This window comes from Muscardinus avellanarius, assembly GCF_963383645.1.
Source record: "Muscardinus avellanarius genome assembly, chromosome: 4".
Taxonomy (NCBI): domain Eukaryota; kingdom Metazoa; phylum Chordata; class Mammalia; order Rodentia; family Gliridae; genus Muscardinus; species Muscardinus avellanarius.
Window position 1 is genome coordinate 22,242,424 of NC_137789.1, and position 72,089 is coordinate 22,314,512.

Genomic DNA, 72,089 nt, shown 5'->3' on the forward strand with positions numbered 1-72,089 from the left:
CATATATAGTTTCTGAGGTGTTATAAATGTTATAATTCTACATGTCCATAATCTCTCATCTAGGATCCTTAAAGTCAGTTCTATTTTGGAATAACATAAAACATGTGTCATATATTTCCAGAAGTGGGGTATAGCACCATACTCTAAATCTTATATATTTTTAAATATTTCTGCAGTAAAATACATGATTTATTCATTGAGAGATAAAGAATACAAATAGTCTCCTTTTAGCCTAGGTCAGATTGGATAATTAAAAAAAAACAACTCATTTTCCAGAGCTTTGAGGATTTTTTAGTTGGAAAAAAAAGAACATGGAGTTAAATTACCAGAGTTAATTGAGATCACTTTGGATAAACTATAAATAAATAAAAAGAAGATAGAACCTGGAATTTTATTGAATAAGTTGAAGTTTTATTTCATTATTAATGTCAAGATACATAGGATTTACTTCTTTTTTCTCTGTCCAAGTCTTTAGGAAGTATTTAATAACCTTTTGTAATATGAGTATTTTCTATCCATTTCTGGCACATTGGTTGTATTCTCATTTCATTGTTTTAGATTCTAGATGGGTTGAGAACATTCCCTGGGTCTCTTTCTCTTACTGATGACCAGTAAGCCACATTGTATCTAAACCTCTGGATAATCCTTCTAGATTTCTTTCTGAATCTACATCTCCTCTGCATACGTTTTTCATTGGTGTGCTAATAGATCACTTATTGTGTTAGTCAGTTTTTCCCTGATATAACAAAATACCTGAGATACTCAACTTAAAAAGAATAAGGGTTTGTTTTGGCTCACAGTGTTAGTGGTTTCAGTCCATAGTCAATTAGGCCATTGATTTTGGCTTGTGAGAGTATGCACACCTTGGTAAGAGAGCTTGCCAGAGGATACTTCTCACATCATGGCAGCCAAGAAGCAAAGAGGGTCTGGAGTCCCAGTGTCCTCTTCCCAGACACATGCCCCATTACTTAGCTTCCTTTCACTAAGCCGCACCTCTGTCTACTGCCTCATTGTAGTGTAGCAACCTGGGAAACAAGCCTCCATCCAACACAAGGGCCTTGTAGAACACTGAAGAGCTAAACTACAGCACACACCTTGGATTCACCTATCACTTGTATGTGCGTATCGTCAAATCTACAGCTCTAGCTTGTGAAGATCTTCTGATTGGGAACTACATCTTATCAAGGCATTTCTTAGGTCAATTGTGCCAATGAGTTTCAAATAAAGTTTATCATAGAACCCCTCCCACTTACCCACCATACCCACACAGTTTACCTTAGTGATAGAAACCACCATCCATTTGGTTACCCTAAAGACTACAGTGTTACAAAATTCTATCAGTTGTGCCTGCTTCTATCTTTCCTAGAATTTTTCTTTTCTCCGTCAGTTCCTTTGCCATCCTCTTAATTCTGAGTATTATCATCTTTTACCTACATCACTCATAGGCCTCCTAACTCACTTCCTTGTTTCCAGTTTCCACTTTCTGTGGTCAATTCTCTTCATTGTTATTAGAGAAATATTTCTCAAAATTCTGATCAAGCCCTGCATGGTGGCACACATTTGCAATCCCAGCACTGGGGAGACTGAGATAGGAAGATCACAGGTTCTTGGCCAGCTTCAGCTACTTAGTGATGCCCTCCCCAATTTAGTGAGATCCTGTTTCAAAATAAAGAATAAAAAATAGGCTAGGGATATAACTTAAAGGTAGAATGTCCCTGGGTTTGATCCCTAGTACCAAAAAAAAAAAAGAAAGAAAGAAAGAAAGAAAGAAAGAAGAAAGAAAGAAAGAAAGAAAGAAAGAAAGAAAGAAAGAAAGAAAGAGAAAAGAAAAAAAAATCTGATCATGCCTTGAGACTGCTCTGTCTGTGGTTTTCCTCACCCTCAAGACGGACTCTAAACTCTATCATATGAACATTGTAAAAAATATATTATGAAAAACATTTGTTCTTCAGACTCAGCTTAGACATCTGCTCCTCGAGGAAGTTTTTAACGAAGTAACCTGGCTACTTTTAGACCAACTTTTGGTAGCCACTGTGTACCTGTACCCCAACCATAGCAAACTATAATTCTCCCAAAACTCACAAGCCAATTCTGTCTTGTTCCTCTGCTTGTGGGCTCCTCATTTTCTAAAACTACTCATCCCTCAAATATTTAATTTATTAATATTTTCTACTGAGACTCAGCTTACACATCTGCTCCTACAGCAAGTTTTGCTGCTCACACCCAGCTGGAACCAGTAGCCTTGTCTGCACACCCATGAACCAGTGTTTTTAACCCTGATTTAGGGTAGTTTATAATGTTTATTTTCTTTTACGGGATTCTAACTCTTTGTGTACCAGCCAAAGAGTTCATATCCTCATTGCCTAGAACAATTCAGACCCATAATATCCCTCAATAAACTCTTGAATTTATTTTCAAGAATGTGCACAAACACGTACATCATACACACAGCACACACGCACAAACACACACCTCTTCCGCATAATAAACTCATATCAAGCATTCAATATGCTTTGACTTTCCTAAAGTAAAAGTGTTAGCTATCGGCCCATTAACTCTAGAAGAAACACTTTGACTTTTCATGGTCCAGTCTACAAGTTACCATCCAGGATAAGTGAGGTTACTCTATAGCAACAAATAGCCTCTAATCTGAGAGGCCGTGTGGCCTCAGACTCGCCACAAGGGCCCCAGGCAGGACAAGGCTACCGTCCACCCAGAGTCATGGAATTTTTGGTGACCCGTAGACTTTTAGATTTGAAGACTTTGTTTCTGCACATTCAGAACTTTACACTGATGAGAAAAAGTCTATCATTTGACATCATTGATTGCTTAAAAAAAAACACGTAGATTAATATAAACTTATTTCAATTTTTTTCCCTTACATCAACATGAGAAGCCCTAATTCTCTGATTCTCTAAATCCTTTAAAATTATTACTTAATTCTATGAATTTATGGGATATAGTGTGATAATTCTTTTTCTGTATGCATATATATAATGTAATGGTTAAATCAAGTTAGTTAATATTTTTACCTTTTGCAAGATTATAAAAAATTATTGATTAGCATTATAATTGTATACATTTACAGGGTAGAGTGTGAATATATATACATATATATATATACATATATATATATATATATATATATATATATATAGTGGTACTGGAGTTCCTGGAAACCCTTCTACTTCCGGGCTACACTCCCAGACCTATTTTATATTTTTATTTCGAAACAGGGTCTCTGCGCGGCTGGCTTCGAACCAGCGCGATCCTCCTGTCTCTGCCTCCCAAGCGCGGGGATGACAAGCGTGCGCCACCACGCCCGGCAGAGTGTGATATTTTAATACACACACACACACACACACACACACAGCGTGTACTAATCAGATCAGGGTACTTAGTGTTTCCATCTCATCATTACTTTATGTTTAGAGATTCTGAGCTCCTCTCTTCTAGCTATTTATAGAATACATAACAGTTTTATTTATAGAATATATAACAGTTTATCGTGAACTACGGTCACTCCACTGTGCTGTAGGACGCTGGAACTTATTCCTTCTAGCTGTGTTTTGGTACCCACTCATCAACCTCTACCCCTTCCCCAGCCTCTCAGCCTCTGACTCTTGTGCACTCTCTCTGCAATCCAAGGAATCCTTCCTTCTTCTCCCCAGGTGCATGACCTCGGTGATCGTCTCTTCATGCCTGGACTGTGGCACTAACTTGCAGGGATCCTCAGTCTCTCCATTCACTGGATACATTGCAGCTAGAGTAGTTCTATTAAAAAGCCCTTTGAGTACCAATGCTTCTTTAGAGGTTAAGGTACAACATAGTATAAAACATTGAGCCTGTAGCTTATTATCCAAGGCCAGATACAATTTGTTTCCTACCTACATCTGACCTTATTTTCTCATTATATCCTTGTGAAAGCCTTTGGCTCATGCAAAGGGACCCTCCTTGAACTTTTTGCTTTTTATCTGTGCTGGTTTAATAATGACAGTCTCCATCTCCTATGGTGGTTTAGAAGATTGAATGAAGCAATATATGAAAAGCCTCTGCCACACCACCCTAACACAGCCTGCCCCTGATATTATTATAGGCACTATCAAAATAGTACATTTTTTTGGTAGTAGGCTAGTGGTATTCTTCTTTCTTTAGGATTTTCTGAGAATAAAGAGTTCACTGACTGATATACAAATGCCAATAATTCCTATAGAAAACCTAGATAAATGGCTATAGCTCCTTTGCAATGAATAGTTATTCACAAAAGTTGAGAAATGCTCTATAATCCTTAGTTTTGCTAAGTTTCATATGACTGATAGTAGTTAAACCACACAAAGGTGTTAATGGTTTGAAGATGGAATCTGCCTTACTAGCTACCAAAATCCTCTTAGGATATGACTTTATTCCACCTCTGACACAGAATTTGCAAAAATCTCTTGTTACCTGTGCATGGCTGCTGTATTACAAATCCACTGTGTTTGTAATATTGAAGTGGTCACAGGATGTCACACCATCAGTGGTACTTACTGAGTAAGGATGCTGTTCATCCTTTTTTATTTTTTGCGGTCCTGGTGATGGAGCCCAGAGGCATTCTACCTCTGATCAATACCCCCAGCCCAAATTTTTAAAACAGGGTCTCACTGAGTTGCAAAAGGCCTCACTAAGTAGTAGCTGAGGCTGTCCGCGAACCACAATCCTCCTGTCTCAGCCTCCCGACTGCTGGGATTACAAGCATGCACCAACATGCCCAGTTCATCCTTTTTAAAAGACACTCCTTTTTAAATTTATTATAACATAATTTATTATAACATAATTTGGAACATTACATTATTTTGCATAAAGAGTACTAGACTGGAAGAGTCTAAACACCTGGCTTCTGAGATCTGTTTAGAACTAATGACATGATTCATTAGTATTGGTTTTGTTTATTTCTTGTTAGATTGTGAATGATACCTGCCTTCTTAAAAGACTTGTAAATAACAAAAATGATGTTTGTGAACATGTTTTGTTTAAATTGACAGTTTTATTTCTGCATATGATTTACACACAAGACACGCAGCACAACAGGCGATATCACCCACAACAAACTTTTCCTATACTTGTGTTATTTGCTGAAAATACTGTTTAAGTGCCAAATTAATTTTCTTAGATTTTTGAGTATGTATGTAACTATTACACATATGCAAAGTCTACTGCCATTAAAGTAAAAAGATTTTCTGCTATTAATTTTTATTGCTTTTGATACTGGCATTACTAAATAGAAGGCAGTCATGTAGAAGAAAGGGATTTTACATAAGAAGGAAATTTGAAGAATATGGCAGTTTTAGGGGTGAATGAAAATAAGATTTTAATACTACCTCTTACTATTGAAAACTAGGACAAAAGCCAAAATTATTTGTGCCAAGAGCTTACTTACTAGAGCAAAGCAAAGGCTTAGGCACTGATGCTGGGAAATCTTTGGTTAGAACTTGTCTAGTTTGGCCAAAATAATGAAACAAACAACAGCTGCAGTGATAGCTCCTGTTCCCCTTCTGACCGTCCAGGGAGGCTGGAGCAAGGCTCAGGCTCCAGACTATAGAAAAAAATGGACTCAGACAGTAAGAGACCTGCCCCGAATCTCATCAATGAGCCAAAACGTGAAATAGGTTCTACCTGGCTGCCAACCTGTGTTCCTTTCCTGGTGACATCCGACAAAGCCCAAAGCCAATGAATTGAACGAAAAACTATGACTTGAATTGAGAAAGCAAGGACAAAAAGAAAGTTTGCTGTAAAAATGCAACTTTTTTCTTTTGCTTTTGTTTCTATTATAAAATGCATGACCGCCTTAAGTGCGTGTGTTGTTACTAATAACTCCCTCACTGCAAGGTTTTTAGCAAAGGTGAAAGAACGGCTCCTGACCTCCGTAGAAGGAAAAGCCAAGTTTTGCAAAGGGAGCCTTGTTTATACATTCTAAAACTGTATTTGGATTCACAGTGAAAGATGTTGAAGGGTGCTGAAAATATAACTTAATAGTAATATAGTGACTGACTCAAAGTCATAAAAGACACTTATGGTTTTAGTTTCCTACAGCCCCTTCCCTCCGCTCCCCCCACCACCACACCACTCTTTGGAAACAAGCACGCTGATTACATTTATTGCTATCCATTGCTTTTAATAAATAAGCTTTGGCTAGTGCTTTAAAAGGGGCCCTAGCTCTCAGCTCTTACTTAGAACAGCATATTACATATGCCTTACAATTTGGGTTTTCATGTTACCCTGAGGAAAGAGACTCAAGAATACATCATATTGAAATGGAAAATATTTCTGAAGTTTCCCACCCTTGAGCAGCTGCCTACAGAATCTCTAAAATGTACTCTGACTGCCCTCTCCTGGTCGGATTTGAGAACAGCTTTTTTTAAAAAAAGCTAGCATGCATTTTAGCACTGTGCACTCTTTGACTAATCTGAATTTACTAAAAATGGAAATGACCAAGGTATCAAAAGGAAAAAACAATGAGGCAAAAAAAACCCGGATTATCACATGTCACTCTGCAATGCAAATATCAACCCTAACTAAATGGACACCCTACAAGAGTATCCTAGTGCGGGGCTGAAGTCTTGCCTTGGGGTCCTGTGATACACAGGCCTCAGCAGTTGACCATAGCTATCTACTGTGAGTGATCAGATCTCATCTGAGTTCTGCATAGTTTAGCTTTGGCCTCACAAATTTTAAGACAGAGACTAATGGCTGGGAACAACAATGTTGCTTTTGTTTTCATTAATTTCTACACATAGCTTGGTACCTTTTGGAGTATTTCAGTGGAGGATAAAGAGACTACTAGTGGACTGAGCTCCAAGATCAGAGATAGCTGCAGACTCATGGAAAAATTTATTTTTGACCGTGACACACTTCAGCATGTATTGACCAAATTTATGGCTTTGATAAAACCTAAAATGGATATATGAACTCAGCTCCTTGCCTCTGGAGCATGGTTCAGAATCATGACCTTTAGACATCCATCCCTAGGATACTAATAATTGGTGTTCTCTTGGAGCAGACTAATCCTGGGGCTTGGCTATGCTCCAAGCTACATTACCCTACACGAGTCTCCTAACCTCTGTGAGTCCCATTTCCACATCTGTCGAATGGTGACCATGAGAGTGTGTCTTGGGTAATTGTGAAGACTAAATCTGATAAATGTGAAATTCTTAGGTTAGCAGCTAATAATAAATGTCCAATATATGCTGGCTGCTCAGGTTATCCTACCATCAAAAGAGGATCAGTAACTTAATAAAGCTTCCATTTACCAGAGGATCCATGAAATCATTTCCTGCATCAACATTAATATTGAGACAGGAGATGCATTGACTTCAAAACACCTTATAGACCTCTGTTGCTCTCCCTGTAATTTTTTTTCCTCTGAGACACAAACAACACACAAGTGGAGATTTGTTCTGCTGTAGTTTTAAAAAGTCAATTCTTTTTTAAGTTTTATTTCTAATTATCACATAATAATTGCACATATGTATGTGGTATAGTGTGATATTTCAACATATGGATGCACTATGTGATAATCAAATCAGTTAGCATATCATGTCAAACACTTGGTTCCTTATGGCAAAACATTTTAAGTCCTTTCTTCTAGCTATTTTGAAACACATAGTACATTATTGTTAACTTTGCCCACCCTGCTTTGCACTAGAATACCAGAACTTACTCTCCTGTCTAGCTGTCACTTTGTGTCCATTGATCCACCTCTCCTAATCTTCTCTTTACCTTGCCCTCCCCAACCTCTGGTACCTACTATTCTACTCTCTTAAGTAGAATAAATTCTCTTAAGAATATTTTCACATTGTACATCCGATGGATTGCTCAAATGATCAGAAGTCATTGGATTTTACATGGAGGAGGACATTTTGTGAAAGGCATTATATAGCTACACCTTTTAGTCTGTGATGGATAGGAAGAAAAATCTTCACCATTCAGACTGCATAGAAAACATAACTCCAGAATGTCCAGGCCGAGATAAATGCCCCTCAAGTGTTTCACTTACGAGGGCCACAGCAGGCCAGCATGGATATCTGCTTGCCTTTCACTAAACATCAATCCAGTCCTTCTGACTAAAAAAGACCGGGCACGGTGATTATACCACGTGTCAGATTAAAATTACATTTAAAAAGAAGAGGGGATTCTGGTGATTTTTCATTAGATAAAAAAAAAAGAGATAAAAAGAGACTTGGAAGCTAGAATGTGCTCATGTTAAAAGATCAGGTCACAGAACACCTTGGAAGTCAACCAGAGGATTTTGAGAATCAGTAGAGTTTTTCTTGTAAAAATTCCTTATTCTGGATACTGGATCTTTATGAGGTATATGATTTGTAGTTTTTTCTTCTTCTGTACTTTGTCTTTTTACTTTAGAGTGTCCTTTGATACTCAATAGCTTTGATTTTGGTTAAGTGCAGTTTGCCTATTTATTCCTTTGTTGCCTATGCTTTCAGTGTTATCCCTGAGAATCCAAGGTCAAGTGCAAGGTCATGAAGATTTACCTTTATAAGGTTTTTTTTCCCTCTGAGTTTATCTCATTGTAGCATTTGCGGAAGAGCAGTGTTCTGAAGTGAGAATACATACAGGGCCGTATACCGTGGGCTGTGAGATGTTTGACTAGCAAGCATGTCAGTACATTCCACTCAAGCTCCCCAAGACTTTCATCCCAGATCACAACACAGCATGCCCCATCCAGAAAGAGCCAGCCTGGCTGAGGGTTGGGATAGCCTCCTGACAGCACAGTTGAGTGGTGTTTAGTCAGCTTTATCATTGCTGTGACCAAAAGTCCGGACAAGGCCAACTTAGAGGGAAGGTTTGTTGGAATTGATGGTTTCAGAGGTTCAATCCATGGCTGGCTGGCTCCATGGCAGAAATACAGCAGCAGAGTGCAATGGAAGAAAAGTGTGCTCAACTCACAGTGGCAGGAAGCAGAGTGAGTGAGAGAGGAGGGGGCCGGAGACAGATAGAGTCCACAAGGCCACACTCACAGTGGCCCTCCTCTGAACCTCCCTGCACTGGGACCATGCTTTCAACATAGTAACCTTTTGGAGGACATTCCAAAGCAAAACCCTAAGAAGGCACCAGCAGAGAGGCCATGGAGTGGAAGTTCTATGTTCTGGGTGCTATATCCACATTGAACCTGACAGTGCATTATAATGATTCATGGGGGTGGGAAGAGAGGGGGAAGCGGGTGTGGCCCCATTTACTACCACTCCCAATGACTCACTGCAGACTTGGTCCTTCCTGTCCTTGCAACTCTGGGTTGTTCATACTTACCAGGGGCAGAGCAAGGGTTTCATTGAATTACACGTTGCAACTGCTGCTGAAGCATCTTGACCTTTAGGAACTATTGAGCAAGGACTTCTCTTTTCAGGGGTAATTGGCTTTGACAGGAAAGGGAGGGCTGCTGTTATACAAGGGCAGTATGGGACTCAGGTGATCACTTGGACACCATTTTCTTTGCCCAGTGTTTCTGGGTGGTGATGGCTGCTAGAGGAACTTTGAATGGGTATGGGGTGAGAGGCGTTGAAAAACGGTGACTCTAAAACCAACTGCAGCGATATGGCTAGCCGTCTGTCAACTAACTTCGTCTTTCTAAGTTTTCTCTTTATGATGTGAGGCCCAAGGAGGAATGGCTCCAAAGACACATGGAGAAGTGGGTTTTTGTAGCACAAGGAACAAAAGCAGTAGTTAAATTTGTTGCTCAGATTTCCAACAGAGAACCACCTACAGGAAGTGCAGCTGTCTGACAATGTCCAGCTGCGGGTGCCTTCATTCAGGTGGTTCCTTCAGGCCCTGAGCCTGGAGCTGAGGCTGCATTGTTTCTGGGCAGTCCAGTCCACAGCCAATGCTGGGCCTGCTGTCCAGGCAGAGGCACAGTGGGACTCCTCTTTGGGTAGACTTTTGCTGGAGCACACTGTTCACTGGATGAGACTTTCTCAGAACAGCACAGTTGAGGGTCTTCCTACCCCAGTTCACATTCTTCTTTCACCAGAGCCAGAGCTGCATCAGGGGCACAAAGCTTTCCTTTCCCCCTCCCGGTCCCCTCTCTTTATCTCTCATAATCATTAGCTCCCCGAAATATCTTGTTCTCCTAACCCCATCCTGGCTTCTTAAAGAAGGTCTCACTCAGGCCCTGAGGTCAGGAGATGAGAAGGCAAGCTATGGCAAATTAAGTCATGGCCTCAAGTCACACATTGAAGGGAAATGGTTTCCTCTACTCAAGTGTTTACGCAAGTGCCATACTGAACACCTTGTGAAAATATGTCCTTTTGGTGCCATTTAGACTTTCCTGACTGACACCAAAAATATAACTGTTAAAGCTAAAAAACAGAAACAAAACCAGAACTGTTGGGAAATGTAGTCATGTCGCATTGAGAAAGAACATAGTATATTTATTTTATTGAGAATTTATTTGGTCTATACAAGTATATTTGGAAAACAGCTAATTTGGGGGATTTTGGCAACTCTGTCACTGTTACCGAATGGAGTACCTTGCGGGAAGACCAAAAGCAAGTATTAATAAAAGCCAACACTCGCAGCTGCCAGTCCCTATGGCAGACATGTCACTTAATTATCTAACTTAACACTTCCATCAAACCAGTGAAGAAGAATTCAGTCGATGCCCCATTCCCACGGCCACCAAAATGGATTATGTGGGCTTTTACGAAATATGCAGGGCAGTTAATTATGTGACAGAAGAAAATATTTTAACTCAATTTAATGATCTATGAATTGAAATGCTTTACAAAGAGTTAAAATAACCTGATGCTTGTTCGTATTTTTCATATACACAAATAAGAGAACAGATGTTGAAACAACGGTTAAAATCAACTGTCTAAATATAAAAAATGGTTAGTTAGCCAATCACTGTAAAATATTTTTAGTTACTACTGTATATAAATAAACAAGATTATTCATATTCCAAGAAAAAAAAATCCACACAAAAGTGTCGGCGTATTCAGTAAGAGGGTTTATTTAGACGTTGATGACATGCACAGTTTTATGAAAATGCAGAGTGACTCACTGGAGCTATGGGTCAGTATGTCACTCAGCATATCAGGCATCCTTTCTTATCATGCAGCTTTGGCCAGAATTCTTATAGTTAAAAATCATGATCTTTGGTTATGATGGCAGAAATATTCTAAAAGATGACGTCTACCAAAACGGTAACAGGATGTTACGCATTCTGATAAAATTTGCTTTGGGGAAAAAGCGGTCAAATTTGAAAATATCTGTATCTATATTACATATCTATATAGATATGTGTATTTTACAGAATATGCCTATATTCTGTAAAATCTGAGAGAAATGAGGCAAACAGAAAATCAGAGCTTGGACCCTGGAGCAGACTACTTTCTCGTTTGGTAGGTAGGTGGCCCTGGGTATTTCTTAAGGCAAATGTTTTTTTTTTAAATTAATTTATTTTTTAAATTGGTGCATTGTAGTCATATATCAATCACATTGGAATACAAGACTTGAGAAGATATACAAGCACACATCATCCAATCAGCCCTCCTCCAGCCCCCATCCCATTCCCTACCCCTCCCTCCATCCCACACTTCTTTGGTGATTTACTTTGATACATTTGTTTATGTACCTCCTGCATTTTAAAGAGGCTCCGTCCTCCAGTATTACATACCCTCTGATTGGTCACATTAGTTGCTTCACTATAGGGCCCTTTCTATAGCTCAACCTCTTCCTGTTGCCCTTTTCCTCCTAGTTATTGCTGATTAAGAGAAGCGTCTGATTTATATTTTCTGCGATATTTCTCTGTGCATGCTGCGTTGCAAGTACCGATCCCACTCTTGATGGTCCCATTAGTGGCCTGGCTACTCAGTGGACTGATCCAGACCTCGCTGGCTCAAGCAGCGGCCTTGCCTCATGGGAGGCCCCAGTTCTGGTCTCGCTGGCCCCTGAACCGGTCTAACCCCTAAGCTGGCTTTGGTCCCAGCCTTAGAGGCCGCAGGACTGAACTTGCCTCACGCCAGGCTCCGATGCTGGCCATTGGCCCCTGCACCGGTCTAACCCCTTGGCAGGATTCCAAACCCGGCCTCGGAGGCCAGAAACTGGCCTAGCCTCATGGCAGGCTCCAATGCCGGCCTCGTTGGCCTCAGCACCAGCCTAAGCCCTTGGCAGGCTCCGATCCCGGCCTCGGAGGCCCCAGCACTGGTCATGCCTCAAGGCAGGCTCCAATGCCGGCCTCGCTGGCCCCAGCACCGGCCTAACTCCTCGGCAGGCTCTTATCCTGGCCTCAGAGGCCCCAGTACCGGCCTTGCCTCAAGGCAGGCTCCGATGCCGGCCTCGCTGGCCCCAGCACCGGCCTAACCCCTTGGCAGGCTCCGATCACGGATTTGGAGGCCCCAGTACCGGCCTTGCCTCAAGGCAGGCTCCGATGCCGGCCTCACTGGCCCCAGCACCAGCCTAACCCCTCGGCAGGCTCCAATCCCGGCCTCGGAGGCCCCAGCACTGGTAATGCCTCACGGCAGGCTCCGATGCCGGCCTCGCTGGCCCCAGCACCGGCCTAACCCCTCGACAGGCACTTATCCTGGCCTCGGAGGCCCCAGTACCGGCCTTGCCTCAAGGCAGGCTCCGATGCCGGCCTCACTGGCCCCAGCATCGGCCTAAGCCCTCGGCAGGCTCCGATCCCGGCCTCGGAGGCCCCAGCACTGGTCATGCCTCAAGGCAGGCTCCGATGCCGGCCTCACCGGCCCCAGCACCGGCCTAACCCCTCGGCAGGCTCTTATCCTGGCCTCGGAGGCCCAAGTACCGGACTTGCCTCATGGCAGGCTCTGATGCCAGCCTCGCTGGCCCCAGCACCGGCCTAACCCCTCAGCATGCTCCGGTCCCGTCCTCGGGGGCCCCAACACTGGCCTTGCCTCACGTCAGGCTCCGATGCCGGCCTCGCTAACCCCAGCACCGGCCTAACCCCTCAGCAAGTTCCGGACCCGACCTCAGAGGCCCTAGCACAAGCCTTGCATAATGGCAGGCTCCAATGCCGGCCTCGCTGGCCCCAGCATCGGTCTAACTCCTCTGCAGGTTCCAATCCCGGCCACGGAGGCCTCAGTAGTGGCCTTGCCTCACAGCAAGCTCCGATGTCGGCCACTGGCCCCGGCGCCCGCCTAACCCCTCAGCAGGTTCCGATAACTGTCTCTGTGGTTATTATTTCAAAGGTTCCAGGTGTAATGTATCAGATCTCTGCCTCCCCCGAATATTGGCCACTGGCATTGCCACTGCCTCCACCGTTTCAAATACTTCCCAGGCTCTTTTTCCACTCTGAATGTTGTCCAGTGTTCCTAAGCATGCGTGATGGTAGCATTCGACATTTGGTGTAATTTCTCCAAAAAAATAAAGTTGGTAAGATCCGGTTTCTGCTTCTCCTGAATACAAGTCTCCACCACCATCGCGGAGAACTCTTTCAACACCGCATTTCTCCTTGGTCTCCGCTAAACTCTCTCCTTATATGTGATGTCTGAGATTCTTAACAATATAGAGAAATAGCAGTCCTCTTTCACGGCGAATTTTTCCATAAGTTCCAGTGCATTTAGATAAATTTTGTCTGCATCTCCAGTGTCCTGGCATCCATAACGGCTTTCTTACCTCCTCTCTGATATTTTTCTTTATCTTTTTCTGTTCTGGGCCCGGTTTCTCCAGGGGTCTGGCGTGCTACTCGCAGTTCGTCCCGGGGCCCAGAGTCCTGCAACCAGGGCCCCAGCTGGCGTGCCCCGCGCCCGACCCCCGCCCAGAACCCAGCGTCTTACTGGGCCTGGTTTCTCCAGGGGTCTGGCGTGCTACGCGCAGTTCGGCCCGGGGCCCAGGGTCCCGCGACCCAGGCCCCATCTGGCGAAGGCAAATGTTTTAATCTCCTAATCTTTTTTTTTTTTTTTTTGGTTGTACTGGGGGTGGAACCCAGGGGCTTTCTACCTCTGGGCTATACTCTCAGACCTATTTTTTATATATTTTTTAGAAACAGGGTCTCACTAAGTTGCTGAACGCCTCACTAAGTAGCTGAGGCTGGCTTTGAACCTGTGCAATCCTCCTGTCTCAGCCTCCCAAGCTTGGGGATTACAAGCGTGCACCACCACGCCTGGCTGTAATCTCCTAATCTTTAAAACAAGATAATAGTATCCATCCTTTCAGATTGTTAAAATGAGGATTAAGTGAGCTAATATTTTTAAAAGGCTGAGAATATTGCCTGGCAATATGAGGCCCTATATAAATGATTTTAAAATAAAACAATGATTCTCATCCAAATTTCCTTCCTACTATTACTTCTTAAGATAAACCGTGTCAACTTCATCAAATTAAAAAGGTGGACTCACATTTTTTAAGAGACTTTTATAAATACAAATGCTCAAAATGAACTGTTTAAGAGTCTAGACATTCTTATATCAAAACTTTGATTGACTTTAAAAGTGAATGGTATAAAAAATAGATGACTAAAAAGATTATCAAATGAATACTTTATTAGAGTTATAACACTTATAAAATAAATTTCTTTTCTTCAAGGAGTTACCAGATTTTAGGACCAACCAGCACTTCCTCCTTTTTACACCTAAGATATATAAAAGAATTCTTGAATGCCATAATTTTTGTTCAGATGCTTTTTCACTCAATTCACAAGTCTAGAATGTGATTAATCTACAAATCTAAGTATTCACAGTTAGGCCTTTTAGAGTTGGTTCCCAAAAGTACCACCAATATTTTTAAGCAAATCATTTAATTTAATGCCACAAAGCATGGTCTGTTATATCTTGGAAAAAAATAAAACCTCACAATTAAATCCTAGCTGACTACATTTAAACAATTCCAAGTAGAATATATAATATATCTCAATGGCACATGTATGACTTTGTAATATATAATTCATAATACAGGTTTTGATGTGTGGTATGGAGCCTAGAAATACCAAAGAAGTCAGTTATTACAGAAAAGACATGACATGATTATAAAGTCATAAGGCTGCTTTCCTCAAGCCATATATTGAAATGTGTCTTTTGTTTTTGTAATTTCTTCACAAACCAAGCTTTAACAAGGCCCTTCCCTCTAGTGGAATATTAAACAGGTAACAGGTGATCGCTGGGCACTGATCATGGTACTCATTCATGAAGGGTCTATGCCCCATGAAATAGCCCAACTTGTATATGGCGCGCTCTTAGGGGATGATTCAGCCAGAAAACAAAGGGCTAAAAGAATAAAGCAATCCTAAAGCCCTGTTTTCCCAAAGGTAACCCTCTTAGGGTGCTAAGGCACCCAGCACCTCATGTGGAGAGGGGAGGGAGCTGGGCCTAACCCTAACTTCTTCCCCCACCAAGCCGCTTTTGTATTTTTCCATGACCAGGGTCTCTACAGGTTATAATTCTTTTTCTGTCCTATTCAGCCAGAGAGAGTTTTTTGTGCTCTTGTTCTAAAGCTGACTTGTCTACCTATCACCAATCCAAAACAACAGAGATGTCTGGGCTATTCTCAAATCATGTAAGAACCTATGGCTTCATGTGATATTTAATAGTCTATTCAAATTTAACTGAGAAAGTAATGCAAAAATAACTAGGAATAAAAAGTTAACTTTGCGGAGAGCTCTATTTGGGAAAGCTTTACATACATAAATATTTATATATCCATGCACCAGGCAAACCACTGTATTTCAAAGTATAAGTAAACCAAAGTAAGACAGTAGGAAAACAGTAGGTAGATACTACATTAGCAGTGATGACTGTTCTCTGGGGATCCTGTCTGAAGAGCACTCAGGTAAGTCTTGCTCAGCTGTTAGAGCATTACTTTCATCAAGCAACTAGGGTTCATTTCATCAATTAATCTTTTTCCTAGACCCAAGACTGCTGGAATTAGTTAGAAAACTAAATGCCCTTCCAAGGGTAAGAATTTGACCATTAATAAAAGGAAATATGTTATTGTACAATAAAACTAAATATTATGTGGCTAGTCCAATTAGGTTTAAAAATGTTCATGACCATAAAAATATAGAGCATATCACTTAAGGTGTTACAACGAAGGTTGACAGGCTGCAGTTCACGGGGCAAACTGAGACTGCCCTATTTTTTTTTAAAGTAAAGTGTTTTTAGAACAAAGTCATACTCATTTATTTATATATTGTCTATGGCCACTTTCATGCTTTAATAGTAGAACTGAATAGCTGCAACAAAGACAGAGAATGTACTATCCATGAAGCCTAAATATGTACCATCTGGCCCTTTGCAGGAAAAAATGTGTCAATTCTTGCTTTACAATAAAAGACAGAATTTTAGTGGGAAGCCTATTTGAAATGTGTTATTTGGGGGTATTTTAGTTACCTATTAGTATTAAGTATTAGTATTACTTATTAAGTATAAGTATTAAGGTTTGGGTGGCTGAGCGAGCACACAAAAAAGATACTAATTTTTTCATGAGCAACATCTGTGTACTTCATGGGCATAAGTAAATTTTTTTAACAAATAAAAGGGGAAGGGGAGGGAAGGAGAGGGGGAGAGAGAGAGAGAGAGAGAGAGAGAGAGAGAGAGAGCGAGCGAGCACGCACACGCGAGAGAAAGGTAGATAGCTATCAAGATTGATCAGGTATAAAATGAAAGGCTACTTCTCTCTTTAACATCATAAAATTAAAATTCCAACCATGAAATAATCCAAAACTTGCACCTAAATTTCCTCTATATCCTAAACAAATTACTTTGGGAATGTTGTTACATCTGGACAAACTGATATCCAAATTGATCAGACATACAAAACAGACAAACAGAACCAACATTGGCTGTTGGTTTCCAAGGAGTGCTATGGTCGCCATCTTCGTAGAGCCAGACCCAAACTGCAACCATAACAAGCTGTCGTCACAAAGGCAAAAATCTAAGGAAAAAGAAACAGAAACTGACATCAGAGTCTTCACACTGCCTGTAAGAAAATGTTTTCCTAAAGTGCAATTAGATGAAGACTGACCAGGCTAACCTGTCAACTCTAAAATATTTAGGAAAGTATTTCACATCGACCTCTTCTTTGATGATGTGTGCTCCTTTTTTATTCCCATTACTCCTTTCTTAAAACATTAAACCCTGATAATTTTCTCATCTGCAGACAGCTTTCTATTGAATATCTGCTCACATACTAGCTTCACTTATTAAGTACTTATTGAAACCTATCAAAAAATTCAGGAGTTCTATATTCATACAGTGGCTGCACAGCCAAGGAAGACAGTAACTATCATGACCTGAAGATATGTCAAATCATTTCTATAGAATAATGAAAATTCATAAATGAATCATTGGGTTGACTCTTTCTTGTGTGAAAGATAGTCCTCATGTATGGGTCTATACCTCGCTCTGAATTACTATTCTTAGTGTTCAATGAAGATTTTTCTTTTAGTACAAACTATCTGTACATCCCTGCATTGAGTGCATATATACACACCATTGATTTTGTTCTTGGCTTTGGGGGTATATGATCCATAGAAAACCATAACACAAATCAGTTCAGTAGGATAAAATAGTATAATTTTATGTAGGAATTCTTAACCAGGAAACTATAGTTCCTGGAAAGAAGAGAAGATTTGCCTACAGTACATTTTCACAGTTTAATTCCCATTCTGCTATTCTTCCTCCCTTCTTCTACTAGTTCCTTTTTTAAATTTAAAACAGGGTCGTGCTAAGTTGCTGAGGATCTCAAACCTACAGTCTTACTGTCTCAGCCTCCCACTGGGATTATAGGCATGTACCTATATATGCACCCCTGTACCCATATGATATATCTCTAATCTTGGCATTGCTCTCTGAATGAAAATAACTGCTTTTTATATATATTATTAGTGAAAAAGAATTTTCCTCCTCAGGGGTACTAAAACAGAATGAAAAGCAAATAAGGCCTCAATATAATTCCACAAATGAATGCCTGATACATTTTACTACTAAAAAGCCTCAGGAACTAGAAGAGTATCTGGGTGGAATGAGACTTGATGCAGAACTTGAAGCACACCGAGGCTGACTGAGAGAAAGGGAAGGACCACAGGGACAAAGCCCCTGAAGAGGCACAGCTAGAAAAGACCGCGCTGTGGAGAACTTTGAAACCTGGCCCTTAAGGCGAGGGTGTGCTGCTCGGCAGTCAGTGACACCAGCCCATCATCAGGTACTGGAGCACGTACGGTACCGTTCTTGTAAAAGTTGGGAGTCAGGATCACTGATTTGGGGCTACTGCAATAATCCCTCTAGAAAGGTAGTAAGAATCTATCCAGCAGCATGGAAGAAGAGCCTGGAAGTGAGAAACACTATGAGGAAAACCCAGTGGTAACTGATGACTAATCGGAAGGACAAAAGTCAAGCCGGGCATGGTGGCGCACGCTTGTAGTGCCAGCATTCAGGAGCTGAACTTGGGGGACACTTACTGTGGCCGCTACGTTTATGTTATACTGGTTGTCGCTCAGGAGCGGCTGCAAAGTCAGGGTTGTGTTGCAGTGTAGATCATGCAGGGAGGTGGCTGCGGCCTCCAGTAAGAAGGCTCCAAAGTAGAAGACGAACACTGTAAAATGGTAAGCGAAATCCTGGAAGAGGAAGGAAAGGGCATCTACAGTTAAACATAGTTGTTGTTGTTTTTTTTTTTCAAATGATGAAGTTTAAGTTGAGAAACATCAGAACATGTCATCAAACAGTCCTATCTATGAACCTATTTTCAATTTTTAAATTTGGCTGCTTTAGCAACATCAGATTATTAGGAACCAAAGGGGGAAAAAAAAAATCAATCGACGCCAGGTGTCGGTGGCCCACACTTGTAATCCCAGCACTTGGGATGCTGATACAGGAGGATTGCAGTTCATGGACGACAGCCTCAGCTACTTAGTGAGGCCCTTTGCAACTCAGTGAGACCCTGTTTCAAAATAAAGAATAAAAATAGGGCTGGGGGTGTAGCTCGGAGGTAGAATGCCCTTGGGTTCCATCCCCAGTACCGAAAAAAAAAATCAATTGACCCATTTTAGTTGGCATAGCAGCAAACCTTTTCATATAATGAATTGTACAATATATTATCTTAATTTGGACAAAAAACATACAGATCAATATTAATTAGCATAAAAGGCATAACATGCTCTTTAAAAATCAACTAAAATAGCATTTAAATTATGTACTATTATTCTATACATTATATTTTAATTTTGAGCAGTTGTCATTTTTATCATTAGATCATCATCCTATGCACAGAAAGATACAGAAGACTTATTAAATCATAGAATTTGAAGATGAATGTTTTCATATTATATCACCAACAATATATCATATCTATACAAAAACTACAGAAATATTTATTAGGTTACTTTGTATGTTGGTACAATTAATATAAAGAATAGCTCTATTAAAATTCACATTATATAACTTGGATTAATACACCATCAACACACTACTCTTTTATTTTGAACAACGTCTCTCTACTATACTTCATAGGCACTATTTCTCATCCTTACAATCATTTGCATTTATTTACCTCCATCTTAAAAATTTTTTTTCTTTTTCAGTTAAAATGGCCAGCCTCAAGCCACATAAAGATTACACTTTAGAAGGACAGCTCAACTTCACATCTATCTGATTCCAAAATATACTTTTTGTTTTTTTAAAGAACTATTTTAGTTGTCAAATAGAAAATATATATATATATATATATATATATATATATATATATATATATTGTGTTCACCATGTTTTGTATGTGTATATGTTTTGGGATAACTAAGTTGAATATTTAACATTTGCATAATCTCATACCTTTTTTTCTTTCCTTCCTTCTTTCTTTCTTTCTTTCTTTTTTTTTTTTTTTGCAGTACTGGGGATGAACTTGGGCATTCTACCTCCAAGCTGTACCTCTAGCCCTATATTTTTTCTTTTTTGTGCTTTTATTGGTGCATTGCATTGTAGTCTCACATCATAATTTACATCATGTTGACAGTGACATACATGCACGCACTCTTGATGCTCCCTCCTCATTTCCCTCCCACCCAATGCTGAGTACCCAGATTGACGTTGGTATATATTCATATGTATACATACAGTCTATGGTAGTGTTTCTATTAATGAACTTAAATCTTCCTTCACCCTATCCTTTTATCACCTCCCTGGCTCCCCTGAGGTGTTTCCTCATATTCTGGAGTCTCTCTTGCATCCCAATTACTCCCTATCCTGCACATAATAAAGAAAATATATTTGGAACCCTATTTTTTATTCTATATTTATAAACAGGGTTTCAGTGAGTTGCAAAGGGCCTCACTAAGTAGCTGAGGCTCTCCAGGAACTGCAATCCTCCTGTCTCAGCCTCCCAAATGCTGGGATTACAAGTGTGTGCCACTATGGTCGGCTCTCTTTTTTTCTCTTTCTTTCTTTCTTTCTTTCTTTCTTTCTTTCTTTCTTTCTTTCTTTCTTTCTTCTTTCTCTCTCTCTCTCTCTTTCTGGTGGTACTGGGGTTACTAGAAGCCCTTCTACCTCCAGAGTACACTCCTAGACCTATTTTTTTATATTTTTATTTGGAAACAAGGTCTCTTAAGCCAGAGAGTCTGGCTTCAAACCTGTGCGATCCTCCAGTTTCCACCTCCCAAGTGCAGGGATTATAAACTTGAGCCACCAGGCCCAGCTTCAGCTTTCCTTTTTGATGAAAACATTTAACAAGTCAATAGGAGAGAGGAGCTAGGGCTTCCTCTTTCTAAAGACAGATCTACATAATAATCTAGCTAGGGTAGGCGAAGGAGGTCGACCTTCAAGAAAGGAGACACCTAGCCATACCTTGCTGGGGGAGGAACCTTACAGGAACACTTACTAGTCAGAATTACAGAAACCAGATGGAGGTCATGGGTATAAAAAGTCCAGCCCACGTATTGTATCTTTGGTGGGGCTTTCACTTAAACCACCCCATGTGGCTGTCACTATCTTCTGAATTTCTATCTTTTTAATAAACTTCTTTAAATCTTCAATAAAATAAAATCTACTGTCTCCTTTCCCTCCCTCCCTCCCTCCCTTCCTTTTCTTTTCCTTCCTTCCTGCTCAATTAATCCAGGATCATTCTACTTCAGAGTTAAAACTCCAGCTCTATTTTTTAAAATTTATTTTGAAATAGGGTCTTGCTAAGTTATCGGACAGTGGCCTCAAACCAGAAATCCTTTCTTAGCCTCCCAAGTACTGTGATTACAGGCATGCACCACAACACCCAGCTACTCTTAGCAAGTTTTAAGAGTACACTGTCATTAAATATAGTCACCAAGTTTTACAATACATCTTTTAAACGTATTCCTCCTAAATCTTGTGTTTGTTAGGCTCCCCCTGCCCCAGCCTATGCTAGCCACCATTTCACTTTCTTCTCTAAGTTTGACTTTTCTAGACTCCCTGTGTCAGCGAGGTGAGTTCAGGTGACATTTGTCCTTTGGTGCCTGGCTTCTTTCACTAACCATGTTTTCCATGCCCATCCCTGTTGTCGCAAGCAACAGGATTTCCTTCTTTTTAAAGGCTTAAGTCTGCCATTGTGTACAAACACGACATTTTCTTTACACACATTCACAGATGGGCACCTAGGTAGAATCCATGTCTTGGCTATTAACATGGGAGCATAGCTGTCTCTTGGACATACTGATTTCATTTCCTTTAGATATATACCCAGCATTGCTGGCTCATATGGTAGGTGTGTGTGTGTGTGTGTGTGTGTGTGTGCACGCGTGTGCACACACACATGTTTTACTGTGGTACTGGGGATTGAACCCAGGGCATCTATCTCTGAGCTACACCCCCAGCTCTATCTGGGGATGGAACCCAGAGTCATTTGACCTCTGAGCTACACCCCCTCACCCCCTGCCCAATTTTTTTTTTATTCTTTATTTTGAAACAGGGTCTCACTAAGTTGCTGAGGGCCTCACTAAGTAGCTGAGGCTGTCCGTGAACCGCGATCCTCCAGTTTCAGCCTCCCGAATGCTGGGATTACCAGCGCCACCATGCCCGGCTTCCCCAGCCCTATTTTATTTTTGTTTTTAAAACAGGGTTTCTCTAGAGGGTTGCTGAGGGCCTTGCTATGAGGCTGTCTTCTAACCTGCAATCCTCCTTTCTTAGCCTCCCAAGTATTGGGATTACAGGTGTGTGCCACCACACCTGGCTCTATTTTTAAGTTTTTGAGAAATCTCCATGCTGTTTTCCATAACTATGCTAATTTACATTCTCCCATCAGCGTTCCCAGGGACTCCTTCAAAGACCATTCTGCTTCTCTCTACCCTGCTGCCTCCGTTACTGATAGTCATGTTCAGAGGGAATACTACACTGCCTTTGTAAAACTCACCCATGTAGCAAATAGTGTTCGTTGAAATTGTTCTTATTATGCCTAGAATAATCTGCTTGGGCATGTTTAACTAACCAGTGGTGAGAATTCAAAAGGTACAACCCCAGACTGCTTTCTATTAAACACCTCTCATTCGTAAATCGACTCCTAATACCTTTAAAAGATTTAAGGAAGAATATTACATACTGGCCAGATATCTAATCTACGGAGAGATGCTCAAATATATGTGGTTATGTAACAAATGTTCACTGATGAATGTCAAGATCCAAATTTAAGTGTTACTGCTTCTAGGGAATTAAATATTAATAAAGGTGAATATTCATTAGTAATCAATTTGAGAAAGTAAATTTGAGATCATTAGACACTGATTGGACCTACTAAGGATCCTCATTTAGGGCTTGTTTTATGTTCAAAGGGGAAGGTGACTTTCAGTGACATGGCCTGTAACTCCTGGTCCTCCTGGCCTTTCTCACTCTCTCATGCCTCTTTGAATATCAGTCTCTGTGGCCTCTTCATCTCCTAGGAGGTTCTCCACCTGATGAGCTTCTGTGGGCCTGGGAAGTGTTGGGGTGCTTCAGCCAGGCCCACTTCCTGGTGGACTTCAACTATTCACAGCACGGAGGGACACCAGAGCCCTGCCCCTTGTGCCGAACACAAGATCTTATAGGGTGAACAGGTCTCTGAGGACTCTCATAGATTTGGTCAAGACTGAATCGCAATCTTTTCTTTCTCCCTCTAAATTATATTTTATAGGTATTCTCAACAAAACAACAAAAAAAAACTTTCCTGTTCTAGTGGACCTGAGATGGGACATATATGCATTTCTGCTATGCTCTTCCTTCTTGGCCCTTACATAATTTTAATTACTGTAAGAATTAGGCAATGATCCCTTGACTATAACTGTCTACTGCAGCAAACTTTTCTGGAGACATATCCAGACTTATTACACCACTGTCTTTCTAGACCAGATACTCAGGAACACCCAGGCCATGCTTGCTGATCCCGAGGTTCTTGAATATGAGTGCACCTCAGCACCACCCTTGTGGTTGTGCTACTTCAAACACAGACGACTGGCCCTCGCCCTCAGTTTCAGACTCAGTGAGTCTGGGTGGAACAACAGTGTGTCCTTCAGGCAAGTTTCCAAGTGACATGGATGCTCTGGTCACTGTGAACCACTGTCCCTGCCACATCTTCATAGATGACCCTCGTCCCCCTCACACGCCCCTGCTCCTCTAACAGTGTTCCCAGTGCTCACACACTGGACCTGAGCACTGCTAGCTTATCTTCACCTGTGTCTTAGGCAACCTCTGCCTCAAAGGCTGCTGGGACATTTTCAGCACCAAGTGGCAATCTTACCCATCCTTATGAGCCCTTGTGCTTTAAAACTTTCACTAACTAGTTAAAAAGGGGGCTCACCAGCTGCTTTGTATATGAGGAAATTCTGGGTACAGAAGAACAGCATGAAAGAGGGGTGACAAGCCCCCCAAAACTTCAGTTTCTCACCTGTGCAAATGAAGTCAATGATATGTGTACTTCTAAAGAACTTCCGAAAAGGTCAAGAAGTAAATGGATGCAGAAAATATAGCTCAGGACATTTTAGAAGTTAAGGGATGTCTATAATAAGAGACCGATCCAATGCGTGCCCACGACACTTTTGGAGAATAAAAGGATGTGCAGGATTTCTAAGTAGTTCTTCATTTTCTAAACTGTATTCTTCCTTAGCACCCCTCCCCCAAAAGTGAAATATAAATATGTCTTTTCTTTAAAGTTAGGCGAAAAAATTGTATTATTTCTTCTCTGCCAAACAAAAATACAATAAAATATTTCAAAGCAAAATCTTCTCCTCAACCTCTGGAATGGGGCGAATTTTTGGCATTTAATATATGTTATTATGTATTATATTTTTATTTTGCCAAATTATGCCAAAGCTAAAATGCATGAAAAAAACCTCACTGAACATATATAATACTACTATGAATGATAATTTTTTATGATCAGTAAAAAATAGAAGAAATATCATGGTCAGTATTCTACAACAGATGCTGGTAGAAAGCAAATTATTTATGAAATTGCATTCTTGCCTGCCAAAGAATGGTATACAGGTAACATTACACTACTAGCATCAGGGAGATTAATTATTTTGGGAGCAATTAATGTTTAACAGTTCCAGAATGCAGCAATTAAAGGTTGTTACCATTTGGTGATGACTCCATAAGCAGGGCTTGAAATTTTTCCCTGGAGAGGGTGTGAAAGATACATCACAAAACCTACCAAAGCCAGCTGTGCAATAAAAAATAATGAGCATGAAAAAAATCCCACACCAAGATGAAGAAAATACGCCATGTTCTCTATTTTTATTTCTTTCTTGGAATTGAACCCAGGGTCTCAAACATGCTAGGCCAACATACTACCACTAAGCTACATCCCCAACCTTTTAAATTTTATTTTGAGACAGGGTCTCCCTGACTGCAGCTTCTAAACCTCCTGCCTCAGCATCCTGAGCAGCTAAGATTAAAGCCATGTGCCATTTTGTCCAGAGACAAAAACCAGTCTAAATAGGAAAAGCATTTAATAAGCTTCTTGAAGGGAGAAGTTGGCTCCTTGAAAGACAGCTCACCGTGTGATAAGCCCTATGCCATGACAACCCCTGTACCAGGATAGAACATCTCTAATGTGAAAATCTGACATCTGAGCCTGGCGTGGTGTTGCACACTTGTAATCCCAGTACTTGGGATTCTGAGACAGGAGAATCCTGTAGGTTCGAAGCCAGCCTCAACTACTTAGTGAGGCTCTCAACAACTTAGTGAGATCCTGTTTTCAAATAAAATATTAAAAAAATAAGTCTAGTTTTAAAAAAATAAGTCTAGAAGTATAGCCCAGAGGTAGAAAGCCTTTAGGTTCTATCCCCAGTACCACAAAAACAAAACAAAACAAAAAATAAAACCCTGCCATCTGAAATGCTTTAAAGTCTAGAACTGTTTGAGCAGTAAAGTCTGCACAAATGTAAAATGTAAAGCACTTCAAAATCTGAAACATTTTGCATCCCAAGCATTTTGGATAAGGTATATTCAACCTATAATACGTTTGCCTTCCTAATAGTGGACTATTTCAACTAAAAAAGCAAGATGATCTTTGCAGGTGACCTATGGAACAGACTGACAGGTCTTTCCAATGTGAACTGTCACTGAGGACAAAAACTCTACATTTTATTGTCTGAGTGTTGGCTATAATGCTACATGCAGATGAGTGGGAAATCCAGTTAGGAAAACAAATAAATTATGAAGAGTATTAATGACTGTATTCAATACCAAAGATAAGACTTAATATAAACAGAAGGGAAAGAAGATAGTATGACCATGTCTAGGAAAACCAGCAATTATATTAAAAAATATCTAAACATTAGTATGGAACCTGTATCACCAGTTAGGAAAAAAAAAATGCTGGATACTACAGGATCCTGGAGATACTGAGTTTGCAGGCATTACCCCTTCCCAGGAGAAGACACAGGGTGGTGGGTGGCACAACATTTAAAGAGAAGCAGTGACGAGAAATGATGCCAGTAGGGCTGAAGTGGTACAAACTGGCCTAATATCGTTAGCCTGATACTAAAAGAATCGTATGGCCCTTACCGACATTATAAATTAATCCATTCTCAAACTATTTATTATGAGAAAATCAGGGATTTAGAAAAAAGAAAAAATAAGCATTTGTATCCTAATGAGGGAATTTTGATCTTTATAACATGACCAAGTGATAAAAATATTTTCTCATCAGTATGGAAAACTAGTGCCAAAATGTAAGAAAACACTCTATTAGTAAATAACCTAATGGAAATAGTACTTTCAAAGTTCCAACCTGCAAGCCTCAATGTACTTAAGAAATCAGAATCATTACTGACTCCCTGCTATAACCCAGACAGAAAGCAAAATACTGTATAATTCATTATTTCCGTTATTATTTAATTAGCCTCTGATGAGGGAAGTATTATTATTACCATTTTACAAAGGGGGGAATTAAAATTCAGAGAGGTTCATTATTTTGCCCAAGGCTTCACAGCTATTAAGCAAAGGAGACCTAAACTCCAAGGCTGAAGGAACAGAACAACTGGGCTTGCTTCCTTCTAAGCCTTACACTAAGCCCTGCCTTTTGCCCTTGGGGGCGCTTAAGACTTCACTGCTGAGAACACTCAGGATTATAGTTCTCTTTATGCTCTATAAATAAAATGAGAAGAGACCTTCTTCTCTAACATCTGCCTTAAAGCTGTTGAATAAAATGCTATTATAATTAGAATGAACATATGCAAAACCTCACCCAAGGTCTGGTTTAAGTTTTAAAACACTGAAGTGTGATCAGAACCAACTGGAAGGGGTTCTCCATGAACTTTCCTACATCTCTATCCACCATAGACTGGGATGGTGCTCCATGGGGGCTTTTTTAAAATAGTCCCAGAGTGAATGACCACGGGCATAAAGAAGATGCTCCACTTCTGACACAGGAAAAGAGAAAGGAAGTTGATCCAGTACAGTGGCGTCATGGTTTTAAAAACTGTGTTCTGCCAGGCGTGGTGCCGCATGCTTGTAATCCCCACATGCTTGTAATCCCCGCACTTGGGAGACGGAGACAGGAGGATCACGCGGGTTCGGAGCCAGCCTCTCTGGCTTAAGAGACCCTATTTCCACATAAAAAAGTTTTAAAAAAATAGGTCTGGGAATGTAGCCCGTGGGAGTGTATCCCGGAGGTAGAAGGGCTTCCAGGAACCCCAGTACCACCAAAAAACAAAACAAACAACAAACAAACAAAAAAAAAACCTGTGTTCTTATAAATCTATTTTTTATAACTCACCACTTCTTATTCATTTAGGATCAGAATTGATTATAAGTATAAAAGATTCTCATTTCAAAATATATGGAGAACAGATTATATAGCTGATTGATTTCTGAAAAGAATACACAGTCTTTGCGAGGTGCAATAGTGCATGCCTATAATGCCACCATTTTGTAGGCTGAGACAGGATGATCTTAGGTTCAAGGCTAGCCCCAGCAACTTAGTAAGAACCTGATTTGAAATTTTTAAAAAAAATTTAAAGGGCTGGGAGTATATAGTTCAGCAGTAGAACACCCCTGGGTTCAATTCTAAGTAACACACACACATACCAAAAAAAAAAAAAAAAAGAAAAGAAAAGAAATTAAGAAAGAAAGGAAAAAGAAAAAGCCCCTCATCTCTGAATTTAACTGCATACTGAAAATATTAGAACTATACTGTGTCTATACTAAACATACTAATTACTCTTCTTGTCTTTATTTCCTAAATTATAGAGTATAGCTATTGGTATAGCATTTATGTTATATTAGGTAGTATGAGTAATCTATAGACGACTTTAAGGCATGTAGAATGATGTACATAGATTACATACAAGTATTAAGACATTTTATATAATGGACTTGAGCATCTATAGATTTCAGTATCCCCAACAGTGAGCCTGGAACAGCTATACAATATTCAAACATATGAAACAAAGACGAAGGGAAATTTTCAAGATACATGTGACAACATCCGGTCCCCAAAGGCATCTGTTCAATTGTTCAGTAATTGTACTGCAAGTCATTTGGCGTGTGAAATGAAACACTTCCGAATGTTTCACTTATGAGTCATAAAGGAGTAGCAAACTGAATTTTCAGCTCTTTTAACATGGGAATTTCACAAACTGGGACCCTCTGGTCCTGGAGGGCAGCTACAGAGCAGCACAGCAGCCCCAGGGTCTGGACCTGTTCTCTCCTTTATAAGGAAATGCAGAACAGGGACTGGAGCACTTCCAAACAGAAAAAAGACTCTTACATTTTTTTTTTTGCAACAGAATTAAAATAAAAATCACTTACCAGGAAGTTCCAGTTGGCATCAATTTGATTCACCACACCAGAGAGGAACACGCCCAGGAAGAGGAGGGAGAAGAAAAACGCCGTCACAGACACAAACATGACCCATCCTTGCATTAGAGGTAGAGGAACATTGGAGGAGGCCACCAAGATCCAGACGAGCCCCCCAAACAGCTGAAAGGAAAACAGAGAGAGAGTCCTAGGTTTGCTTAAAAATCACTTTCGGTGCAACAGAATTAAGCAGGCTTTAATTATCAGCTCACTTTTCCTCTTTCCTCCCTGGATCTGCGTGTGCACACGGTCCTACAGCCCCCCACTCCTGTTCATTCTCTCTCACTATGCAAGACGCCTCCTCTTTCTCTGGGTGCGAGACAAATCTACCTGGAGGCCTGGTCCGATTCCATTCCTGTATCCCTATGTTGGGCCTACGCTTTCAACTCCCAAGCACGCCCAGCATTCTCAGTCAGCCAGTCACAGAAAGTGAGGGGTCATGTATTTTCTCTCAAATACAGAAGCTAGTGAGAAATCTGGACACAAGAGGGGCTTTAAATAATAGAGGAGAAACCCCAATGGAGTGAGGGGTGGGGTCTAAGGGAGAGTGGTGGGAGGGGAAGAGAGAACCAATGAAGGAAACATACTGAAGTTACATACTTATGTGAAATCACCAATGCCAATCTCAGTATCATGTACGGAGAAGGGCGGGCAGTGAGGACAAGCCAGGGGGAAGCTCACTAACTGCACATAGGTCCCTGTCACTCAGAACTACATTATGATGTGACACTACAATGCACCAAAAAAAGGATGTTAAAAAATTACAGAAACAGAAACTATTTTCCTTTGATCCTGCTGCTTCTCTAACTACTGCTATGTTCATGTATTTTCCTTTCCAGACACAAATTTTACTTCCTCTCGTAGTTATTCTTCAAACCATGATACACTGGCTTCTGTTTTCATTACTCCTTATTTCTCACACTCAGTGTCCACATTCAATGAAGTGTGTGTGTGTGTGTGTGTGTGTGTGTGTGTGTGTGCGTGTGCGCGCGTGCACGTGTGTATGGCACTGGGGATTGGACCCAGGGACATTCTACCTTCAAGCTATACCTCCAGCTCTATTTTTATTTTGAAACATCGTTTCACTAAAGTGCTGAAAATCTCACTGATTGCTGAGGGTGTCCTTGAGCCCCTGATCTTCCAATTTACCCTCCCGAGTACTAGGATTACAGGTGTGTGCCATACATTTGGCTGGATTTAGTCTTTCTCATGACCTATCTGTATATTTTACATTACTGTCTATAGGGAGAGTCAGAGTTGTAGCTGTTGTACATGATGGTAAGCAATAAAAGCTACCATCATTTATGACCCATGAAGTGCTAGACACTGGGATATTAGGTAATAAATAAATAACTTACAGTCAACAAATAGTACTGCATAGCAGGCATTGTGCTAGGTGCTAGGAAGAGGATGGCGAGCACGCTGCACTTGGTCTCCATCATCACAGAGCTCAGTCTGTTATAGAGAAGGAACAACTGAGCTAGCGATCTAACCGCTGCTTCCTAAAGGTCACAGCGAGGCAAATACTGGGCTCTGCAGGTCCACACGGCAAGGGCTCTGCATCCAGATGTGGAGACCAGGAAACACTTTCTAGAAGCAATAACCCCAGGACAGGGCTGGGGCTGCAGCAGACGGAAGGCAAAGAGGCTCCAGGCAGGAGACAAGTGTTGAGCTGACGGCTGGAGCGCAGAGAGCGTGGCCCGGGTGAAGGCCAGAGCTCAGCATGACGGGGTCCCTGGTCCAGGCGGGAACAGTGGGATCCACGAGCCAGACTGAGCTGAAGGGTCCCGCAGGACAGACCAAGGAGCTCAACTTCACTGGAGGGCGGGGGAGAGCCAGGGTCATCTTGAGGAGGAAGGAGAATGTCCAAGATTCACAGAAGTTCCTCTGGCTAGAGTGTAAGAATGAACTGGAGAGGGAAAGGGCACAGGAGTCAGGAGTGTGTGTGTGTGTGTGTGTGTGTGTGTGTGTGTGTGTGTGTGTGTTGGGAGGAACACAGGAGACTATTATGATAAAAAGAGTATAAACCACAGTCAGGGTGCTAAGGACCAAGAGACATGATTAAATAAGAGAGAAATCTAGAAGTTGCATGATGTTAGCAACTGATCAGACCTAGAACATGACAGAAATAAAACAGGTAAGAAAAATACCCAGATTTCTGGCTTGGGGAATGTGTGTGTGTGTGTGTGTGTGTGTGTGTGTGTACACAATAAGTGTTAGGTGTCTAACACCATCAATCCTGTGTGTGTGTGTGTGTGTGTGTGTGTGTGTACACAATGGGTGTTAGGTGTCTAACACCATCAATCCTGTGTGTGTGTGTGTGTGTGTGTGTGTGTGTGTGTACACAATGGGTGTTAGGTGTCTAACACCATCAATCCTGTGTGTGTGTGTGTGTGTGTGTGTGTACACAATGGGTGTTGGTGTCTAACACCATCAATCCTGTGTGTGTGTGTGTGTGTGTGTGTGTGTGTGTACACAATGGGTGTTAGGTGTCTAACACCATCAATCCTGCTCCACTCGGCCATCCAAACAATACAGGCCACACATCCTTTGCACGGCATCCAAATCTGCCTTTGTAAACTGACCTATCTTCATCATCTTTGTTTTATGCTCTAAGCCCTTCCTAGTTTGTATTATAGGGAGAAAAAGTTCGTAGCTCAAAGACAACACTTTTTCTTGCAGGCCCAGGGCATTACTTCTTCCCCATGCATATTTGAGAAACTTCCCCACAGACCTCACCTTGCACCCATTGTCTAAAGTCTATGCCTGAGTTCCAGCACATGCACACGCAGCCACCCCTCCCTTCTCTGGACGTCCTTCCTCTTAGGGATATGTTACATCAATGAGATGGGCTGTAACTGAATCCCCTTGGCTTTCACTCCATCTACACTAACAGACCTTCTTGGCAACAGGCTGCTTGATGCGTCTCTGCTTCCCAAGCCATTTATTATCTGGCATGATAATCCTTCCCCAACTATCACGCAGGGTCAATGCTAGATTTGGCAACACAAAAACTTAAGCCAGCCAGGCGCGGTGGTGCACACTTGCAATCCCAGGACTTGGGAGGCTGAGACTGGAGGATTGTGCAGGTTGGAAGCCAGCCTCAGCTACTGAGTGAGGCTCTCAGCAACTTCGTGAGACCCTGTTTCCAAATAAAATATAAAATAGGTCTGAGAGTACAGCCCGGAGGTAGAATGCTCCTGGATTTCATCCCCAGCACCACACACACACACACACACACACACTACAGAAAGTTCACGGCTCTCACTGTTCCCAACTGGTGCTGGGTGCACCTGTCACCCTGAGATCTGTCCTTCACCTGTTTCAGGCTCTCTCTCAGCTCCTGCCCTGTCATCTCAAAATGTATCTTCTGCCTGAAAAACCCTTGCCTCCCATTTGGTGCCTGCTGCAGCTGGAAATATTTTTTCATGTCCAAATCTGAATCTAGACTGCTCAGGTAGTCTCAGTTGTCTCAGACAGGTGAAAAACTCTCATATAGGCACCCTCATATATTTACTTAGTGAACTAGTGAGAATAGTTTGAGCTCCAAATATGAAAAGCCAAGAATCATCTGTATCTTTCTTCTTTGATATCTATATAATACCCAAATTGCACTGAAAGTTAAAAACCTAACTTTTAATTCAAGTTCAAAAAATAGCCCAGTTTTATAATTTGTTACTTCTTTGAAGAAACACTTTGAGAAGTTGAGAATATAATAATAAGTTATAGTATAATGATAAAGCATCAGTTTAATAAATCTATAGTTGTAGTAGTATACCTCAAATCCCATTTCAAATAAAAAATTAATCCACTCAAAAAGGTTTATACATAAATGTAAGTAATAAGTATTAGTGCATATTAAAATTTTAACTACTACCTAATCAGTGATTATGAAAGGAATAAATTTGCCCCTGCTAAATGGTTATTTTCACATGCCATAAAATACATATTTGAAAGTTATAAAAATTTAATGGGTCCATCTTTTCTTTCTTCCTCAGATCCTTCTTTCTGGTAGCTTTTTCTCCCACTACAAATAATCTACATTCTCTTAAATACAATTTAAGAAGTGTACATCATTATTAAGTATCTATTAATTCAAGAATCATTTACTGTGAACCTATGTACAAGTCTAATAAGTAATAAAGAACAACTAGCTACTATTTATTAGGGTTAGGCAGATAAGCAGTCATGTGATTTATAGACTATAATAAATTCACACCTACAAAAGACCTTTTGAAATTAAACAACATTCAATAAACATGGTGCTAGACCTCAAACAGGCCAGCCCCAAGCCTACTGCTAGGCACCAAAGAGCAACACTCAAGGAAAAAAATGAGAGAGAGACAAGGTGCTCTCTCCTAAAGCCCTAAATCAGGGAGAAATAAATACCATCAAATATGATGCAGGAGCAGATTGTGGCGAGTGCTCTAAAAAGAGCTTGGCCCGGTGTTCTCTGCAAGACTAGGAGATAGAAGGGAGCCGACATACACCAGGAGGACTCTGGAGAGGGAGGCCGGAGAGGCGGGTTTTGAAGGCAGCTTTGAAGACAGACCAAGGACCGCAGAGGGGAAGCTATGATGTACCATAATATTGGATATATATCATACCCAAAATTATACCCCTTCCAACACCTACAAGGCTTGTAAAGGAGCCTCAGTGCTCACGTGAAAGGGATCCAATTTGCCTCCTCATTTGCGGTGTGAGCTGCATGGAAAGGGGGTGGTGTGCATGAGTGCCTCTTCTTCTCTCACATAAACACATACTCCACTCCCAGGTCAGAGTGTCTACAAAATCCAGGTGTAAGTTCTGCTTACAGGCTAGCTTGGATGGCTGAGTTCGGACAGGGACAGAGCTTGGCCCACTTTGGAGAGTCATCTTTGTTTCTGGAGTGTCCTGCTGCTGAACGAGTCATTATGGTTTGACACAGTTATTTCTTCTCTGCTTAATGGTTTTTTTTTTGACCAAAGCTTCCTTTCCTCCTGAGCTTCCATCCTGGTTTCAACATTACTATTTGAGCTTTTGGTAATATTGCTAATGCTAGTATATAGTATATCTCCTTATTGAATTCCAGACTTCAGTAAGCTCAGACATAGTGTACTCTGCAGTGTCCCTGAATAGGAGAGAGGACTCTGGAGGGCATCCTGTTTTGAGAGGTGAAAAGCAGAGCACCCAATGGTTAAAATCTAAGGGAGAACAGCTGATAAAGGATCGTAGCAACTGAAGTGTGCACACTGGAGAGAAGGGTGTCGGAGGCCGTGTTTCACACACGTCGTCCTCATTTTGGATCTGTGTCCACATTCTGGCCTCTTGTCTACTTCTGCCATCCAGTGTTCTCTAGCACCCTACAAAGTCACAAAATTACATCTGAAACAGCCAAATGCTTTAAGGAACTAAGTCAAGGCTCATGACTCTGGATCACAAGCTCTAACAGACTAGTTTACTTCCAGGTAATGCAAAGGTAAAAACTTCTTAGAAGTAGGCATCAACCTTCCTCGGTATTTGGGTATCCTTTCTCTCCTTAGCACAACTCTGGGAGTACCAGAGACACACACATACTCAGGACGATTTTGATTTGCAGCTATTAAATTGATACTCATAAAACAACTGACCTTTTTTTTTTATAGCTTAACACATGTTTGTCACTTGATTTGACCTTAGCCGACCAGAAAAGCGTGACTTGGCTGAATCCACCCCAGAAGACAACCACAGAAATCTATGAAAATTTTCATTCTTTCGACAGTAGATGTTAGAATAAAATATGGGTGCTAATTTTTTCTAGAATGAAAATACTTTTTTTTTTTTTGGCAGTACTGGGGTTCCTGGAAGCCCTTCTACCTCCGGGCTACACTCCCAGACCTATTTTATATTTTTTATTTACTTGGAAACAGGGTCTCTTAAGCCAGTGAGGCTGACTATGAACCTATGCGATCCTCCTGTCTCCGTCTCCAAAGTGCGGGGATTATAAGCGTGCGCCACCACGCCAGGCTGAAAATACTTTTAATATAAAACAAAGACAACTACTTAAGTTTTTGTCCCCAAATCACCCTAAGCCGAACCCTCAGAGTTCTGTGGACTAGAAACTGTTCATTTTTAGAAACTGTGGACTGGTTAAAAAAAAATACACACACAGCCCCATGGGAGCACGAGAGACTGGGCATGAGGCAGCTCTGGCAACGCTGGCGGCCGCGTGGGTCACGGACTTCTCACTTGTCTCCCGTTTGGAAGCCCCATTTATGTTCCTGAGGGATTCCTATTGCAGATATCCTCTTTCTCTTCAAATGTTACTTAATTTCTTAATAACTTGCTTTAAAACATACACTCTGACATCTTAGCTAATAATTTCCAAGCTAATTTGATCCCTCTGAGTATGCCCTTATTATTGTACTCAACAAACAGGCTCATTTCTACTCTGACCTACTTCTCAGTTAATGTTTAGAATGAGAATAGAGTCTGGTGAGATGGAGCACATCTACAATCCCCGTATTTGGGAGGCTGAGATAAGAGGATAGCAGGCTCGAGGCCAGTTTCAGCAATTTATCAAGACCTTCAGCAGCTTAGTGAGGCTCTGTTTCAAAATAAATAGATAGATAGATAGATAGATAGATAGATAGATAGATAGATAGATAGTGCTGGGTGTATAGCTCAGAGGTAGAAATCCCTGGGTTCCGTCCCCAGTAAAATTAGAATAAAGAAAGGTAAGTGAATTTGAAGGGGGTAAAAGACTAGTTCGTATACCTCTAAAAATTACTTCATTATTTAGAATTTTGCATATATAATACATAACCCTTTCTTATATTTTATTAACCTATACTTTAGACATTTTATAACCTTAAGCAGGGAGAAAAAGAAAACCCAGTAAATCTAGAGGAAAAATAGGAAAAAAAACCCGTCTCCTGGTCTGGCTTACAGAGCTAAGTTTGAGCAGGTGGTTGAACCTACTGATGATAACAAAAATATTTGCTAATATTTACCGAGTGCTTACGTTACAGGCATTCTTCTAAGGGCTTTATTTGTACCATTTTAATCTTCACAAACCCTGAGACATAGTACTATTATTCCCATTTCAAAGGTAAGTTAATTGAGGTACAGAGCCACCAATAACTTTTCCTAAATTATACAGTTAATAAATGTTAGACTTAGGATTTGAACCTGTTAGTTGGCTTCTAGTACTTAAGCTTTTAACATTATACTTTTCTGCTTCTCTCCAGGCTTAGTGCCATTCTAGAACAGGGTTTCTATCCATTTTCCAAATGATTCCCTGAAATCATAAAACTAGGTAAATAAGTGCACATGCATTCTTCTCAGGATACAGCTGGCAACTTTAATCAGAATCACAAAGGAAGCTGGGCGTGGTGGCGCAGGCTTGTGATCCCCAGGCTTGGGAGGCGGAGACAGGAGGATCCGGCAGGTTCCAAGCCAGCCAAAGAGACCCTGTTTCCAAATTAAAAAGTATAAAATAGGTCTGGGAGTGTAGCCCGGAGGTAGAAGGGCTTCCAGGGAGCCTAATACCACCAAAAAAAAAAAAAAAAAATCACAAAGGGACCTGTGGCCCCCTAATATCTCATGACCTACGTGTTTAGCCCTCCTGTTTTCATGGATGCTTAGTTATTGGGCACCTGTTTATGAAACGTTACAGTTATAAAAATACTTAATGTACTGAGAAAATTGTCATTTAGAAAAAGATGATCTCAATGAGCTCTATTTTACATACAATTTGAATTGTGAATAAGGTGTTTTTCTTAAACTGGAAATACAATTCAGCCAGGAGATACAATATAATAACTGATAGATATGTTTACAAGGTAGGCCACAGAAGAGTAAGTTCATTCACAATGTATATGCAGTCCAGCGGTTACAATGCCAGAGAAGACTTCCGCCTCCTTCTCCAAGCTCACCCTCCCCTGACAATGCTCCTTTTCCTGGGGTCCTTCCTTTGCACTCTGGCCTCTGCCCCTCATCCCATCCCCTGCACACACACAACTGCTCATACTTGTCCATGCTTCTTAAGGTTTGAACTGTAGTACCACATTCTCCGGAAAGACTCCCCTGCTCGATGTCATCCCTCAGTGCTTCCATGGTTACTGATGCATGTATCCTCTTAGGGTTTATGACTACTAGATTAAAATCATAGATTTACATGCCTTTTGCCCAATGGACTATAAGATAAGTGGTGGTGACATTGCCTTAAACATCCATGAAAGCTAAGAAGCCAGGAAGTGCTTTCTCCATCGGGTGTTCAGCAGCATCCTCCTTGACATCTTTCAGCAGCATCCTCCTTGACATCTTTCAGCAGCATCCTCCTTGACATCTTTCAGCAGCATCCTCCTTGTGCCTCTTCTTGAGGTGCACAAACACCGATCAGTGTGTGTACAGAATGGCTCCAGGAGAAAACATTCCAGAAGCACAGGTTAGGATGCTAGAAACACATAGATGTCTGGAGTCTCGCTCATTCCTCAGTACATGGCAGGTGCTCAACAATAAGAAAGAAGACCAGTGCAGCAAGAACATGCACTTTTCAGTTTTCAAGTGGTTATTGGCAACTGCCACCACTACCGCAAGAGTTTATGAGCCTGGGGTGAGGCGTTAGAGCAAAGCTGATAAATTTTACAAGTCTTCTTTCTAGCACCCATTTTCATCTTGTGTTCTACCCCTTGCCCTCTAATTTCCTCCATTATGGTCTTGGATTAATCTTGGTTGAGGTCCAAATTATAGGTAGAGCCAACAAGGCTCATTTTTGTCTTATTTTAATGAGGGGAAAGAGAAAAAAAAAACATATGCAGAAGAGGCCTATACCAAAATATGCTAATTGCAAAATAGGTTTCTTTTTTAGGCTTACATTTGAAATATGTTTGATGGTTCTGTAAGTAGTTACACCTTTTTCCTCCTCGTCTTACTCAAATTTCTATTTCAGTTTCTTAAGCAGCTAATGTCAACCCTGGCCCACCTTACAGAGAAGAAATATGTTCTGGCCCCTTTACATTCTTGTTTATAATTTCCCTTGATTTTCAGAATCCTCTTTTCATGTCGGTAAGTAACTAGCTATCACACAGGTTTGCAATGTTGCTGCATGCCAACGTCCGGACGTCAGCAAGAACCCAACAAATCACTCCCTCCTATCTTTCTTTATACCTCTTCCTTCTGAAAATTATATGAAAGCTGTAAGTGCGGTATAGGGTGGCTATAAGAGACTTGTCTCAAGTAAAATAGAACACTTGGGAAATCCAGATCAAACTGTAGTTACCTGCTAAGAATTATTACATTTTGAGTTGGACAAGACTTCAGGCGCATAACTCTGCCAAATCTGCCTTTCTCCCTTACGGCTGTTCTTCCAGAATGTTCTCATCCACTATTCAATGCATACTACAGAACAATCATGTAACATTTATTAAATACTACACTTGCATGGTATTGGGCATGCCAACCTGGTTTGTGTCCTCTATCATTATACGGTCTTTCCTATTCAGCCATATCAAAGCAGACATGCCAAGCGCCATGGCTCTTACTATCAGGTACATTTCTATCAGGCTGAACAAAACAAATCTCCTTTCTGTGACCTTTTCTTATGTAGCTTGAGGTCAATCTTTTCAGCAATTGGGTTGAAAGATTTTCTTTTTTAATTTCAGTCCTTCATATTTTTGATAGATCTGTGAGTGAAGGCAAATGATTTCTGACAATATGCTCTCCTGGGGGTATTGGTTTATTTCCTCATGAACATTTAAAAGCTCTTTTCATGTAGATGGAGAGCTCTAATACACATGCAAAGAAAATAGCCTTATGTAGAGGATTAAAGACTATTTTGAGAGGAAAATAGACTTAAAGATACCCCACCTTGTACACTATGAACATATAACATTCCTGTGCAGTTAAAACCTATTTTCTGGCCAAGAAAAGAAAAAGAAAACCCTACGCATTGGAACATTTTTATGTTAGTAAAAGATTTTGGTTGAAAATGATCTGAAAATCCTTTCATAGATTTATCTGCATGATGGCATCTACCTCTTAAAGATCACCTGCCTCCTGCCCCATCAACCTTTAATATTCTTTATTTTTTTCATGTCATAATTCCCTCAGTTACACCTTAGAGTCAAGCCTGATGTGGGATCATTTGGGAGCATGACCAATGCTATATATTTGGTTAACTGCCTAAACCCCAGACCAATCTCTCTTCTTCTCTATCCATTTTTCTTGGACCCTATTTCAGATTTTTCATCATCACCCACCTAAACTATGGTTGTCAGCCTCCTCATAGATCTCCTGCCTTCAGTCTCTCTATTTTACAACAAAACTTTACTCAAGATTTCGAAGACACATGGTTGATCAAGTTCACCCATCTTTCAGCAGTTCCCCATCACACACAGAGTAAGTTCAATGCCTCAGCCGACTGTCTCAGGCAAGCACAACTGGACTGCTCCCTGCTACTTTCTTTTACTTTTCTCCAGGCTCCCCATCAATCACTCAGAAAAACTCACAACTGCCAGAACCCTCATGCCATGGTGTCTCTTGTCTCTCAGGTTTGTACACGTCCCTGTTTCCACCTGCAATCCCCTTTCCCACTTTTTCTGTTTATTGCTAAACTTAAACACACTACCTTGTTACAGCCGGCTGCCCTGGCCTCTCCACTAGCCAGATGTTCTCCACCCGGCCTTTCACAATATTTTTGTAAACCTGTTTTACCACTTCATATACAATATTGTAATTCTTTCTTGTCTTTATATTTCACCACCATATGGCAACTTCTTTCAAGGACAAGAATTATGTCATTTATTTTATTCCCAGGGTAGAAAATAAGATCTGAAGGTCTAGTCTCAATTATGTCATTATGCTAAATACATGGAAATCCCTGGCTCCAAGCACTACAGTTAGGAACAAGTGAAAGGGAGTCCCATAATATCTCTCATAAAGAGATATAAATGAATAACTCAGGGAATGTACAGTTTTCTAGACACTAAAATTGTAAAACACATTGAATAGTGAATTGTATTCTTGTTAATGAATTGATATTGTTTAATACTGATCAATCTTTCCAGCACACTAATTTATAAGATAATCTCATTGAAAACAAGAACTATAAATATCTTATTCAGTATAAAAATAGTGTTGCTCCAATATCATTTTCTTAAAAATTCATCTGGAAAATGTTTTAGGTATGGTTCAACTCCAATATGTAACTCTTTCTTCTCTAAGTGGAAGCTGCTTTGGGGCACATACTCTCAACTAGGTTATAAAGGCTTTCAGGTTGAGAAAAAGGCCAATCACCTTCATTCTCTGAAAACTATCCTGCACATAGTAGGTACTTATTAACACTTGATGAATAATTTAGAAAACATTCATTCAGGAAACAGAGATTTTGAAAATGATTACTTTTGAGGGTGGTGTTTTCCATCCTAAACCAAAAGGCTTGGCTTTGCAATACTAACTTAGTATTAAACTCTGTGCCAAGCACGCATTGGTCAAGTACAGCTGAGCGCAAAAATCAAAGAGCCAACAATTTAGTTATCAAGAAGTGGAACATACCTATCTCAAAAATCCATACCATGCCCACAAGGGTGAAATGTTATTCACCTATGACACCATGATGCTATAAATTGCTTTACCTGGTTCTGGGAGGTCAGCACTATTTATATGTTTTGTATTTTTGTTTCCAACAAATGGCTTATCCTGAAAGAATGTGGATGCAGTAAAACAAAGGAGATTGAATTGAATTTTTCTTTCTTTTTTTTTTTTTTGTGCTACTGGGGATGGAACCCAGGGCCATTCTACCTCCGAGCAACACCTCCAGCCCTAATTTTTTTATTCTTTATTTTGAAACAGGGTCTCACTGATTTGCAAAGGCCCTAAGTAGCTAAGGCTATCCTTGAACCAGGATCCTCCTGTCTCAGCCTCCCAAATGCTGGGATTACAAGCATGCGCCACCATGCCCAGCTTGCATTGAATATTTTGAGTAGAGTTAACTAGTGAGTTTGAGAATGGAACTTCATGATTTTGATCTCACTTGTTCAGTCTCCTGTTGATAGCCCAGACGATTTGTACTGGACAGTTGTCACATGTTCACATTCATAGGGCAAAGTGACATAAATGAAGAAATCTGGAAGAAAAATAAAAATGGATCTGAATGGAAGGTCAAAATTAAAGAGTTTGAAGATGCCCATAAACACGGGTAGATGTTAAAAACAACTGGTTCCAGCCAGGCATGGTGGCGCAGGCTTGTAATCCCCGCGCTTGGGAGGCTGAGACAGGAGGATCACACAGGTTTGAAGCCAGCCTCGGCTACTTAGTGAGGCGCTCAGCAACTTAGTGAGACCCTGTTTTGAAATAAAATATATAAAAAAAATAGGTCTGGGAGTATAGACAGGAGGTAGAAAGCCTCTAGGTTCTACCCTTTGTACCACCAAAAATAAAAAAAAATAAATAAATAAATAAATAAATAAATAAATAAAAACAATTGGTCTCCAGAATGAAAATCATCTAGTATTCTGGTGCCTAAGGAAGTCTCCCTTTTAATTTCTGGGGAGAGGAGTTTTTAAAGAAGACCCATGGCACACTGACTCAGACAGAAAGGAACCAAAAAATCAGAAGAAACTGAGAAAGCTGGGAACAAAGGTGCTTCAAAGGAGCTACTTAGCTCTCGTGTCTATATCCCTCGAGGTGGCAATCTACATAGAGGGGAACAAGCCAGCCTTCATCTATGTTTTCTTAAAGCATATAATCTATAATCTAATATCTCTAAGCATTTCAAACGGATGAAACCTACTAAGCAGCTAGGTTTTACTCCAATGTGGTCTCTTGTTTCTCCAAGGTCACCATTTTGTGTGTGTGTGTGTGGTATCAGAAATGGAACCCATTCTACCTTCAAGCTACACACCCCCAGCCTTATTTTTTATTTTTTTTTATTTTGAAACAGGGTTTCGCTGAACTGCAAAGGGCCTCACTAAGTAGCTAAGGTTGTCTGCAAGATGCAAACCTCCCGTCTCAGCCTCCCATGCGCCTCCATGCCCAGCCCAGGTCACCAGTTTTATTGGAACATTTTAACGAGTTTTTAATGGGGGTGGGTGAGTGGGTGGAGGGAGGTTTATATTCAAGCAAAAGTGGTAACACAGGCCCAAGATTTAAACATGTAAAGATATCTGGCTATATAAAGTACAAATCAAGTTACCATGGCTTCCAGAAGCGATGCTCTTCTATCTAGTTAAGAGTCTAAGAAATATTTCAGAAGCCTGGAGCCAGAGGAAATGAAGAGATCAGAGCAATGGATCAAACACTTCTGTGAGTCCAGGAGGCTTCCTGAGCTTGGAAATAGTGAGTTTAGCAGCAAGAGAATTCACATTTGCAAGAGAAGAGTTGTCTTCTCTACAGAGCCTGGATGAAGGGCTCCATCAGTAGTTCCCAGCCATGACTGTATATTAGACTCTCCAGGGAACTTTAAAAAAAAAAAAAGAAGAACTAATTGACTCTGGGTGCTCCCCCAAGAGATTCTGATTAAATTAGTGTAGGATGGCAATAGTATTTTTTTAAAGCTTCCAAGTTATTAAGTAAAGCAAAAGTAGAGACTTACCTGACCACTGGGCTAAAGTTTTGTGGTTGTTTTTTTTTTTTTTTAATGGACATAGTTGAGTAGGAAGAAGGGAAACTGAGTAAGTCCTCTTCCTCTTTTTCCCCTTCAGAATTAGATGTTTCCCAAAGTGTCACATGACCACATGTTCTTTCTTGATATCTGACTTGCCATCACATAGCAAAAGCCTTTTCTTATATACATACATATACGTACATATACATACGTATATGCATCTCTACCCATATGCAGATCTATAAATATACTGAGTGAATGTTAGAAACATATAACCAGCATATCAAATTTGAGAGTCTATGTATATTACTGCTCAGGATGAAGCTAAGTGCTAGGAGAGAGTGAATCTATTTACATTAAAATTCTGTAGATTCCAGTACGTGTTGAGTGTGGATAAGAATAAGGCAAAAACTTCTGAACGAGGTAGGCAAACACTTGGAGTTTAAGAAACACGAAAGCAGAGGAGTCCATGTGATCTTTCCATCCAGCTTTCCCTGTTCTAAGGGTGTCTGCCTCCCACAGCTGTGGGGCTGGTCCAATACCACCCTCTCCCTGTTCACATCAGTGCCTGTGCTGCATCCCAAGCACTTGGATGCTTCTGAACTGGGCACAAACTCAAACCCGCCTCTCCCAGCCTCACAGTCACTATCTGATTACTGATGTCATCGCCTGTAACTCACTTGGGTCTCTTCTTTCAGATTCAAATCCGAGCTCAACTTAACTGAGGGTGGCTTTGGCCCTCTTAACATAATAGGGCGGAAAACCAATGCTCACAAGGTGTTCCAGCCCCACAGGCACAAAGTGAAACCAAAGTGACCCAAATTCAGGTTCTGCAAACTCAAAGGAGAGGAATGAGGGAAGAGACACCAAAACCCCAAACCGAGCAAACAAAACCTGCAGGAAGGGCCCTGCGTGCTAGCGTTTCATTCTTTATTTGCCATTCTCCGAGTGTGATGCAATCTCGGTTGCCCAATTCATATTTGTACATTTCCCCCTAGTCCACAACGAGCTTCAAAAGCGTCCAACTCCATAAAATGCCTTTTAAAAAGTTCAAGTGTGTCTAGCCCGAGCAGATTACAGGTCAGGACGGGTGACCCCCGCCTTTCCTTGGGCCCCACAAGGTGTTCTGAGAAGGTTTTGGAATCTTGGAGGCAGGCCAGGAGGGGAGAAGGTGCAGAGGCAGGCGGAGAAGGGCGTGCCAGCCCCGGGTCCACCTTCCCCCACATTTTCACGCCTATTTGATTAGAAACCACCAACCGCACCTCGCACGCCTCACCTTTCTCCCTGCCCAGTTTCTGGCCCGGATCCTTTCCCCAATCCAAAGGGCACTAGTGATGGCGGGCGATTGGGGGAGGATATGCCCAGGTTCCTCTTGCCTGCCTCCTCCTCTTTCTGGCGGCTCTCACCCCCTTTCCACACACTGGCAGCTCCTGGTCGCCGGATCTCGGTACACCTTTGCACCACCCAACAAAATGGCAGGTTAGCAACAGGCGAGGTCGAGTGCGCGGCTGCTGGCAGAGACCCGAGTCTCTGACCGCGCGTCCCAGCCCGAACACCTCCACGCCTTAGGGCTCCCTACCCCTGGGCCCGCGGGGCCACCTGCCGTCTCTCCACCGGCCATTTCCGTTGCCGGAGGGCGAGCAGGTGCCAGCGTAACAGGTGCTAGAGAAGAGGGCCCAGGTGGCTGCTCCGGGCGTGGAGAGGACCCAGAGAGGGGGCGCAGGGAAAGGCAGGTACCAGGGAAGGAGGCAGAGGACGGCCGCAGAGGGAGACAGCCCGGGCGGGGGCAAGGATGCCGCGCCGGTCCCGGATCCCCGGAAGCCATCCTCCCCGAGCTGCCCCACTTACAATCTCCAGGCAGACGAAGGCGCCCGAGTAGGTCCGTAGGATGTCGGGGCCGGCGGGCAGGGTGACCCGGGGCGCCGGGAACGACACGGCAGGGTTCGGGGGCGGCGGGACTGGCGCTCCGCCGGCGGACATGCTGCCGCTGCCTGCTAGGTCTCCGCGCGCCGCCGCGTCCCGGGATCCCGCCGCCGCCGCCGCTCGGGTCCGCGGGGTCCGGGCGCGCAGAGGCAGGGGCGTGGCCGCCGGCCCCAGGCCCCGCCCCATCACGTGGGCCAGGTGAGCGCGCCCCGCCCCCGCGCCCGGCACAGGTGTGGCGGCCCCGGCTCACCTGGGCCTGCGCCGCGGCCGGCGCGCAGTGCGCCCAGGGCCTCTCCATCCGCGCTGCTCTCAGCGCACCTGCTCCGGCGCCTCATCCACCTGTCCTCCCCACTTGTCCACCCTACCTTCCCTTCCCCCCAGCCCGGCCTGGCCTCTTCCACTTCCTTAGTTGGTCAGGAAGACAGGTCTTGGGGCTGTGACTCAGAAGATAAACTCGAGGTCCCCAGTCGCATCTCAAAGGTGGGATGCTTCTGTTTTCACTGGGACCATAGTGGATTTTAAGGATGCCACCTGCGCAGCGTGGCGCGTTTTGCAGTCTCAACCCCGATTGGCAGTGGATTCCGGGCAGGTAACCGGCTGCTTTGAACCCCATGGTGTTGTCTTCTATGAAATGGGGATGAGGGGTTTACCTTGATAGATCAGTGTACACGTTGTTGATAGGAGGTGAAAAGAGTTGGGCCTATAAACGGTGGTGGGTATTATGATGGCCATTTTTCTAATTTTTATCCCAAAACATGTCACTGCTCTGTGGACACGCGTTGCACAGGTTATATTTTCCACAAAAAAACTTTAAGAGTGTGTGTGTGTGTGTGTGTGTGTGTGTGTGTGTGTGTGTGTGAAGCCAGAGGCATTTTCTCTCTGAGCTACACCCCAGCCCTTTTATTTTTTGGTTTTGAAATAGTCTCTGTAAGTTGCTGAAAGTCTAACTAATTGGCGGATTCTGCGATTCTCCTGTCTCAGAGGTCTCCAACGGTCTCAGAGGCTTCCAACATACCAAATTATAGGCACCATTCGACTAGATCTTTAATTCTTGATTTCACCAGTCAAAAACGTAAGGCCGCTGTCTTTTATACAAATAAAAATGGGTTTTTAAAAGGCTTTAGATACTAGTGAGGCCCTCTGCAACTTAGTGAAACCCTGTTTCAAAATAAAGTATAAGGAATATGGCTGGGGGTGTGGCTTCTAGGTAGAATGCCCTTGGGTTCCATCCGCAGAACCACAAAAAAATAAAAAAAGATTTATATATTATTTGGATTCCCTATCTCAGTTTATCCTCATGTATCCCCATTTTATTTATGGTTCCAATGTCATTGTTTTGTAAGGAAAATAAAGGGGATGAGAGTTATTATCTTCAAGGTCAACTAAAAATAAGCAAAGGACACATATGTAGACTCTCTCTCTCTGTACATACATACATACATACATACATACATACATACATACATACATACATCAGCAGCTGTTCTCCAAATGGAATCTTGCTCCTGTCTATCAAGTTTAGTTTTGGGGATCTGTTCAACTCTATGTGCTGGTCAGAGGCTTTAGTTACTCTACCTCTTTATTATTTTAATAAACGAAACTCCTAGGTGTGGTGGAGGCACAGGGTAAAAACCACAACTCTGGGTGTGGGTGAAACCTTTTTTGTGTACCTCCTGTCATCTCCAGCTGTTAGTCATCACTTTCTGCCATTGTATGTGTGCTGTTTATTTAAAAGGAAACTTAAGTTGTCTAGGATGACTTGTTTCACAGTGTGACTTTTCTGTGTTCAGATGCTGATTGGCAAGGACTGATCTTTCTGTTTTATTTTCTACAGAAGAGTTCTCAATTATCACTTAAGGAGTGTTCAAAGGAGAGACCAGTTCAAAGAATCTATTGTGGAAATGCTCAGGAGCCCTAATGTGTCCAAAATATTTCTAGTGAGTGAAACTTGACCTTGGAGTTTTTAGAAGTGCTAACTACTCAGAAGAGTCTCAAATGAGCTTATTTTAAAAGTTGTCACCAGCCGGGCGTGGTGGTGCACACTTGTAATTCCCCGCGCTTGGGAGGCGGAGACAGGAGGATCTCACAGGTTCGAAACCAGCTGTGCTGGCTTAAGAGATCCTGTTTCCAAAAATAAAAAAATAAAAATAGGTCTGGAAGTGTAGCCCGGAGGTAGAAGGGCTTCCAGGAACCCCAGTACCACCAAAATAATAATAATAATTAATTAATTAATTTAAAAAAAGATGTCACCATGGAGAATTTTTTTTTCCTCTGTCCCCTCCAGCGCCCTCCTTGTGATCCCATGAGTTCCTGGCCATACTTCTTTGCGTCTCCTACCTCAGACCACAATGATCAGTTGAGTGAAAAAGATTGGCAGTGAGTCCTCTTTTATTAATATTACAAGTATCTGCTAGAAACTACCATTTTCTAGATTGGGGTCCCTTTTGTGATCGCTAAAAACATCTGCTTTCTCTTGATAATACCAGCCTCCTTCTAGAAGGTGATACCTCTTTAGCAGAGGAAGAAAACCATTCATTCTGACCCTCATGCCGCCTCTGTGTCTCTTTCTCCACAACTGGCCAGGAGCTCTTAACAATTTCACCTTCCTGCTCTTTCTCCATCTATCTCTATGGATTATTAACTGCATCATGGCTTACCTTGCTGCTCTTAGACTTCCTTTGGCTCTTTACTGGAAGGACAATTTCATATTGATGACATCTGTAACCATCTTGATTCAAGACCTCTTGCTATGTCCAATGAAGTGAAATTATGATTGTATCCACTTTGTTGTTGAGCATTTTGCTATTGCCATTTTTTTTTTTTTTTTTTGGTGGTGGTGCTGGGGTTCCTGGAAACCCCTCTACCTCCAGGCTAATGCTCCCAGACCTATTTTTATATGTTTTTATTTGGAAACAGGGTCTCTTAAACCAGCGCGACTGGCTTCGAACCTGTGTGATCCTCCTGTCTCTGTTTCCCAAACACGGGGATTACAAGCGTGTGCCACCACACCCGGCTTGCTATTGCCATTCTTGGTATTTGATATCTTTCTCCTTCATCACCAGAGCTTTGACCTCAAGAGACTGATCCCTCCCCCTTCATTCTCTCATCAAACTTTTTTTTTTTTTTTTTTTGCAGGTCTGGGGATGGAACTCAGGGGCATTTGACCTCTGAGCTACACCTCCTGCCCTATTTTTTATTATTTATTTTGAAACAAGGTCTCACTGAGTTGCAAACGGCCTCACTAAGTAACTGAGGCTGTCCACGAATCGCGATCCTCCGGTCTCGGTCTCCTGAATGCTGGGATTACAAGCGTGCGTCACCACACCCGGCTTCCTCTGACTTCTTGGGCTTCCTTCTCTAGTCTGGGTTTGTAGAAAGCCATTTCAGTGATGTGTATATGAGTCCTCCAGATTGATTGCCTTCCACCTTGCACTTTACAGTTAACTTTCCACTGCTGCTCCATGTTCTCCAGCCTGGGTTCAACCCACCATCTACAATCAGAAGTTCCTAAACTTATTTGGTATAGAGCTTTTTTTTTTTTTTTCCAGAAAAGTTACTCAGTCCCCATCCCACAAATCTACCTTTAATCGAATAAATAGAAAGATGCAGAGACAAATTTCCATTTATGTATGTGTCTATACTTTGTTCCAGTACCCTCTGCCAATACATCTTTACTCTCTGATTCTATTATCACACTACCCATATTTGCTAACAAGACTTTAGTTCTACTACTAATCATGTTATAGCCTTAGCTGAGTCTTAGGGCTTCCCAGTTGAAATTTTCTCCTGCCAACCTATCATTTATCTTACTTGTTATTCCACATTTTCTCTTTTGTTCCCTACCTTTGTGCTAGGCACAGGTAGACAATATGTTAAATGAAAGACAAGTCTTGGCTGTGACAACCTCACCTACTTCTCTTATTTTACAAGAGGTTTTAGAACATCTAACCAGTAATACTTGTTTCATTGAAAACACAGCCATCAATCCAGTTGTCCCAGACAATCACCTGGGTGTCTCCCTTGGTAACTCCTTCTCCTGTCGCACTTTCATTCTGTGTCTAGGTTCTGGTAGATCTACTATTTTATTCTCTGGCTATGTCCACTTCTCTCCATTCCCACCATTCTCAGTCCACATCATGGGGTACTATCCCTTCTCACCACAAATATGCTAACACTCTTGCTTCCCTCTCTTGTATTCTCCTGCCAGAACAATGATTTCCAGGCCCTCCAAAATGATTGTCGTCTCCTCTCTACTTAAAATTCCTCCAAAAAAGCAAAAGCAAAACAAACAACAACAAAGACCTTCAGGATTCCTTCCTTTTCTTGGGATCAATTCCATATGGCAGGGAATACATTCAAGACACTTTTGCAGTGTGGCCTCTGATGAGTTCTCTCACCTCACCAGCTCCACTGACCCACTTATGGTTCCAACTACTCTCTCCTGCCGCCAACCCGCACACATTTTCCTCCCCCCAGCAGAGCATCCTTTCTGCTTTCTACTTCCATATCCCACACCTATTTCCCAGGTAATTCTCTTGAGTCCTAAGGACAGTTTTTTCGGGCAGCCTTTCTCTGCCCGTTCAAGATTATATGACCCCCTCCCACTTGTGTGCTTCCATGGCCCGCTGTGTTTACTCCACAGGCATCTACTGCAGGACTGAATTGAAATGGCATTTTGCCTCCTATTTCTTAGCTACTGTTGTGTAACAGGATATTAAATTGAAAAGTTCAGTGGAGGCACCAAGAAATAACAGAGATCAGATACCAATGCAAACTGTGAATCAGACCACCAGAAGTTTTAAAGTGGGCTTATTGAAAACTCAATAGACAATCTACAAACCTGTCACTTCTATCAAGACTCCGAAAACCTCTGGAATGAGAAAATTTGAAAAAGAGATTTTTTTAAGGGGATGGGGTAAAGGAATTACACTTTCCTCCCCTTCAACATCCCCCCTTTTTTTCTTTGTTAAAAATAGTTGATCTTTATTGATGTTACAAAATAGGAGCTCAAGTAATATCAGCTGACCTAGTTCTGCATCTAAATTTTATTGCTATCTCCTTTTTTCCTTCTTTCCTTCTTCCCATTTCATTAAATGTGTTCCTTCCATACACAAAGTTGTGCTCCATCTCAGCTTTCATTATTTCTTCTTTACTTCTTCTTCTTCTTCTTCTTCTTCTTCTTCTTCTTCTTCTTCTTCTTCTTCTCCTTCTCCTTCTCCTTCTCCTTCTCCTTCATCTTCTTCTTCTTCTTCTTCTTTTGGTGGTACTAGGATTCCTGGAAGCCCTTCTACCTCCGGGATACACTCCCAGACCTATTTTTACATTTTTATTCGGAAACAGGGTCTCCTAAGACAGCGTGCGCGGCTGGCTTCGAACATGCGTGATCCTCCTGTCTCTGCCTCTCAAGTGCGGGGATTTACAAGCGTGCGCCACCACACCTGGCTTCTTTATATTTTCTTTATGAAATCAATCCATTAATCTTCCTTTCTCCTCAATTTTCAGTTTTCATTTTATACTCTTTCTCCCTCTATGAAAATGAACAATTTTCAGGCAGGCAACACCTGATCTCTGCCTCCCTCAAAGGAAAATAAACAAAACTTGATATTCTGGATTTATTTTCCTTGTGTGAAACAATTAAACTTCCAAAAAAAATATGGGAAACAATAGTTTTTTACACCGTACATCAGTCAATTCAGAACAATGATCCCTTGGAGATGAAAACTAAGGATGATAGCTCTGTCATTTTTCCAGCTTGAAGGAAGTTTCCAAAATGCAAGAAGGCAGATGCTGGTGGAGGCCAAGAGTCTCCGTGAGTTGTGATGAATCTGGGAATTTGAGAGGAATGAGAGAAAGCTAGAGTTCACAGCGTACAAGTGAGAGAGGAAAGAGCTAAAAACAAAGACTAGGAGGTCAGGAAAGATCCTTTAAATCTTCAGCTGAGTTCTGATTAGCACATGACGAGAAGGAACATACTCAAGGCCAGGGAAGAAATATTCCAAAAGAGTCTTACAGACGTTCATACAAGGCCAAAAATAGTTCACATTTCCACCATCCAGATTGGAAAGTTTTCTAATTAACAGAGTACCAGATTGAGTGTTCAGAAAGGCTGTTTTGGTCCTGCCTTACAAAGCTCAATGAAAAGCATCAAAAGGCTCAAATAACTCAAATGAGCCACAGAACAATACTCAGGAACGTTAGAAAATGTCCTGCAATCAACAAGGAGACAAAGGAGGATTGAGGAAGAAAACAGTTCAAATGATGTTATGTCCATAAATGAAGTTATCACCACCAGTCTCACTAACATGTATAGGGAGTAGGAGGGAAGTGGGGTTGGATCTGAAGGGAAATACAAAGTGTTCTGTACATGTATGTATGAATCACTTTGAATCTCATTATGATTTATAATTATCATGTACCAGTAAAAAGGTAAAAAATAATAAATGAAAGATATCTAAACTCTTTGTAAAATATACCCACAGACCTAATAAACTCAATGAAACCTAAGAATTGGAAACATGAAGATATCTAACTAAACAGACACATCATAGTCAAGCTGTTTAAGAGCAGTAATAGGGTGAAAAATCTTTAAAGCCACAAAGTTTAAAGACACATTATGTTCAGAGTAACTAAGATGAAAGTAGCAAGAGATTTCTCATAGGAAGCAATTTAAGCAAGAGTAGAACAATATTTTTATGCTACTAGAAGAGAAAAAATGTCCTCCTAAAATTCTATACACAACAAAAATTTCTTTCAAAACTGGAGATAAGATATAGACTTTTTCAGATATGAGGAAGGCTAATATAATTGATAAGAAGGAAATGTACTAAAGGAAATATTAAAGGGAGTCTTTTAGGTAGAAATGAAAATAAATACTAGTTTAAAATTTGTATATAGAAATAGGCCAGAAAGGCCGGGCGTGGTGGCGCATGCTTGTAATCCCCGCGCTTGGGAGGCGGAGACAGGAGGATCGCGCAGGTTCGAAGCCAGCCACGCGCTGGCTTAGGAAACCCTGTTTCCAAAATGAAAATGTAAAAATAGGTCTGGGAGTGTAGCCCCGAGGTAGAAGGGCTTCCAGGAACCCCAGTACCACCAAAAAAAAAAAAAAAAAAAAAAAAGAAATAGGCCAGAAAGGATAAACATGTGGATAAACACAAAATAATTGAAATAAAATAAGTTATTTTTTATTTGTGTAAAAATTCTAACACTATGCTGTAAGATTTGTAATATATGTAAGATAAAGTGGATGACTGCAATATTGCATATGTAATATTGGATAAATATTTGAACAATTAAAAACTGCTTGAAATTAAAACATGCAACTGTAATTGCATCAAGTAAAATTTATGACAGTATGTGAAAGACATAACATATGTAAGAATAAAATTTTTGATTACAGTTTCACAAAGGTCTTGAGATAGAAATGCCACATACACTGTTCTAAAGTCCTGGTGCTGACCAGGTGTGGTGGCGCACACTTATAATCCCAGCATTCGGGAGGCAGAGACCAGATGATCATGGTTCGCAGACAGCCTCAGCTACTTAGTGGGGCCCCTTGCAACTCATGGAGACCCTGTTTTAAAAATAAAGAATAAAAAAATGGGGCGGCTGGGGGTGTAGCTCAGCGGTAGAATGCCCCTGGGTTCCATTGCTAGTGCCAGGGGGTGGGGGGTTCTGGTGCTTCATTTGACAAGTTATAATAGTGCACAAAGTTAGACTGTGTAAAATTAATAACAAATACCATAAATTCTAAAGAAATCCCAAGGAAAAAAAGAGTTATAGCTAATAAACCAACAAGGGAGGTATAGTAACCACAGATGACATAAAAGCTAATCTAACAGAAGTCATACAAAGAAGAAAAGCAGAGACCACTTGGAGAAAATAGACATAGAATTAAACCAAATAATCACATTAGATATAAAGTCCCTAAAATCTTCAATTCTAAGGCAAGAGATTATGAGATTTGATTTAAAAATAAAAAGCAAGATCCAGCTATGCACTATACAGCATCTTTAAATACTAATACACAAATATATTAAAGTGAAATTATATAATCAGTTACACCATGAGAAAACTAATCAAAAGAAAGCCTGAGGGACCCTATTGATATCTGATTAAATATGTTTTATTTAATCAGGAATAAGAAACATCATTGCATAGTGATAAAAAGGTCAATTTATCATTACCTTTATCAAGTTAAAATCCCAAATGTACCTATTACAGCTTTAAAAATTAAGTCATACAAAAATAATATAGAATAATTAAATTATATAATATATAAATTATATGTTAAATATATATTCTCTGTTTTATATAATACAGAATAATAAAAATCCACAATGAGAATAAAAAATTGCATCATCCCTCTTTCAATAATTTATAAAAATAAGTAGAAAGTTCAGTGACGATGTCAAATACATGGTCAACACCATCAAATGACTCCCCTGTCTTCCATTTGGCTCCCCAAAGGCAGACCCTGAGATAGAGATTTGTGTGCAAATGATTCATAAAGGACTATTTGTAGGAGACCTTAGATAGAGAATGACTGAAGCAAGACAGGAAAGCTGGCAAGGAAGGGTGTGTTCTCAGCCAAGCTGAGTCTGATCCTGCAGACAAACTGGAACAGAAGTTATGGCTCAGCAACACACAATATGAAACAAGACTTTCAACTTCTCCACATGACTGTCATGGGAAAGAAGAGGGAAGGAAGGGAGCTGGGGTATAAACTCTCCACTCTTCCAGGTCTCTGCACATGTAGACAATGCACCTTTAGTAGCTCAAGGTTGTCTTCCAAACATGAGCCCTGGGTGATAATGATGAATTTTCACCAATGTGGGAAGAAAGGTGCATAGAAATGGTGGAAAGAGACTTCAGGGACCTGAGAGTGTGATGATATTAACTTCTTAGCTCCCTAATCTATACCCCAAACTCTGCTTTCTCTCTTGACTTCATACCTTTACTTCCAGTTGCCTAGTGGAATGTACATTTTTTTCTTTAAGCCAAATATGTCCTACAAGAAACTTCATCTTTCTCTAAAAATCTTCACCTTTTCTTTAGGTTTTTTTTCTATTCTTGCTTTTACTACATTCCAGGTTATCCAGTCTTTAATTTTACTTTTAAAAACTCTTCTATTGTGCTTTCTTTATTCATTTAGTTTAGAAATCTTTGCAATCTCACCTCTTTGATATCTCACATATTGGTCCCATTTGTTAATTTCCACACATAGAACAATGCTCTATGACCTCTCCTTTGGATTATACTGTTTCCAGTGTTGACTTTTTTGTGGCTAGTCCTGTCTGTCCTCAGGTAAATTGTAGATAGTTCTGTCACATTGACTTTATCAAAGCACAGCCTTGACATGACATTTTCCTTCTAATAGCTTTTGATGGCTACTCATTGCATCCTAAATAAATGGAAAACTAAACTTTCTCTCATAACGCAGTGCAATCTAACTCCTGTGTCTTTGCTCAACTCTGTTTGTCCTGATTCCTTCAAACAATTTTTCCTTCTACTTTGAATATACAAATTTTATCTATTCTTCAAGATCCTGTCTGAAAGCTACCTTTTTTGCAATTTTTCTGTGTTCTTCTTACTTTTGACTTTAGAAAGTCAAACGGAGACAAAATGGACTTTTCGGGAGCACAACACTGTGATCTGCTTCCTCCAACCAGGCCCCATCTCTCAACATTTTCACTACCTCTCTAATGCCATCAGCTATGAACTCATCAATGGACTAACTTGTTAATCAATTGATTAATTCACTGATGAGGTCAGAGCCCTCATGGCCAGTCACTTCTCAAGAGCCACTCCCCTGGACATTGCTGCATTGGCGATGAAGACTTCAACACCTGAGGAACATTCCTGATTCAAACCATGACACAGTAGTCCATAGACTTGGCAAGTTCAAAAATGGACTTGGGTCAGATGCTGAGCCAAAACCATACCCCAAATTAAGCTGAGAACTAGTCTAGTGTGGATACTACTTTTAACTCCATGAAAAAACTAAATCAATGACTTGTACTCCTTCCATTGCTAGGACTAGATTAAGAATTCTACCATTAGTTCCAATGACATTGCTACCTCTGTGACTCAAAACTAAATACAGACCCCAGTCACCAAGGAGAAAATAAGTCCTTTTCTAGCAGTGCCTCTTTTAGTCTGTAGCTTCTTGTTCAAAGCTCGAAGCAGGTGTTCCTAACTTGTTGAACCTAGCTCAGGCACATGCAATATGACTGAAAGGAAAGCTAGGAACATGGATATCTACTTTTAGATCTCCACATTAAAAGGTGGGCTCTCTCTCATCATCACTTTCACTTTGAAAGACTTGGTCTGTGTGCAGAGCAGCTAGAAAGACCTTGAAAAATTTTCTCTTTATATGGATAATATGAGTGAATATCTATTTTGACTCCATGTGGGAAGCTGAGGAGAACTTTGATGAGTAAATGACTTAATAGTAGACCCCCAAAATGAATAGAAGTTAGTCTGAAGGGTGGAAGAGGAAGGACATGGTATAAACAATAGGATGAGCAAATGTGAAGGCACTTATTCCAGAAGGATCCTGATGGCAAAGAATTAAGTCTTTGAGATGAAACCAGGAAGTCAAGAGAAGATCTGGTCCTCCAGAGCTTGTAGTTCATGCTTAAGGTAGTGAACATTATCTTAAGAATGCTGTAAGAACAATGCAAGGTGTGAACAGAGGAGTAACTTATGAAGCTCACACAGTTAAGAGATAATTCAGGGATTTATGTGAGGAATAAACTGAGATCCACATGTTGAAACTATCCTACAACAATGGGAAGGCAGAATGTTGATGGGGTCAATTTATAGACTTTGAAGGGAAATTTACTTTCTTACTTTGAACAAATCATCTACCCCTCCTTTAGTTCATCCATAAATTGAGGCTCTTTTACCTGTCTTGTCCACCTTCTATGTAATTGTGAAGCAAAATAAAATAGAAGACATGATTTTAATTATAGAATGCCCATAAATATGGTATTGTGACAAATATTTAGTGAGTGCTCAATTATTTTTTAAGCATGGTAGCCGGTAAAATAATTTATTAAGCTTATTAGAAAATATTTGGTTTCACATTTCACAGAACCCATTTTTTCTCATGTGTCCTTATATTTTTAATCATACCCTTGAAGAAAGGCAAAGCTGTTCTATTTCTTGACTGAAATACAGTGTACACTGAGGACATATAACAGTATCTAACATAAAGCAGGCACTTGTTAAGTCCTAAACATCATTAGTAGTAACACATCATAGAAATTACTCCTGGAAAAAAGGCAATGCTGGCTTTTCATTTTGATGGCTGTTTAAACGTATCCAACAGAAAATGACTTTAGAAACCACAAAATAAAGAAATGGTTTGGTACTTTCAACGGCAAGAGAGAACAGGTGTTGCCATTACTTTTACTGAAGAAAACACATTTCAAATGGCCAATTTTACACTGAACATTTTGTCAAACTAACAGAAAGAAATATTTCCCCAGGGAATTTGTGATATCAGTGTTCTTCAAGCCTCAGACATAACCATATTTGATCTAACTAGAAAATTATCCAAGGATAGTTTCAGCCTATTAAGCTAATTTTCTTCAAATTATATTATATATGAAGGAGCAGCCCTTGGAAAGATGATAGCAGAGATCAGTTGATTGTAAAATTTTTAAAAAGACTTTTTAGAGAAGTTTTAGGTTCAAATAAAACTGAGTGGAAAGTACAAGGATTTTTTCCATAGGTCCAGCCTTCACAATGCCTAGTCTTCTTCATTATTACCATTCTAATGATGAACATACATTCAAAGAATATCATCAAAAATCTGTAATTTACATTAGGAATTGTTCTTGGTATGGTACATTTCATGGACTTGGGCAAACTATATGATATGCATCCATCATTGTAGTGTCATATAGATATCATATAGTATTAAACTGTCCTAAAATGCTCTGTGCTCCATCTATTCACCCTCCTTTCCTCCCAGGCCCTAGTAACCACTGATCTTTCTCTGTCGGCATAGTTTTGCTTTTTTCAGAATTCCATGTGGTTGGAATAGTAAATTACTCAGACTGTCCAGATTGGCTTCCTTCACTTAGTGATATGTAGTTAAGTTCCCTTCATAGCCTTTCCATGGGTTAATAGTACATTTCTTCTTATCATAGTATTCAATAATATTTCATTGTAGAGCCCATGTCTTTTAAGGAGGAAAAACTCAAGTTTCTAAAAATAGTTTTTGAGGTAGGGAGAATATTTTACTGAAAAGTTTGGTAAAATGACAAGTAACATGGCGGGCATCACACTACCTTTTGCCCCAACACTTACAGCAAACATCAGCAATTAATCATAGCACTCTTCTTTGAGCATATGATACTTGAGGGGAAAGTCTATTATCCTTGTCTCAGGTCTTTTGTACAGGGGTTTTTAAGTTGTCAAGAAAAGTTTTGATAGGGGAATGAGATATTCCACAAGTCACATGAAGAGACAGCAGAAGACCTATTTGAATAAAAAGAACTCCTTAAACCACCCATCTAATGGAGTTTAATTAATCTGTGCTGATGAACTAATTTGTTCCATTCAAAGAATCTTTTAGAGAATGCAGGCCATATGTGAATGAGAAATAAGAATAAACCTATGTCTAAGAATGATTCCCCGCAGAGTAGCCTCCTAGAAAAGGAGCTTTCCAGGTGCAAATTCCATGATCATTGGCTATTGTCAGGCTTAATCCATCCTAGTCAAATGCAAATCTCAGCTCCAACTCTAGTATTCAGCAATGTTAGTCATACTTCAGGGAAAATTGTTCTACCCTGGTTTCTTTCCTTTTTAGAATGAGATGAGACATTGAAAGATGAAGAATTTTAGCTAGGGAAAGAAGAGGTAATCTCAGAAAAATAAGGTGTTCTTTGAAGTGATATAGGATAAATGTGGAAATCCGTGTTTCTCCTTTCTAATGCTGATTCTTTTTCCATGCCTGCTATTGACCCTATAAAATCTGCTGGCTACTCCATTGAATAATTCATCTATGATTTTACTACCTGTCTACTAGTTTATATTTTCCTGCTTTGTTGGCTTTTCTAAATTTTTCTTATCAAATTTCTACTCAGTCTCATTTTTTTCTCTGTCTAGATTCCTCAGAATGACCACCCATGGAATTCACATCTGTCTGGTTTCTTCTGCAGGCTTGCTTCTTACTACTTTTCTTTGCTTCAATAGAAACCACACAGCTCAGATGCCTTCCTTCAGTCATAGGAGATTATATATATATATATATATATATATATATATATATATATATATATATATATCCATTCATAGGATCTACAAACTGTGGCTCAGTTCCCCACAATGCCCTCTTTCCATTGATGTCCTGGTAATTGTCTAAGATCTATCTAAAGTATGTGTAAGTATGTGGGAGGGAAGCAGTGAGTTGAGTTTGTTGTACAGTCTGATTTTACAATGATGGAATTTCAAGATACCAATATACCAATGTGAGATCACTAAAAATGTGAAGGTTACAAAGAGATGTGCCACAGTAGATAGTATACCCCTCAACAAATATGATGAGCATCGATACCTCCTAGAGTATAGGTAATTCATGCAATAAAATAACCAGGAGTTTTCAACTTTGAGTATTTCTTGTCTTTGTTTTTAATATAATTTATTTTCCCATAAATTTTATATATATATACTAAAATTTTAATCATGGCTATATATATATATATTGGCTATATATTATATATATATATATATATATATATATATATATATATATATATATATAAACTAAAATTTTAATCATGGCTCTGCCTTATAAGCAAGGAGCCTGCGAGTTTCTTAAAAACTGATACAGACTGTCTCAAGAACAACACTGCTTCCTTGACTCCACTGTGAGGAGACCAGAGAAGTGGGTGGGTGGTCAAAGGGAAGTATATGCCCTGATATTGCATCAGTACGGATTTCCTCCTAGACTGAAATTTCCTTGAGGATATGTCTAATAATGCTAACCATACCCCAACACACACACACACACACACACACACACACACACACACACACGCACACATATAGGAATAGAAATCAGAGGCAGAAAGAGTCACAGTTTTGGCAACCCTGTACTGAAAGTCCCAGTTCTGCTCTCTTCCCATTGCTGCAAGAGTGCCCTGTCCACGGGGACCCAGTGGTGCCTGGAAGGGGCAGAATGTGAAAATGAACTCTGTGTGTCACTCTCAAGTCTCACCACAGCCTGCAGCTGTACAGGTGTGGTGGTATTTTGATTCTGTGAATGGACTTTAGCACTGCTTGCTTGAGTAAAATTTGTTATAGTTTTACATTATTTTTACAAATTTATACTAGAACATATTTCTCCCAAATTCACATTAAAATATACTAACATGGTTCCCCTACGGCATTTTTTGTCCGCAGGTACTCTTTTCTTTTCTATTCAATAAAGCATTGCCTTAGGGAGTCAGAGAAACTTATATTACACAGAGTAGGATTGTTAGAATGTTAACTTTAAATCAGAATATCAAACAAATATACTTATTTTCCCTGCAATTTTAATATATATTAGTTTTAGCTGTATTTGGGATTCCATAAACTGGTTTACAGTTTGTATAATCAATAGAATGCAGACTCACTTTTAATTAAATACGTTTCATTACAACAATTAGCCTGTGATGTACTCATTAAATAGAATTATCTATCATTTTCTTCTAAACATTACATTTCTTTCACAGTCTTAAACTGTCTCAGGGCTTCTCCCATGCTGAAGACTCATTAGCCTTCTTGTTTCAAATTCATCCTCGTTTGAACATTAATGGACTTGATCTTTTCCTTTTTTGTTCTTTTTTTCCCCCAGAATAACCAATATTATCCAGAGAAACAGTTCTTCCTATTCTGTTGGTTTATACGACAATTTTGCTCCAGGGATATTTCATAGAAACTGGTTTTTCAACTGTTACTACTAATGGATATCTAAATAACAATTGCGTGTAATTGAGAATATAAACATATTCACATTTGTTATTTTTATAGCCACAAGGAAAACATATATGCATTTGGTATTTGGGTATCCACTAGTAAAAATGGATTTAAAAAATCATTTTCTATGAAATTCAGGAGCTACATTTTACACATAGGGTGAATATTTGTATCTATATCTATACCGATTCAGTTTATAGTTAATATGTGTGATACTTACTACTTATAATATGCATAGAGGATGTTATACATATAATATATACAATATAAGTCTCTATAAGTATTGTAATGGGAGTTGTATCATGCCTTTCTCTATATGTTATGGCAATATACAGCGTTAATTGAGCCAGCTACTAACTGTGATTGCCCAAGTTTGAATCTTAGTTCTGCTACTATCAAAAGTGTGGCTTTGAAAAAATAATTGACCCTGCCTTGCCATAGCAGTTTTTCCCCCCTTGTAAAATAGGAATAAAGATGGTACCCTCCTCTTTTTTTTTTTAATTATATAATTTTTATTTATTTTTATTTTTTATTTTATTTTATTTTATTGGTGCACTGTATTCATACATCATAGTGGGATACAAACTTTTGTAGACATACATGCACACATCGCCCAGTCAGCCCCCACCTGATCCCCACCCCATTCTCTCCCCATCCCTCCCTCCCATGCTTGGCTTAGTGGTTGACATCTAGTATTATAGCAATTTATACAAAATTAAAAATGATAATCTCACATAACAGTTTCATTTGTCTGATACCAAGCTTTTGATGACTTAAAGATAACATTTCAATGTTTCTTTTTACTTTCTTTCTTACCAGAGAATATTTTTTTTCTATTTTTTTTAGGTGAAACTATCATATATTTATATATTTATTTTTCAGAAAAAAAAATCTATCCTAATATGGAATATGAACTCTAGATACCCAAAATGATCTTGAAAAAGAACAAAGCTAGAAGATATATATTTTCTGATTTCAAACCATATAAAGCTACAATAATTGAAACAGTGTAGTACTGTTCTAAAGGCAGATATATAAACCATTGGAGTTAAATAAAAGCCTAGAGCTAATTTCTTCCCTATATTGTCAAGTTATTTTTTTTATTTTTTTATTTATTTTTTTATTTTTTTTAATTAATTTATTTTTTAAATTGGTGCATTGTAGTCATATATCAATCACATTGGAGTACAAGACTTGAGAGGATATACAAGCACACATCATCCAATTAGCCCTCCTCCAGCCCCCGTCCCATTCCCTCCCCCTCCCTCCATCCCACACTTCTTTGGTGATTTACTTTGATACATTTGTTTATGTACCTCCTGCATTTTAAAGAGGCTCCGTCCTCCAGTATTACATACCCTCTAATTGGTCACATTAGTTGCTTCACTATAGGGCCCTTTCTATAGCTCAACCTCTTCCTGTTGCCCGTTTCCTCCTAGTTATTGCTGATTAAGAGAAGCGTCTGATTTATATTTTCTGCGATATTTCTCTGTGCATGCTGCGTTGCAAGTACCAATCCCACTCTTGATGGTCCCAGTAGTGGCCTGGCTACTCAGTGGACTGATCCAGACCTCACTGGCTCACGCAGCGGCCTTGCCTCATGGGAGGACCCAGTTCTGGTCTCGCTGGCCCCTGAATCGGTCAAACCCCTAAGCTGGCTTTGGTCCCGACCTTGGAGGCCGCAGGAGTGAACTTGCCTCACGCCAGGCTCCGATGCTGGCCATTGGCCCCTGCACCAGTTTAACCCCTTGGCAGGATTCCAGTCCCGGCCTCGGAGGCCCCAACACTGGTAATGCCTCACGGCAGGCTCCGATGCCGGCCTCACTGGCCCCAGCACCGGCCTAACCCCTTGACAGGCTCTTATCCTGGCCTCAGAGGCCCCAGTACCGGCCTTGCCTCAAGGCAGGCTCCGATGCCGGCCTCGTTGGCCCCAGCACCGGCCTAACCCCTCGGCAGGCTCTTATCCTGGCCTCGAGGCCCCAGTACCGGCCTTGCCTCAAGGCAGGCTCCGATGCCGGCCTCGCTGGCCCCAGCACCGGCCTAACCCCTCAGCAGGCTCTTATCCTGGCCTCGGAGGCCCCAGTACCGGCCTTGCCTCACGGCAGGCTCCGATGCCGGCCTCACTGGCCCCAGCAGTGGCCTAACCCCTCGGCAGGCTCCGATCCCGGCCTCGGAGGCCCAGTACCGGCCTTGCCTCAAGGCAGGCTCCGATGCCGGCCTCGCTGGCCCCAGCAGCGGCCTAACCCCTCGGCATGCTCCGATCCCGGCCTCAGAGGCCCCAGCACTGGTCATGCCTCAAGGCAGGCTCCGATGCCGGCCTTGCTGGCCCCAGCACCGGCCTAACCCCTTGGCAGGCTCTTGTCCTGGCCTCGGAGGCCCCACTACCGGCCTTGCCTCATGGCAGGCTCCGATGCCAGCCTCGCTGGCCCCAGCAGCGGCCTAACCCCTCGGCAGGCTCCGATCCCGGCCTTGGAGGCCCCAGCACTGGTCATGCCTCAAGGCAGGCTCCGATGCCGGCCTCGCTGGCCCCAGCACCGGCCTAACCCCTTGGCAGACTCTTATCCTGGCCTCGGAGGCCCCAGTACCGGCCTTGCCTCACGGCAGGCTCCGATGCCGGCCTCGCTGGCCCCAGCAGCCGCCTAACCCCTCGGCATGCTCCGATCCCAGCCTCGGAGGCCCCAGCACTGGTCATGCCTCACGGCAGGCTCCGCTGCCGGCCTTGTTGGCCCCAGCAACGGCCTAACCCCTCGGCAATCTCTTATCCTGGCCTCGGAGGCCCCAGTACCGTCCTTGCCTCACGGCAGGCTCCGATGCCGGCCTCGCTGGCCCCAGCACCGGCCTAATCCCTCGGCAGGCTCTTATCCTGGCCTCGAGGCCCCAGTACCGGCCTTGCCTCAAGGCAGGCTCCGATGCCGGCCTCGCTGGCCCCAGCACTGGCCTAACCCCTCAGCAGGCTCTTATCCTGGCCTCGGAGGCCCCAGTACCGGCCTTGCCTCACGGCAGGCTCCGATGCCGGCCTCACTGGCCCCAGCAGCGGCCTAACCCCTCAGCAGGCTCCGATCCCGGCCTTGGAGGCCCCAGCACTGGTCATGCCTCAAGGCAGGCTCCGATGCCGGCCTCGCTGGCCGCAGCACCGGCCTAACCCCTTGGCAGACTCTTATCCTGGCCTCGGAGGCCCCAGTACCGGCCTTGCCTCACGGCAGGCTCTGATGCCGGCCTCGCTGGCCCCAGCAGCCGCCTAACCCCTCGGCATGCTCCGATCCCGGCCTCGGAGGCCCCAGCACTGGTCATGCCTCACGGCAGGCTCCGCTGCCGGCCTTGTTGGCCCCAGCAACGGCCTAACCCCTCGGCAAGCTCTTATCCTGGCCTCGGAGGCCCCAGTACCGTCCTTGCCTCACGGCAGGCTCCGATGCCGGCCTCGCTGGCCCCAGCACCAGCCTAATCCCTCGGCAGGCTCTTATCCTGGCCTCGAGGCCCCAGTACCGGCCTTGCCTCAAGGCAGGCTCCGATGCCGGCCTCGCTGGCCCCAGCACCGGCCTAACCCCTCAGCAGGCTCTTATCCTGGCCTTGGAGGCCCCAGCACCGGCCTAACCCCTCGGCAGGCTCTTATCCTGGCCTTGGAGGCCCAAGTACCGGCCTTGCCTCATGGCAGGCTCTGATGCCAGCCTCGCTGGCCCCAGCACCGGCCTAACCCCTCAGCAGGCTCCGGTCCCGTCCTCGGGGGCCCCAACACTGGCCTTGCCTCACGGCAGGCTCCGATGCCGGCCTCGCTGACCCCAGCACCGGCCTAACCCCTCAGCAAGTTCCGGACCCTATCTCGGAGGCCCTAGCACAAGCCTTGCATCATGGCAGGCTCCAATGCCGACCTCGCTGGCCCCAGCATCGGTCTAACCCCTCTGCAGGTTCCAATCCCGGCCACGGAGGCCTCAGTAGTGGCCTTGCCTCACAGCAAGCTCCGATGTCGGCCACTGGCCCCGGCGCCCGCCTAACCCCTCAGCAGGTTCCGATCACTGTCTCTGTGGTTATTATTTCAAAGGTTCCAGTTGTAATGTATCAGATCTCTGCCTCCCCCGAATATTGGCCACTGGCATTGCCACTGCCTCCACCGTTTCAAATCCTTCCCAGGCTCTTTTTCCACTCTGAATGTTGTCCAGTGTTCCTAAGCATGCGTGATGGTAGCATTCGACATTTAGTGTAATTTCTCCAAAAAAATAAAGTTGGTAAGATCCGGTTTCTGCTTCTCCTGAATACAAGTCTCCACCACCATCGCGAAGAACTCTTTCAACACCGCATTTCTCCTTGGTCTCCGCTAAACTCTCTCCTTATATGTGATGTCTGAGATTCTTAACAATATAGAGAAATAGCAGTCCTCTTTCACGGCGAATTTTTCCATAAGTTCCAGTGCATTTAGATAAGTTTTGTCTGCATCTCCAGTGTCCTGGCATCCATAACGGCTTTCTTACCACCTCTCCGATATTTTTCTTTATCTTTTTCTGTTCTGGGCCCGGTTTCTCCAGGGGTCTGGCGTGCTACTCGCAGTTCGGCCTGGGGCCCAGAGTCCCGCGACCAGGGCCCCAGCTGGCGTGCCCAGCCCGCGATCCCTGCCCAGAACCCAGCGTCTTACTGGGTCTGGTTTCTCCAGGGGTCTGGCGTGCTACGCGCAGTTCGGCCTGGGGCCCAGAGTCCCGCGACCAGGGCCCCATCTGGCGTGCCCAGCCCGCGACCCCCGCCCAGAACCCAGCGTCTTACTGGGTCTGGTTTCTCCAGGGGTCTGGTACCCTCCTCTTAAAGTCACAGTGAACGTTAATTATCTTTCACTCAGGGAAGTAGAGATCTCATGAATGTTATGGAATAAAAATTGTATTTTAAGTAGTCAAATGTATAAAACTGTGGGAATAATATGAGGAAGTAAAGTCCTGAGAAAGATGAGAAGAATTGTAAAGTCCTGAGAAAGATGAGAAGAATTGCTAGCCAGTCCTGGCACGGGTGGATGAGAAGGCGACTTCCAGAGGGGAGGCAAGCCCACCTGCTGCAGGAGTCTGTGGAAGGTGATTGGCTCTTTGTGGTTGCAGCTTCTACACATTCTCAGTAAAACACTGTTAGGGTTTGTATCTGGAATGTTCTGCAGGAAAACTAGTGTATGGAAAGCATGGCCATCAACCCAGCAAGGCCCAGAGGTGGGGATTTCAGGCAATGATTCAGTCATGAGGGCTCTAACCTCATCAGTGATGGCTGAATAGACTATTGGGAGGTAGAAGCTCCTTGGAGGGACTAGGTCACTGGGGTGTGCCCTGGAAGGGCTTGTCTTCTTCTCCTCAGCCCCCCCCTTCTCTCTCTCTCTCTCCTCTCTCTCTCCTCTCTCTCCTCTCTCTCTCCTCTCTCCTCTCCTCTCTCTCTCCTCTCTCTCCTCTCTCTCTCCTCTCTCTCCTCTCTCCTCTCTCTCCTCTCTCTCCTCTCTCTCCTCTCTCCTCTCTCCTCTCTCTCCTCTCTCTCTCTCCTCTCTCTCCTCTCTCTCCTCTTTCTCTTCTCTCCTCTCTCCTCTCTCCTCTCTCCTCTCTCCTCTCTCCTCTCTCCTCTCTCCTCCCTCCCTCTCTCTCTGCTTCCTGGCTACCATGACCTGAGTGGCTTTTCTCCCTCATACTTTGATGCCATTATAGTCTGTCTCACCCCAGACTCAGAATGATAGAAATGGTCAACATGGACTAAGACCTCTGAAACCAGAAGCCCAAGTAAGCTTTCCCTTTTCAAAGTTGTTTTTATCAGGTATTTTTGTCACAGTGATGCAAAGCTGTAGAACACAGGCACCTTTCTCGAGGTATGCCTGTGGTGGGTTATCAGATAGACTATGGATGTGCTATTAAATTTGAGTTTCAGAAAAATAACAAATCAGCTCTAGGTATAAGTATATTACAAATGTTGCTTAGGCCTTTAAAATAAAATGTTACTTATTCAAAAATCAGGATAGGCTGGGTGTCCCTAGATGTTTATTTGCTAAATGGTGCAACCTTGTGGTCATTTTGGTCAGTAGGGCTAGTAGTTATGATGGAGAGCCAGGCATGAGGAAAGTGCCAAAAATATACATTTGGAGAAAATACAAACTTTTAAACAAATGGTACTGAAATAATTGAATATCCACATGTAGAAGAATGACACTAGATCCCTACCTCTCACCCTGCACAAAACTCCAAATGGATTGGGAATCAAAAACTTTGTAAATCCTAGAAGAAAACAGAGTCAACAGACCAACATATAGATGCAGGAAATGACTTCCTCCGTAGTATTCCTAAAGCTCAGGAAATGATACCAAGATTAAATAAATGGAATGGAATCACATGTTTCTGCATGGCAAAGCAAATCCCAACGAAAAGAATCTAAAGAAACACATTTCTTTTCTTTTCTTTTCTTTTCTTGTGGTACCAGGGATGGAACCCAGGGCCATTTTACCTCTGAACTACACCCATAGACCTATTTTTTATTCTTTATTTTGAAACAGGGCCTCACTAAGTTTTCAAGGGCCTCCAAGTTGCTGAGGCTGGCCACTAACCTGCAATCTTCCTGTTTCAGCTTCCCAAGTACTGGAATTTCCCAAGTACTGGATCTTCCTGTTTCAGCTTCCCAAGTACTTCCCAAGTGTGGCCACCACACCTGGCTCAAAAAAAAAAAAAAATACATTTCTAATGAAGTCATTTCAGATTCAAGCTAAATATTGTATTTTTAAAATGATAGACATTCTCCTGGTGTGGTGGTACACTCCTGTAATCCCAGCACTTGGGAGGCTGAGGCATGAGAGTCCTAGGTTCAAGGCCAGAGCATAATAATTTAGCAAAGCTCTTTTAGTTTTATTTATTTTATTTGTTTATTTATTTTTTGTGGTACTGGGGGTGGAACCCAGGAGCTTTTTACCTCCAGGCTACCCTCCCAGACCTATTTTAGGTTTTATTTGGAAACAGGGTCTCACTAAGTTGCTGAGAGCCTCACTAAGTAGCTGAGGCTGGCTTTGAACCTGTGCAATCCTCCTGTCTCAGCCTCCCAAGCGCGGGGATTACAAGCGTGCGCCACCACGCCCGGCTAGCAAAACTCTTTTTAAACACACACACACACACACACACACACACACACACACACACACAGCTAGAGTTTATCTCCTTGGAGAAAATAAGGGCAACACATTAGAGTAGAAAATGATCATCTGTAATCTTATTAGCGGATACATTTTTTCTGCTAGTCATTTTGTATGCATATCTGCACAATGATGATCATAGCAGCGCGATGGCTTCTTTCATTCTTTTACGAGATATTATAAATATTTTTAATGCTTTTTTAAAAAACAGATAATTTTCCCATTGTGGGTTATTGGGTGTTTAAGTCTTTCACTGTTACAAATACCTCTTATGCTGAATATCTTTGTTCATAGAATATTTTTCTATAGTCTATGTGAATTTCTTCTCATGTAGTCTAAGAGTGGTGCTAACAAAACGATGCGTCTTGATACATATATCACATCCTTCCTAAAGGGTTTGTCGTGGGCCAGAGTGCTAATTTTACTATATACTAATTAGCATTACATAGTATCATTTTTTAAAAAAAAATGACTAACTTGATGCTCAAGTGGTATTTTAAATGGATAAATGGGTCAAGGATGAGAGGAGAAAATCAATTTACTAACTAAAGAGAAAAATGCCTAGTAAACATATGTAAAATGTCTAATCTCACTAGCAATCAAAAATGAAAATTACGCTTTTGAACTATCCTGAGGCAAAGAGTCTAGAAATATTTTCATTTCCTGGCTGCATCTGCCTTGGAGAAAAATGGATACAATTTTTAAGTGATTAGTTAACCTAGGGAGGGATGTACTTAGGCCCACATTTCTCTGCATCAGTGCATCAGGCCTGCACCTATCTGTTCCTTCCTCTTCTAATGACCTTGTGTGGTATGGATTTGCTCTCTATTTGTTAATATCTCGGTGAACCCAGCATGACTGATGTAAGTGGAATAGAACTTTTATGGCAAGATATTTCTTTTCCGTATCACATTTATCTTTGTTGTAGAAGGATCTCTCATCCCAATCCTCCTTGTCAACGATGGCAGCCCAGCTTGATCTTTGTTGTTCATTGTTCTAAAATGTTTTATCTCTTCTTCTCTTTGCATTGGGCTGGTGCTATCAAATTTTCTTCTTGATGGACATTTTTGGGATAGTTTGTTTTCTAGTGTGCGTTATTTCTCTCTTTATGACGCACACTTAAAATACCATTTTACACATCTCAAATTTCTAAAGTGATCAAACTCTTTTTTTTTTTTTTTTTTTTTTGACAGTTCTTGTTAGGGAACATGGGATAAAGGAAACACGACTCGATTCTACAGACCAGAATAGGCTTTATTTGGGATAAATAGACTGATCTGGAAAGATAGTCCAGGAGAGTCAGAAGCCCCATTCCTTATAGACTAGGGGCTTTTTATGAGAGAAGAGGGTACAGAAAGGGAGGGAGAGGTACAGGAGTAATTGTGTGTGCCGCTGGTTGGTGGGCTAGTGACCAGGTCACCTCAGGGCAGGGTAATGGCCAGGGGTCACTTCTTTTTCTTTTGCACCTTTCTTGGGACCTTTTGTTCTTGGTCTCCTCTGGAAAGAAATCATGGCCAGATCTCATAGTACTGGGGATCGAACTCCCACCCTCAAATATGATAGCCAAATGTTCTTCCACTGAGCCATAACTCCATCTTTTCTAACTTTGTATTTTGATGTCTAACCCTGTTTTTCTTAAATAGACACACACTAGAAGCCTGAAGGTCTCTTTAAAGCAGAGGCCACATACTAGGTTTTAGACATATTTGCCAGACCATATTTAAATTTATAGAAGTAGATTGCTAATGTTTACCCAGGCCTAGGGGCACACACCTGTAATCCCAGAACGTGGGTGACATACACCTGTAATCCTAGTACTTGAAAAGCTAAAACAGGAGGATTGCAGGTTCAAAACTAACCTCGGCAATTTATAAAGTGAGGCTCTCAGCAACTTAGGCCCAGTTTCAAAATAAAAAGTAAACTGGGCTGGGGTTATAGCTTGGAGGTAGAATGTTCCTGAGTTCAATCCCCTTTACCACAAAAACATAAAAAATAAATAAGTAAAATAAATGAGCAGTGTTTTAAAAATGTGAAACATTTTGTTTACAAGTTTGTATTTCAGCTTCAAGAAAAAATTTGCATAATATGCAAATACTGGGCTCACAGCCTTCCAAGTTAGGATGGGGCTGGACATAGCAATGGCTGCCCCCTACCATGATAACCTTATATTCTTCTATTCACCACAGACCCTGCCTAGCCCATTTCATCGTTTATATCTCTTTACCCAAATGTAATATGACTTCATTCTTAGAAGCACAGACACTTGGTGAGACTGCATGGTGCAGAACATGGCTCTACCTAGCTGCTAACAATATGTCCTCGGTGGTTCCTGTGTGGTTGTGTACCTCAATGTCCCATCTACCAAATAGGGTTAAGAAAGCCTATCTCATAAGGTAGTTATGAGAATCAAATAAACTTGTAAATGGAAATTATCCAGACTGGTGCCTGTACACAATCTGTATTAAATACACATCAGGTGTGTATCTGGACCTTGAGAACAATTGTTTGTAATTTTTGTTTTAAAATCTATAAATGTGGCTTGAAAATCCACCACAGAAGATGTGCTTTCAAAGCCATCATGTTTCCTTGTGAGAATTGTCACTGTCTTCTTAGTGAGAAACTCACAGAGACCTCCATCATGGCACACATGCCCGCAGGCATCAGGAAGGATGGTACTGGGATGCTGGAGAGGTTTGGTGGTCTTGAGTAATGTCTCCTCAGCCAGAGCCCAACAGCTGCTCTGGGAGCAACTCAAGGGCAGAACATTTGCTCTTCATTTCTTCCCTTCTTCCTATATTGGTTGAAAGGTGGTGATGTCTTCCATTTCTTCTCTCATCCTTCTCAGTCAACTGACTCGCTGCCATTTTTGTGTTTTTCTTTTTCTTTTAAATAGTGCATTGTGATCATGAATCACAATGAAGTTCAGAATGATATAACACACATGGACACAATTCTTGGCGAGCTTCCCCCAGCTTCCATCCCACTCCCTCCCCTTCCTCATACACGGTATTGGAATCACCATTGATAATTTTGTAAATGTACATTATGTCAGTTGAAATGTTTTCTCCATCGGATGTCCCTCCCTCTACCTCCAGAAAGTTCCATCACTTCATTGGGGTTTCTCCTCCTTTGTCAACAGTCTGTTTTGGATTCAAATTTCTCCTGGCTTCCACAATAGAGAGAAAACACTTGACCCTTTATTTTTTGTGATTGGCTGACCTAAGCATATTATTTCCTAATCCCATCAATTTTGCTGTAAGTGACAAGTTTTCTATAGCAGAGTAGAATTGCATTGCGTGTGTATCCATAATTTTGTAACCCATTCACCTGTTGATAGATGGACACCTGGACTGGTTCCATGATTTGGCTATTGTGTGCTGCTATGAACCTGGATATGCATTATCACTATAATATTCTGGGTTTCAATCCCTTTGGAAAGATACCCAGGAATGGTCTAGTGAGATCATATGGTAGTTCAATTTTCAGTCTTCTGGGGAACTTCCACACTGATCTCCAAAATGGCTGTATTAGCAATTCCATCAACAAACTGTATATGAATTTCTATTTCCCCACACCTTTTCCTCCTATTCCTTAACTTCCTAGCTTTAACCTCATATCCTCTTATTGCTTTCAGCACAAAATCTTCCCCTTTTTTTTGGTAGTACTGGGGTACCTGGAATCCCTTCTACCTCCAGGTTACATTCCCAGACACCTATTTTTTTATATTTTTATTTGGAAACAGGGTCTCTTAAGCCAGCGAGGCTAGCTCTGAACCTGTGAGATCCTCCTGTCTCCGCCTCCCAAGCACGGGGATTACAAGCATGTGCCACCATGCCTGACTACAAAATCTTCTTAATGGAACTATATTTTCTTCCCTTTTCTAAAAGAGTCTTTAAGATTGTTCTTTAACAATTAGGTTTTTAACAATTTCACTTTTTCTTTAAAACACAGATACACACACACACACACACACACACACACACACACACACACACCAGTTTGGCTTTTACTTCTCTTCACCTAGCTTGGATTAAAATTTTTCATGTCAAAGTCAAGAATGATTCCCTAGTCTCTAGCTATGAACCCTAATGCTAAATATTTTATTTATGGGTTTTTTTTTTTTTTTTGGTGGTACTGGGGTTCCTGGAAGCCCTTCTACCTCCGGGCTACACTCCCAGACCTATTTTATATTTTTGAAACAGGGTCTCTTACGCCAGCGCGGCTGGCTTCGAACCTGCGCGATCCTCCTGTCTCCGCCTCCCAAGCGCGGGGATTACAAGCGTGCGCCACCACGCCCGGCTTATTTATGTTTTTAATATGGTAGCTTTCTGGGGACATAATTTACACATCAAACGTTTTACCTACGCAAGTACACAATGCCATGGTGTTTAGTCTGTTCACAGAGTGCACAACCATCATCACAATAACTCCTAAGACATTTTCATCACCCAAGAGAGAAATCTCATATCCAATAGCAACCAGTCCTTGTTTTATCCCTGCCTAACCCCAGAAAACTGCTGATGTATTTTCTGATCCTTTAGATTTATCTACTCTGAGCATTTTATATAAATGGAATAATGCAATATTGCCCCTGTGAATGGCTTCCTCTATTTAGCATAACAGTTTCAATGTTCAAATATGTGGTAGCATATCACTACTTCATCTGTTTGTATGATTGAGTACTTTTTTATTGACATATAAAATTTTGTTTATCCATTCATCAGTCCATAGACATTTGAGTTGCTTCCACTTTTTGTCTATTATTTTTAAAAAGTTTATTTGAACATTTTTATACAGGTTTTATGTGAATATGTATTGCTGGGTTATGTTATTTTTGGCATGTTGAATGTTCATTTTCATTCATTGTGAGTATTTTTTAATTGCATTTGTTTTTAATTTTTTGCCCCATTGATTATTAGGGAGTGTGCTATGCAATCTTTATGTCTTTAATTTACTTTGTATTCATGATTGTCAGCTTTATTTCATTGTTGTGGAAGAGCCTACTCTCCATTACTTCAATCATTCACTGATCGAGTCTTCTCTTAAAGTCCGGGACAGGTGAATCTGGTGAATGCTTCATGTTTACTTAAGAAGATTGTGTATTGTGTTGTGTGGCATTTTCTATCTAGTTGGTTTTTAGCATTTTGCACGTCTTCAATTTTTTTTTTGTCTTTTTTTTCTTCCTGTCTATTCTTGAAACAGGTACTGACTGCTCCAGTGATTACTGGATCTCACTAGCCCGTCTTAAGCCTGTTCACCCTGCCCTGTGAACCTGGATCCTTCTGTCTTAACCTCCAAGTATTGGAATTACAAGTGTGTACCACCATATCTGGCTTACAATTTAGTTTGGGTTTTTCCTTTCTTTTGAACACTTATTTTTTTTTTTAGTAAAAAATATTTTATGTAAAATGTTTGTTTCTTGGCTTGGCTAGTAATTTTAGAATATATACATTCTATGAAAGTCATGTTGATGTCTGTTTGGATTGTATTTTTATTCTATAAAGAACACTGAGGGGTGTGTGTGTGTGTGTGTATGTGTGTGTGTGTGTTCTGTTACTTGAGAATAAATTTGATATTTTCGAGGCTTGTTCTGAAAACTTATAAGAGGAGGTGTAGAGTAGCTTTTATTGTAGATATAGTTTAGTGTTGCTACTGAAGCGTGACCCTTCTGAAGTCTCTACTGAATGCCCTAATTATTATCAAAATGTTGTCCTTGGATTAGCAGCATCAGAATCACTTAATTTATAATTTAAAAAATCTTAGAACCTACTCCAGAAGTCCTGAACTGGAAATATTGGAGTTGGAGCTCCACCATTTGTGTTTTAATAAGTTCTCTAGGTATGAGCTAAGGGTCTTCTGGTACAACCTAAAGTATGAGAATCATTGTTCTAGAGCAGTCCTTCTCAGACTTTCATGTGCGTATGAATCACTGAGAGATTCTGTTAAAATGTGTTTTCTGATTCAGTAGTGTGAATAATAACTCAAGTTATGAAGTTTTGATGAGTTCCTAGGCTCTGCTAATCTTTGACCACACTTTGAATAACAAGAGCTTAGAGGCCCTATTTTCAGCCAAAGAGTTTAACTTTGATATCATAATAAAAAATTTAAAGTAACTGCATAACTATAAGCAGTCTGTTTATGGAATTTTTGCAATGGGAATCCTATTACTAAATATATGCTATTCACAAAAATATATATTCTAGGTTAAAACTGTATAGGAATTTTACTAAATCACTAAATCCATATTTCAATAATGGGAAACTATTTATTTATTTAT

General features: G+C 41.4%; 1 protein-coding gene across 1 annotated transcript; it reads right to left on the reverse strand.

Annotated features, from left to right (window-relative positions):
- Positions 1–16,803: 16,803 nt before the first annotated feature.
- Positions 16,804–43,776, reverse strand: MAL2 (mal, T cell differentiation protein 2; the record flags this gene model as incomplete). Its single annotated transcript, XM_080695124.1, has 4 exons — positions 16,804–16,875; positions 18,401–18,556; positions 28,185–28,355; positions 43,645–43,776. 4 exons carry the CDS (start codon positions 43,774–43,776, stop codon positions 16,804–16,806), a joined length of 531 nt encoding a protein of 176 aa, XP_080551250.1.
- Positions 43,777–72,089: the final 28,313 nt, after the last annotated feature.